Source organism: Parasteatoda tepidariorum, chromosome 1 (assembly GCF_982258835.1).
Source record: "Parasteatoda tepidariorum strain Cologne lab strain chromosome 1, Ptep-v5.0, whole genome shotgun sequence".
NCBI classification, from domain to species: Eukaryota; Metazoa; Arthropoda; class Arachnida; order Araneae; family Theridiidae; genus Parasteatoda; species Parasteatoda tepidariorum.
The window spans coordinates 119,112,902-119,184,990 of record NC_141755.1 but is presented as its reverse complement, the minus strand read 5'-3'; the positions used below and the strand labels follow the sequence as shown (position 1 = coordinate 119,184,990).

Genomic DNA, 72,089 nt, shown 5'->3' with positions numbered 1-72,089 from the left:
ATGCAGTTCAAAACTCTCTTCTGTTATTATTTAAGCTCTAACGTTCCCTCATATTTTTTAAATACTTTTTTTCCTAATATGTAACTGATACGTTATTTGTTCTTTCCTTTCTCACCTTTTATTAATTTTTATTTTTAATGTTTTTTTCTTTCTTATTACTAATAACCACTGTGTTGCCTGCAATGCTGTTGTCTAAATAGAAAGTTCACTGGGCGTTGTAGGAAGATGGTGTCCCACCTCTTTGCAGGTAGGGAGGCCCAGTGACACTTTCAAAGTACCAGGCAGTACAAAACTCTCTTCTGTTATTATTTAAGCTCTAACGTTCCCTCATATTTTTTAAATATTTTTTTTTCTAATATGTAACTGATACGTTATTTGTTCTTTCCTTTCTCACCTTTTATTAATTTTTATTTTTAATGTTTTTTTTCTTCTTTCTTTTTACTAATAACCACTCTGTTGCCTGCAATGCTGTTGTCTAAATAGAAAGTTCACTGGGCGTTGTAGGAAGATGGTGTCCCACCTCTTTGCAGGTAGGGAGGCCCAGTGACTCTTTCAAAGTACCAGGCAGTTAAAAACTCTCTTCTGTTATTATTTAAGCTCTAACGTTCCCTCATATTTTTTAAATATTTTTTTTTCTAATATGTAACTAATACGTTATTTGTTCTTTCCTTTCTCACCTTTTATAAATTTTTATTTTTAATGTTTTTTTTTCTTTCTTTTTACTAATAACCACTGTGTTGCCTGCAATGCTGTTGTCTAAATATAAAGTTCACTGGGCGTTGTAGGAAGATGGTGTCCCACCTCTTTGCAGGTAGGGAGGCCCAGTGACACTTTCAAAGTACCAGGCAGTTCAAAACTCTCTTCTGTTATTATTTAAGCTCTAACGTTCAATCATTTTTTTTTAATATTTTTTTTCTAATATGTAACTGATACGTTATTTGTTCTTTCCTTTCTCACCTTTTATTAATTTTTATTTTTAATGTTTTTTTCTTTCTTTTTACTAATAACCACTGTGTTGCCTGCAATGCTGTTGTCTAAATAGAAAGTTCACTGGGCGTTGTAGGAAGATGGTGTCCCACCTCTTTGCAGGTAGGGAGGCCCAGTGACACTTTCAAAGTAACAGGCAGTACAAAACTCTCTTCTATTATTACTTAAGCTCTAACGTTCCCTCATATTTTTTAAATATTTTTTTTTCTAATATGTAACTGATACGTTATTTGTTCTTTCCTTTCTCACCTTTTATTAATTTTTATTTTTAATGTTTTTTTTTCTTTCTTTTTACTAATAACCACTGTGTTGCCTGCAATGCTGTTGTCTAAATAGAAAGTTCACTGGGCGTTGTAGGAAGATGGTGTCCCACCTCTTTGCAGGTAGGGAGGCCCAGTGACACTTTCAAAGTACCAGGCAGTACAAAACTCTCTTCTGCTATTATTTAAGCTCTAACGTTCCCTCATATTTTTTAAATACTTTTTTTTCTAATATGTAACTGATACGTTATTTGTTCGTTCCTTTCTCACCTTTTATTAATTTTTATTTTTAATTTTTTTTTCTTCTTTCTTTTTACTAATAACCACTCTGTTGCCTGCAATGCTGTTGTCTAAATAGAAAGTTCACTGGGCGTTGTAGGAAGATGGTGTCCCACCTCTTTGCAGGTAGGGAGGCCCAGTGACACATTCAAAGTACCATGCAGTTCAAAACTCTCTTCTGTTATTATTTAAGCTCTAACGTTCCCTCATATTTTTTAAATACTTTTTTTTCTAATATGTAACTGATACGTTATTTGTTCGTTCCTTTCTCACCTTTTATTAATTTTTATTTTTAATGTTTTTTTTCTTCTTTCTTTTTACTAATAACCACTCTGTTGCCTGCAATGCTGTTGTCTAAATAGAAAGTTCACTGGGCGTTGTAGGAAGATGGTGTCCCACCTCTTTGCAGGTAGGGAGGCCCAAAGACACTTTCAAAGTACCATGCAGTTCAAAACTCTCTTCTGTTATTATTTAAGCTCTAACGTTCCCTCATATTTTTTAAATACTTTTTTCCTAATATGTAACTGATACGTTATTTGTTCTTTCCTTTCTCACCTTTTATTAATTTTTATTTTTAATGTTTTTTTTCTTTCTTTTTACTAATAACTGTGTTGCCTGCAATGCTGTTGTCTAAATAGAAAGTTCACTGGGCGTTGTAGGAAGATGGTGTCCCACCTCTTTGCAGGTAGGGAGGCCCAGTGACACTTTCAAAGTACCAGGCAGTACAAAACTCTCTTCTGCTATTATTTAAGCTCTAACGTTCCCTTATATTTTTTAAATACTTTTTTTTCTAATATGTAACTAATACGTTATTTGTTCGTTCCTTTCTCACCTTTTATTAATTTTTATTTTTAATTTTTTTTTCTTCTTTCTTTTTACTAATAACCACTCTGTTGCCTGCAATGCTGTTGTCTAAATAGAAAGTTCACTGGGCGTTGTAGGAAGATGGTGTCCCACCTCTTTGCAGGTAGGGAGGCCCAGTGACACATTCAAAGTACCATGCAGTTCAAAACTCTCTTCTGTTATTATTTAAGCTCTAACGTTCCCTCATATTTTTTAAATACTTTTTTTCCTAATATGTAACTGATACGTTATTTGTTCTTTCCTTTCTCACCTTTTATTAATTTTTATTTTTAATGTTTTTTTCTTTCTTATTACTAATAACCACTGTGTTGCCTGCAATGCTGTTGTCTAAATAGAAAGTTCACTGGGCGTTGTAGGAAGATGGTGTCCCACCTCTTTGCAGGTAGGGAGGCCCAGTGACACTTTCAAAGTACCAGGCAGTACAAAACTCTCTTCTGTTATTATTTAAGCTCTAACGTTCCCTCATATTTTTTAAATATTTTTTTTCTAATATGTAACTGATACGTTATTTGTTCTTTCCTTTCTCACCTTTTATTAATTTTTATTTTTAATGTTTTTTTTTCTTCTTTCTTTTTACTAATAACCACTCTGTTGCCTGCAATGCTGTTGTCTAAATAGAAAGTTCACTGGGCGTTGTAGGAAGATGGTGTCCCACCTCTTTGCAGGTAGGGAGGCCCAGTGACACTTTCAAAGTACCAGGCAGTTAAAAACTCTCTTCTGTTATTATTTAAGCTCTAACGTTCCCTCATATTTTTTAAAAATTTTTATTCTAATATGTAACTAATACGTTATTTGTTCTTTCCTTTCTCACCTTTTATTAATTTTTATTTTTAATGTTTTTTTTTCTTTCTTTTTACTAATAACCACTGTGTTGCCTGCAATGCTGTTGTCTAAATAGAAAGTTCACTGGGCGTTGTAGGAAGATGGTGTCCCACCTCTTTGCAGGTAGGGAGGCCCAGTGACACTTTCAAAGTACCAGGCAGTTCAAAACTCTCTTCTGTTATTATTTAAGCTCTAACGTTCCCTCATATTTTTTAAACATTTTTTTTTCTAATATGTAACTGATACGTTATTTGTTCTTTCCTTTCTCACCTTTTATTAATTTTTATTTTTAATGTTTTTTTCTTTCTTTTTACTAATAACCACTGTGTTGCCTGCAATGCTGTTGTCTACATAGAAAGTTCACTGGGCGTTGTAGGAAGATGGTGTCCCACCTCTTTGCAGGTAGGGAGGCCCAGTGACACTTTCAAAGCACCAGGCAGTACAAAACTCTCTTCTGTTATTATTTAAGCTCTAACATTCCCTCATATTTTTTAAATATTTTTTTTTTCTAATATGTAACTGATACTGTATTTGTTCTTTCCTTTCTCACCTTTTATTAATTTTTATTTTTAATGTTTTTTTTCTTCTTTCTTTTTACTAATAACCACTCTGTTGCCTGCAATGCTGTTGTCTAAATAGAAAGTTCACTGGGCGTTGTAGGAAGATGGTGTCCCACCTCTTTGCAGGCATGGAGGCCCAGTGACACTTTCAAAGTACCAGGCAGTTCAAAACTCTCTTCTGTTATTATTTAAGCTCTAACGTTCCCTCATATTTTTTAAATATTTTTTTTTCTAATATGTAACTGATACGTTATTTGTTCTTTCCTTTCTCACCTTTTATTAATTTTTATTTTTAATGTTTTTTCTTTCTTTCTTTTTACTAATAACCACTGTGTTGGCTGCAATGCTGTTGTCTAAATATAAAGTTCACTGGGCGTTGTAGGAAGATGGTGTCCCACCTCTTTGCAGGTAGGGAGGCCCAGTGACACTTTCAAAGTACCAGGCAGTTCAAAACTCTCTTCTGTTATTATTTAAGCTCTAACGTTCAATCATTTTTTTTTAATATTTTTTTTCTAATATGTAACTGATACGTTATTTGTTCTTTCCTTTCTCACCTTTTATTAATTTTTATTTTTAATGTTTTTTTTCTTTCTTTTTACTAATAACCACTGTGTTGCCTGCAATGCTGTTGTCTAAATAGAAAGTTCACTGGGCGTTGTAGGAAGATGGTGTCCCACCTCTTTGCAGGTAGGGAGGCCCAGTGACACTTTCAAAGTAACAGGCAGTACAAAACTCTCTTCTATTATTACTTAAGCTCTAACGTTCCCTCATATTTTTTAAATATTTTTTTTTCTAATATGTAACTGATACGTTATTTGTTCTTTCCTTTCTCACCTTTTATTAATTTTTATTTTTAATGTTTTTTTTTCTTTCTTTTTACTAATAACCACTGTGTTGCCTGCAATGCTGTTGTCTAAATAGAAAGTTCACTGGGCGTTGTAGGAAGATGGTGTCCCACCTCTTTGCAGGTAGGGAGGCCCAGTGACACTTTCAAAGTACCAGGCAGTACAAAACTCTCTTCTGTTATTATTTAAGCTCTAACGTTCCCTCATATTTTTTAAATACTTTTTTTCCTAATATGTAACTGATACGTTATTTGTTCTTTCCTTTCTCACCTTTTATTAATTTTTATTTTTAATGTTTTTTTTCTTCTTTCTTTTTACTAATAACCACTCTGTTGCCTGCAATGCTGTTGTCTAAATAGAAAGTTCACTGGTCGTTGTAGGAAGATGGTGTCCCACCTCTTTGCAGGTAGGGAGGCCCAGTGACACTTTCAAAGTACCAGGCAGTTCAAAACTTTCTTCTGTTATAATTTATGCTCTAACGTTCCCTCATATTTTTTAAACATTTTTTTTTCTAATATGTAACTGATACGTTATTTGTTCTTTCCTTTCTCACCTTTTATTAATTTTTATTTTTAATGTTTTTTTCTTTCTTTTTACTAATAACCACTGTGTTGCCTGCAATGCTGTTGTCTAAATAGAAAGTTCACTGGGCGTTGTAGGAAGATGGTGTCCCACCTCTTTGCAGGTAGGGAGGCCCAGTGACACTTTCAAAGTACCAGGCAGTACAAAACTCTCTTCTGCTATTATTTAAGCTCTAACGTTCCCTCTTATTTTTTAAATACTTTTTTTTCTAATATGTAACTGATACGTTATTTGTTCTTTCCTTTCTCACCTTTTATTAATTTTTATTTTTAATGTTTTTTTTCTTTCTTTTTACTAATAACTGTGTTGCCTGCAATGCTGTTGTCTAAATAGAAAGTTCACTGGGCGTTGTAGGAAGATGGTGTCCCACCTCTTTGCAGGTAGGGAGGCCCAGTGACACTTTCAAAGTACCAGGCAGTACAAAACTCTCTTCTGCTATTATTTAAGCTCTAACGTTCCCTCAGATTTTTTAAATACTTTTTTTTTCTAATATGTAACTGATACGTTATTTGTTGGTTCCTTTCTCACCTTTTATTAATTTTTATTTTTAATGTTTTTTTTCTTCTTTCTTTTTACTAATAACCACTCTGTTGCCTGCAATGCTGTTGTCTAAATAGAAAGTTCACTGGGCGTTGTAGGAAGATGGTGTCCCACCTCTTTGCAGGTAGGGAGGCCCAGTGACACTTTCAAAGTACCAGGCAGTACAAAACTCTCTTCTGTTATTATTTAAGCTCTAACGTTCCCTCATATTTTTTAAATACTTTTTTTCCTAATATGTAACTGATACGTTATTTGTTCTTTCCTTTCTCACCTTTTATTAATTTTTATTTTTAATGTTTTTTTTCTTCTTTCTTTTTACTAATAACCACTCTGTTGCCTGCAATGCTGTTGTCTAAATAGAAAGTTCACTGGTCGTTGTAGGAAGATGGTGTCCCACCTCTTTGCAGGTAGGGAGGCCCAGTGACACTTTCAAAGTACCAGGCAGTACAAAACTCTCTTCTGCTATTATTTAAGCTCTAACGTTCCCTCTTATTTTTTAAATACTTTTTTTTCTAATATGTAACTGATACGTTATTTGTTCGTTCCTTTCTCACCTTTTATTAATTTTTATTTTTAATGTTTTTTTTCTTCTTTCTTTTTACTAATAACCACTCTGTTGCCTGCAATGCTGTTGTCTAAATAGAAAGTTCACTGGGCGTTGTAGGAAGATGGTGTCCCACCTCTTTGCAGGTAGGGAGGCCCAGTGACACTTTCAAAGTACCAGGCAGTACAAAACTCTCTTCTGCTATTATTTAAGCTCTAACGTTCCCTCATATTTTTTTAATACTTTTTTTTCTAATATGTAACTGATACGTTATTTGTTCGTTCCTTTCTCACCTTTTATTAATTTTTATTTTTAATGTTTTTTTTCTTCTTTCTTTTTACTAATAACCACTCTGTTGCCTGCAATGCTGTTGTCTAAATAGAAAGTTCACTGGGCGTTGTAGGAAGATGGTGTCCCACCTCTTTGCAGGTAGGGAGGCCCAGTGACACTTTCAAAGTACCATGCAGTTCAAAACTCTCTTCTGTTATTATTTAAGCTCTAACGTTCCCTCATATTTTTTAAATACTTTTTTTCCTAATATGTAACTGATACGTTATTTGTTCTTTCCTTTCTCACCTTTTATTAATTTTTATTTTTAATGTTTTTTTTCTTCTTTCTTTTTACTAATAACCACTCTGTTGCCTGCAATGCTGTTGTCTAAATAGAAAGTTCACTGGGCGTTGTAGGAAGATGGTGTCCCACCTCTTTGCAGGTAGGGAGGCCCAGTGACACTTTCAAAGTACCAGGCAGTTCAAAACTCTCTTCTGTTATTATTTAAGCTCTAACGTTCCCTCATATTTTTTAAATATTTTTTTTTCTAATATGTAACTGATACGTTATTTGTTCTTTCCTTTCTCACCTTTTATTAATTTTTATTTTTAATGTTTTTTTTCTTTCTTTTTACTAATAACTGTGTTGCCTGCAATGCTGTTGTCTAAATAGAAAGTTCACTGGGCGTTGTAGGAAGATGGTGTCCCACCTCTTTGCAGGTAGGGAGGCCCAGTGACACTTTCAAAGTACCAGGCAGTACAAAACTCTCTTCTGCTATTATTTAAGCTCTAACGTTCCCTAAGATTTTTTAAATACTTTTTTTTTCTAATATGTAACTGATACGTTATTTGTTGGTTCCTTTCTCACCTTTTATTAATTTTTATTTTTAATGTTTTTTTTCTTCTTTCTTTTTACTAATAACCACTCTGTTGCCTGCAATGCTGTTGTCTAAATAGAAAGTTCACTGGGCGTTGTAGGAAGATGGTGTCCCACCTCTTTGCAGGTAGGGAGGCCCAGTGACACTTTCAAAGTACCAGGCAGTACAAAACTCTCTTCTGCTATTATTTAAGCTCTAACGTTCCCTTATATTTTTTAAATACTTTTTTTCTAATATGTAACTGATACGTTATTTGTTCGTTCCTTTCTCACCTTTTATTAATTTTTATTTTTAATTTTTTTTTCTTCTTTCTTTTTACTAATAACCACTCTGTTGCCTGCAATGCTGTTGTCTAAATAGAAAGTTCACTGGGCGTTGTAGGAAGATGGTGTCCCACCTCTTTGCAGGTAGGGAGGCCCAGTGACACATTCAAAGTACCATGCAGTTCAAAACTCTCTTCTGTTATTATTTAAGCTCTAACGTTCCCTCATATTTTTTAAATACTTTTTTTCCTAATATGTAACTGATACGTTATTTGTTCTTTCCTTTCTCACCTTTTATTAATTTTTATTTTTAATGTTTTTTTCTTTCTTATTACTAATAACCACTGTGTTGCCTGCAATGCTGTTGTCTAAATAGAAAGTTCACTGGGCGTTGTAGGAAGATGGTGTCCCACCTCTTTGCAGGTAGGGAGGCCCAGTGACACTTTCAAAGTACCAGGCAGTACAAAACTCTCTTCTGTTATTATTTAAGCTCTAACGTTCCCTCATATTTTTTAAATATTTTTTTTTCTAATATGTAACTGATACGTTATTTGTTCTTTCCTTTCTCACCTTTTATTAATTTTTATTTTTAATGTTTTTTTTCTTCTTTCTTTTTACTAATAACCACTCTGTTGCCTGCAATGCTGTTGTCTAAATAGAAAGTTCACTGGGCGTTGTAGGAAGATGGTGTCCCACCTCTTTGCAGGTAGGGAGGCCCAGTGACACTTTCAAAGTACCAGGCAGTTAAAAACTCTCTTCTGTTATTATTTAAGCTCTAACATTCCCTCATATTTTTTAAATATTTTTTTTTCTAATATGTAACTAATACGTTATTTGTTCTTTCCTTTCTCACCTTTTATAAATTTTTATTTTTAATGTTTTTTTTTCTTTCTTTTTACTAATAACCACTGTGTTGCCTGCAATGCTGTTGTCTAAATATAAAGTTCACTGGGCGTTGTAGGAAGATGGTGTCCCACCTCTTTGCAGGTAGGGAGGCCCAGTGACACTTTCAAAGTACCAGGCAGTTCAAAACTCTCTTCTGTTATTATTTAAGCTCTAACGTTCAATCATTTTTTTTTAATATTTTTTTTCTAATATGTAACTGATACGTTATTTGTTCTTTCCTTTCTCACCTTTTATTAATTTTTATTTTTAATGTTTTTTTCTTTCTTTTTACTAATAACCACTGTGTTGCCTGCAATGCTGTTGTCTAAATAGAAAGTTCACTGGGCGTTGTAGGAAGATGGTGTCCCACCTCTTTGCAGGTAGGGAGGCCCAGTGACACTTTCAAAGTAACAGGCAGTACAAAACTCTCTTCTATTATTACTTAAGCTCTAACGTTCCCTCATATTTTTTAAATATTTTTTTTTCTAATATGTAACTGATACGTTATTTGTTCTTTCCTTTCTCACCTTTTATTAATTTTTATTTTTAATGTTTTTTTTTCTTTCTTTTTACTAATAACCACTGTGTTGCCTGCAATGCTGTTGTCTAAATAGAAAGTTCACTGGGCGTTGTAGGAAGATGGTGTCCCACCTCTTTGCAGGTAGGGAGGCCCAGTGACACTTTCAAAGTACCAGGCAGTACAAAACTCTCTTCTGCTATTATTTAAGCTCTAACGTTCCCTCATATTTTTTAAATACTTTTTTTTCTAATATGTAACTGATACGTTATTTGTTCGTTCCTTTCTCACCTTTTATTAATTTTTATTTTTAATTTTTTTTTCTTCTTTCTTTTTACTAATAACCACTCTGTTGCCTGCAATGCTGTTGTCTAAATAGAAAGTTCACTGGGCGTTGTAGGAAGATGGTGTCCCACCTCTTTGCAGGTAGGGAGGCCCAGTGACACTTTCAAAGTACCAGGCAGTACAAAACTCTCTTCTGCTATTATTTAAGCTCTAACGTTCCCTCTTATTTTTTAAATACTTTTTTTTCTAATATGTAACTGATACGTTATTTGTTCGTTCCTTTCTCACCTTTTATTAATTTTTATTTTTAATGTTTTTTTTCTTCTTTCTTTTTACTAATAACCACTCTGTTGCCTGCAATGCTGTTGTCTAAATAGAAAGTTCACTGGGCGTTGTAGGAAGATGGTGTCCCACCTCTTTGCAGGTAGGGAGGCCCAGTGACACTTTCAAAGTACCAGGCAGTACAAAACTCTCTTCTGCTATTATTTAAGCTCTAACGTTCCCTCATATTTTTTAAATACTTTTTTTTCTAATATGTAACTGATACGTTATTTGTTCGTTCCTTTCTCACCTTTTATTAATTTTTATTTTTAATGTTTTTTTTCTTCTTTCTTTTTACTAATAACCACTCTGTTGCCTGCAATGCTGTTGTCTAAATAGAAAGTTCACTGGGCGTTGTAGGAAGATGGTGTCCCACCTCTTTGCAGGTAGGGAGGCCCAGTGACACTTTCAAAGTACCATGCAGTTCAAAACTCTCTTCTGTTATTATTTAAGCTCTAACGTTCCCTCATATTTTTTAAATACTTTTTTTCCTAATATGTAACTGATACGTTATTTGTTCTTTCCTTTCTCACCTTTTATTAATTTTTATTTTTAATGTTTTTTTTCTTCTTTCTTTTTACTAATAACCACTCTGTTGCCTGCAATGCTGTTGTCTAAATAGAAAGTTCACTGGGCGTTGTAGGAAGATGGTGTCCCACCTCTTTGCAGGTAGGGAGGCCCAGTGACACTTTCAAAGTACCAGGCAGTTCAAAACTCTCTTCTGTTATTATTTAAGCTCTAACGTTCCCTCATATTTTTTAAATATTTTTTTTTCTAATATGTAACTGATACGTTATTTGTTCTTTCCTTTCTCACCTTTTATTAATTTTTATTTTTAATGTTTTTTTTCTTTCTTTTTACTAATAACTGTGTTGCCTGCAATGCTGTTGTCTAAATAGAAAGTTCACTGGGCGTTGTAGGAAGATGGTGTCCCACCTCTTTGCAGGTAGGGAGGCCCAGTGACACTTTCAAAGTACCAGGCAGTACAAAACTCTCTTCTGCTATTATTTAAGCTCTAACGTTCCCTAAGATTTTTTAAATACTTTTTTTTTCTAATATGTAACTGATACGTTATTTGTTGGTTCCTTTCTCACCTTTTATTAATTTTTATTTTTAATGTTTTTTTTCTTCTTTCTTTTTACTAATAACCACTCTGTTGCCTGCAATGCTGTTGTCTAAATAGAAAGTTCACTGGGCGTTGTAGGAAGATGGTGTCCCACCTCTTTGCAGGTAGGGAGGCCCAGTGACACTTTCAAAGTACCAGGCAGTACAAAACTCTCTTCTGCTATTATTTAAGCTCTAACGTTCCCTTATATTTTTTAAATACTTTTTTTCTAATATGTAACTGATACGTTATTTGTTCGTTCCTTTCTCACCTTTTATTAATTTTTATTTTTAATTTTTTTTTCTTCTTTCTTTTTACTAATAACCACTCTGTTGCCTGCAATGCTGTTGTCTAAATAGAAAGTTCACTGGGCGTTGTAGGAAGATGGTGTCCCACCTCTTTGCAGGTAGGGAGGCCCAGTGACACATTCAAAGTACCATGCAGTTCAAAACTCTCTTCTGTTATTATTTAAGCTCTAACGTTCCCTCATATTTTTTAAATACTTTTTTTCCTAATATGTAACTGATACGTTATTTGTTCTTTCCTTTCTCACCTTTTATTAATTTTTATTTTTAATGTTTTTTTCTTTCTTATTACTAATAACCACTGTGTTGCCTGCAATGCTGTTGTCTAAATAGAAAGTTCACTGGGCGTTGTAGGAAGATGGTGTCCCACCTCTTTGCAGGTAGGGAGGCCCAGTGACACTTTCAAAGTACCAGGCAGTACAAAACTCTCTTCTGTTATTATTTAAGCTCTAACGTTCCCTCATATTTTTTAAATATTTTTTTTTCTAATATGTAACTGATACGTTATTTGTTCTTTCCTTTCTCACCTTTTATTAATTTTTATTTTTAATGTTTTTTTTCTTCTTTCTTTTTACTAATAACCACTCTGTTGCCTGCAATGCTGTTGTCTAAATAGAAAGTTCACTGGGCGTTGTAGGAAGATGGTGTCCCACCTCTTTGCAGGTAGGGAGGCCCAGTGACACTTTCAAAGTACCAGGCAGTTAAAAACTCTCTTCTGTTATTATTTAAGCTCTAACGTTCCCTCATATTTTTTAAATATTTTTTTTTCTAATATGTAACTAATACGTTATTTGTTCTTTCCTTTCTCACCTTTTATAAATTTTTATTTTTAATGTTTTTTTTTCTTTCTTTTTACTAATAACCACTGTGTTGCCTGCAATGCTGTTGTCTAAATATAAAGTTCACTGGGCGTTGTAGGAAGATGGTGTCCCACCTCTTTGCAGGTAGGGAGGCCCAGTGACACTTTCAAAGTACCAGGCAGTTCAAAACTCTCTTCTGTTATTATTTAAGCTCTAACGTTCAATCATTTTTTTTTAATATTTTTTTTCTAATATGTAACTGATACGTTATTTGTTCTTTCCTTTCTCACCTTTTATTAATTTTTATTTTTAATGTTTTTTTCTTTCTTTTTACTAATAACCACTGTGTTGCCTGCAATGCTGTTGTCTAAATAGAAAGTTCACTGGGCGTTGTAGGAAGATGGTGTCCCACCTCTTTGCAGGTAGGGAGGCCCAGTGACACTTTCAAAGTAACAGGCAGTACAAAACTCTCTTCTATTATTACTTAAGCTCTAACGTTCCCTCATATTTTTTAAATATTTTTTTTTCTAATATGTAACTGATACGTTATTTGTTCTTTCCTTTCTCACCTTTTATTAATTTTTATTTTTAATGTTTTTTTTTCTTTCTTTTTACTAATAACCACTGTGTTGCCTGCAATGCTGTTGTCTAAATAGAAAGTTCACTGGGCGTTGTAGGAAGATGGTGTCCCACCTCTTTGCAGGTAGGGAGGCCCAGTGACACTTTCAAAGTACCAGGCAGTACAAAACTCTCTTCTGCTATTATTTAAGCTCTAACGTTCCCTCATATTTTTTAAATACTTTTTTTTCTAATATGTAACTGATACGTTATTTGTTCGTTCCTTTCTCACCTTTTATTAATTTTTATTTTTAATTTTTTTTTCTTCTTTCTTTTTACTAATAACCACTCTGTTGCCTGCAATGCTGTTGTCTAAATAGAAAGTTCACTGGGCGTTGTAGGAAGATGGTGTCCCACCTCTTTGCAGGTAGGGAGGCCCAGTGACACATTCAAAGTACCATGCAGTTCAAAACTCTCTTCTGTTATTATTTAAGCTCTAACGTTCCCTCATATTTTTTAAATACTTTTTTTTCTAATATGTAACTGATACGTTATTTGTTCGTTCCTTTCTCACCTTTTATTAATTTTTATTTTTAATGTTTTTTTTCTTCTTTCTTTTTACTAATAACCACTCTGTTGCCTGCAATGCTGTTGTCTAAATAGAAAGTTCACTGAGGGTTGTAGGAAGATGGTGTCCCACCTCTTTGCAGGTAGGGAGGCCCAAAGACACTTTCAAAGTACCATGCAGTTCAAAACTCTCTTCTGTTATTATTTAAGCTCTAACGTTCCCTCATATTTTTTAAATACTTTTTTCCTAATATGTAACTGATACGTTATTTGTTCTTTCCTTTCTCACCTTTTATTAATTTTTATTTTTAATGTTTTTTTTCTTTCTTTTTACTAATAACTGTGTTGCCTGCAATGCTGTTGTCTAAATAGAAAGTTCACTGGGCGTTGTAGGAAGATGGTGTCCCACCTCTTTGCAGGTAGGGAGGCCCAGTGACACTTTCAAAGTACCAGGCAGTACAAAACTCTCTTCTGCTATTATTTAAGCTCTAACGTTCCCTTATATTTTTTAAATACTTTTTTTTCTAATATGTAACTAATACGTTATTTGTTCGTTCCTTTCTCACCTTTTATTAATTTTTATTTTTAATTTTTTTTTCTTCTTTCTTTTTACTAATAACCACTCTGTTGCCTGCAATGCTGTTGTCTAAATAGAAAGTTCACTGGGCGTTGTAGGAAGATGGTGTCCCACCTCTTTGCAGGTAGGGAGGCCCAGTGACACATTCAAAGTACCATGCAGTTCAAAACTCTCTTCTGTTATTATTTAAGCTCTAACGTTCCCTCATATTTTTTAAATACTTTTTTTCCTAATATGTAACTGATACGTTATTTGTTCTTTCCTTTCTCACCTTTTATTAATTTTTATTTTTAATGTTTTTTTCTTTCTTATTACTAATAACCACTGTGTTGCCTGCAATGCTGTTGTCTAAATAGAAAGTTCACTGGGCGTTGTAGGAAGATGGTGTCCCACCTCTTTGCAGGTAGGGAGGCCCAGTGACACTTTCAAAGTACCAGGCAGTACAAAACTCTCTTCTGTTATTATTTAAGCTCTAACGTTCCCTCATATTTTTTAAATATTTTTTTTCTAATATGTAACTGATACGTTATTTGTTCTTTCCTTTCTCACCTTTTATTAATTTTTATTTTTAATGTTTTTTTTTCTTCTTTCTTTTTACTAATAACCACTCTGTTGCCTGCAATGCTGTTGTCTAAATAGAAAGTTCACTGGGCGTTGTAGGAAGATGGTGTCCCACCTCTTTGCAGGTAGGGAGGCCCAGTGACACTTTCAAAGTACCAGGCAGTTAAAAACTCTCTTCTGTTATTATTTAAGCTCTAACGTTCCCTCATATTTTTTAAAAATTTTTATTCTAATATGTAACTAATACGTTATTTGTTCTTTCCTTTCTCACCTTTTATTAATTTTTATTTTTAATGTTTTTTTTTCTTTCTTTTTACTAATAACCACTGTGTTGCCTGCAATGCTGTTGTCTAAATAGAAAGTTCACTGGGCGTTGTAGGAAGATGGTGTCCCACCTCTTTGCAGGTAGGGAGGCCCAGTGACACTTTCAAAGTACCAGGCAGTTCAAAACTCTCTTCTGTTATTATTTAAGCTCTAACGTTCCCTCATATTTTTTAAACATTTTTTTTTCTAATATGTAACTGATACGTTATTTGTTCTTTCCTTTCTCACCTTTTATTAATTTTTATTTTTAATGTTTTTTTCTTTCTTTTTACTAATAACCACTGTGTTGCCTGCAATGCTGTTGTCTACATAGAAAGTTCACTGGGCGTTGTAGGAAGATGGTGTCCCACCTCTTTGCAGGTAGGGAGGCCCAGTGACACTTTCAAAGCACCAGGCAGTACAAAACTCTCTTCTGTTATTATTTAAGCTCTAACATTCCCTCATATTTTTTAAATATTTTTTTTTTCTAATATGTAACTGATACTGTATTTGTTCTTTCCTTTCTCACCTTTTATTAATTTTTATTTTTAATGTTTTTTTTCTTCTTTCTTTTTACTAATAACCACTCTGTTGCCTGCAATGCTGTTGTCTAAATAGAAAGTTCACTGGGCGTTGTAGGAAGATGGTGTCCCACCTCTTTGCAGGCATGGAGGCCCAGTGACACTTTCAAAGTACCAGGCAGTTCAAAACTCTCTTCTGTTATTATTTAAGCTCTAACGTTCCCTCATATTTTTTAAATATTTTTTTTTCTAATATGTAACTGATACGTTATTTGTTCTTTCCTTTCTCACCTTTTATTAATTTTTATTTTTAATGTTTTTTCTTTCTTTCTTTTTACTAATAACCACTGTGTTGGCTGCAATGCTGTTGTCTAAATATAAAGTTCACTGGGCGTTGTAGGAAGATGGTGTCCCACCTCTTTGCAGGTAGGGAGGCCCAGTGACACTTTCAAAGTACCAGGCAGTTCAAAACTCTCTTCTGTTATTATTTAAGCTCTAACGTTCAATCATTTTTTTTTAATATTTTTTTTCTAATATGTAACTGATACGTTATTTGTTCTTTCCTTTCTCACCTTTTATTAATTTTTATTTTTAATGTTTTTTTTCTTTCTTTTTACTAATAACCACTGTGTTGCCTGCAATGCTGTTGTCTAAATAGAAAGTTCACTGGGCGTTGTAGGAAGATGGTGTCCCACCTCTTTGCAGGTAGGGAGGCCCAGTGACACTTTCAAAGTAACAGGCAGTACAAAACTCTCTTCTATTATTACTTAAGCTCTAACGTTCCCTCATATTTTTTAAATATTTTTTTTTTCTAATATGTAACTGATACGTTATTTGTTCTTTCCTTTCTCACCTTTTATTAATTTTTATTTTTAATGTTTTTTTTTCTTTCTTTTTACTAATAACCACTGTGATGCCTGCAATGCTGTTGTCTAAATAGAAAGTTCACTGGGCGTTGTAGGAAGATGGTGTCCCACCTCTTTGCAGGTAGGGAGGCCCAGTGACACTTTCAAAGTACCAGGCAGTACAAAACTCTCTTCTGTTATTATTTAAGCTCTAACGTTCCCTCATATTTTTTAAATACTTTTTTTCCTAATATGTAACTGATACGTTATTTGTTCTTTCCTTTCTCACCTTTTATTAATTTTTATTTTTAATGTTTTTTTTCTTCTTTCTTTTTACTAATAACCACTCTGTTGCCTGCAATGCTGTTGTCTAAATAGAAAGTTCACTGGTCGTTGTAGGAAGATGGTGTCCCACCTCTTTGCAGGTAGGGAGGCCCAGTGACACTTTCAAAGTACCAGGCAGTTCAAAACTTTCTTCTGTTATAATTTATGCTCTAACGTTCCCTCATATTTTTTAAACATTTTTTTTTCTAATATGTAACTGATACGTTATTTGTTCTTTCCTTTCTCACCTTTTATTAATTTTTATTTTTAATGTTTTTTTCTTTCTTTTTACTAATAACCACTGTGTTGCCTGCAATGCTGTTGTCTAAATAGAAAGTTCACTGGGCGTTGTAGGAAGATGGTGTCCCACCTCTTTGCAGGTAGGGAGGCCCAGTGACACTTTCAAAGTACCAGGCAGTACAAAACTCTCTTCTGCTATTATTTAAGCTCTAACGTTCCCTCTTATTTTTTAAATACTTTTTTTTCTAATATGTAACTGATACGTTATTTGTTCTTTCCTTTCTCACGTTTTATTAATTTTTATTTTTAATGTTTTTTTTCTTTCTTTTTACTAATAACTGTGTTGCCTGCAATGCTGTTGTCTAAATAGAAAGTTCACTGGGCGTTGTAGGAAGATGGTGTCCCACCTCTTTGCAGGTAGGGAGGCCCAGTGACACTTTCAAAGTACCAGGCAGTACAAAACTCTCTTCTGCTATTATTTAAGCTCTAACGTTCCCTCAGATTTTTTAAATACTTTTTTTTTCTAATATGTAACTGATACGTTATTTGTTGGTTCCTTTCTCACCTTTTATTAATTTTTATTTTTAATGTTTTTTTTCTTCTTTCTTTTTACTAATAACCACTCTGTTGCCTGCAATGCTGTTGTCTAAATAGAAAGTTCACTGGGCGTTGTAGGAAGATGGTGTCCCACCTCTTTGCAGGTAGGGAGGCCCAGTGACACTTTCAAAGTACCAGGCAGTACAAAACTCTCTTCTGTTATTATTTAAGCTCTAACGTTCCTTCATATTTTTTAAATACTTTTTTTCCTAATATGTAACTGATACGTTATTTGTTCTTTCCTTTCTCACCTTTTATTAATTTTTATTTTTAATGTTTTTTTTCTTCTTTCTTTTTACTAATAACCACTCTGTTGCCTGCAATGCTGTTGTCTAAATAGAAAGTTCACTGGTCGTTGTAGGAAGATGGTGTCCCACCTCTTTGCAGGTAGGGAGGCCCAGTGACACTTTCAAAGTACCAGGCAGTTCAAAACTTTCTTCTGTTATAATTTATGCTCTAACGTTCCCTCATATTTTTTAAACATTTTTTTTTCTAATATGTAACTGATACGTTATTTGTTCTTTCCTTTCTCACCTTTTATTAATTTTTATTTTTAATGTTTTTTTCTTTCTTTTTACTAATAACCACTGTGTTGCCTGCAATGCTGTTGTCTAAATAGAAAGTTCACTGGGCGTTGTAGGAAGATGGTGTCCCACCTCTTTGCAGGTAGGGAGGCCCAGTGACACTTTCAAAGTACCAGGCAGTACAAAACTCTCTTCTGCTATTATTTAAGCTCTAACGTTCCCTCTTATTTTTTAAATACTTTTTTTTCTAATATGTAACTGATACGTTATTTGTTCGTTCCTTTCTCACCTTTTATTAATTTTTATTTTTAATGTTTTTTTTCTTCTTTCTTTTTACTAATAACCACTCTGTTGCCTGCAATGCTGTTGTCTAAATAGAAAGTTCACTGGGCGTTGTAGGAAGATGGTGTCCCACCTCTTTGCAGGTAGGGAGGCCCAGTGACACTTTCAAAGTACCAGGCAGTACAAAACTCTCTTCTGCTATTATTTAAGCTCTAACGTTCCCTCATATTTTTTAAATACTTTTTTTTCTAATATGTAACTGATACGTTATTTGTTCGTTCCTTTCTCACCTTTTATTAATTTTTATTTTTAATGTTTTTTTTCTTCTTTCTTTTTACTAATAACCACTCTGTTGCCTGCAATGCTGTTGTCTAAATAGAAAGTTCACTGGGCGTTGTAGGAAGATGGTGTCCCACCTCTTTGCAGGTAGGGAGGCCCAGTGACACTTTCAAAGTACCATGCAGTTCAAAACTCTCTTCTGTTATTATTTAAGCTCTAACGTTCCCTCATATTTTTTAAATACTTTTTTTCCTAATATGTAACTGATACGTTATTTGTTCTTTCCTTTCTCACCTTTTATTAATTTTTATTTTTAATGTTTTTTTTCTTCTTTCTTTTTACTAATAACCACTCTGTTGCCTGCAATGCTGTTGTCTAAATAGAAAGTTCACTGGGCGTTGTAGGAAGATGGTGTCCCACCTCTTTGCAGGTAGGGAGGCCCAGTGACACTTTCAAAGTACCAGGCAGTTCAAAACTCTCTTCTGTTATTATTTAAGCTCTAACGTTCCCTCATATTTTTTAAATATTTTTTTTTCTAATATGTAACTGATACGTTATTTGTTCTTTCCTTTCTCACCTTTTATTAATTTTTATTTTTAATGTTTTTTTTCTTTCTTTTTACTAATAACTGTGTTGCCTGCAATGCTGTTGTCTAAATAGAAAGTTCACTGGGCGTTGTAGGAAGATGGTGTCCCACCTCTTTGCAGGTAGGGAGGCCCAGTGACACTTTCAAAGTACCAGGCAGTACAAAACTCTCTTCTGCTATTATTTAAGCTCTAACGTTCCCTAAGATTTTTTAAATACTTTTTTTTTCTAATATGTAACTGATACGTTATTTGTTGGTTCCTTTCTCACCTTTTATTAATTTTTATTTTTAATGTTTTTTTTCTTCTTTCTTTTTACTAATAACCACTCTGTTGCCTGCAATGCTGTTGTCTAAATAGAAAGTTCACTGGGCGTTGTAGGAAGATGGTGTCCCACCTCTTTGCAGGTAGGGAGGCCCAGTGACACTTTCAAAGTACCAGGCAGTACAAAACTCTCTTCTGTTATTATTTAAGCTCTAACGTTCCCTCATATTTTTTAAATATTTTTTTTTCTAATATGTAACTGATACGTTATTTGTTCTTTCCTTTCTCACCTTTTATTAATTTTTATTTTTAATGTTTTTTTTTCTTTCTTTTTACTAATAACCACTGTGTTGCCTGCAATGCTGTTGTCTAAATAGAAAGTTCACTGGGCGTTGTAGGAAGATGGTGTCCCACCTCTTTGCAGGTGAGAGGCCCAGTGACACTTTCAAAGTACCATGCAGTTCAAAACTCTCTTCTGTTATTATTTAAGCTCTAACGTTCCCTCATATTTTTTAAATACTTTTTTTCCTAATATGTAACTGATACGTTATTTGTTCTTTCCTTTCTCACCTTTTATTAATTTTTATTTTTAATGTTTTTTTTCTTCTTTCTTTTTACTAATAACCACTCTGTTGCCTGCAATGCTGTTGTCTAAATAGAAAGTTCGCTGGGCGTTGTAGGAAGATGGTGTCCCACCTCTTTGCAGGTAGGGAGGCCCAGTGACACTTTCAAAGTACCAGGCAGTTCAAAACTCTCTTCTGTTATTATTTAAGTTCTAACGTTCCCTCATATTTTTTAAATATTTTTATTTCTAATATGTAACTGATACGTTATTTGTTCTTTCCTTTCTCACCTTTTATTAATTTTTATTTTTAATGTTTTTTTCTTCTTTCTTTTTACTAATAACCACTCTGTTGCCTGCAATGCGGTTGTCTAAATAGAAAGTTCACTGGGCGTTGTAGGAAGATGGTGTCCCACCTCTTTGCAGGTAGGGAGGACCAGTGACACTTTCAAAGTACCAGGCAGTTCAAAACTCTCTTCTGTTATTATTTAAGCTCTAACGTTCCCTCATATTTTTTAAACATTTTTTTTTCTAATATGTAACTGATACGTTATTTGTTCTTTCCTTTCTCACCTTTTATTAATTTTTATTTTTAATGTTTTTTTCTTTCTTTTTACTAATAACCACTGTGTTGCCTGCAATGCTGTTGTCTAAATAGAAAGTTCACTGGGCGTTGTAGGAAGATGGTGTCCCACCTCTTTGCAGGTAGGGAGGCCCAGTGACACTTTCAAAGTACCAGGCAGTACAAAACTCTCTTCTGTTATTATTTAAGCTCTAACGTTCCCTCATATTTTTTAAATATTTTTTTTTCTAATATGTAACTGATACGTTATTTGTTCTTTCCTTTCTCACCTTTTATTAATTTTTATTTTTAATGTTTTTTTTCTTTCTTTTTACTAATAACTGTGTTGCCTGCAATGCTGTTGTCTAAATAGAAAGTTCACTGGGCGTTGTAGGAAGATGGTGTCCCACCTCTTTGCAGGTAGGGAGGCCCAGTGACACTTTCAAAGTACCAGGCAGTACAAAACTCTCTTCTGCTATTATTTAAGCTCTAACGTTCCCTCATATTTTTTAAATACTTTTTTTTCTAATATGTAACTGATACGTTATTTGTTCGTTCCTTTCTCACCTTTTATTAATTTTTATTTTTAATGTTTTTTTTCTTCTTTCTTTTTACTAATAACCACTCTGTTGCCTGCAATGCTGTTGTCTAAATAGAAAGTTCACTGGGCGTTGTAGGAAGATGGTGTCCCACCTCTTTGCAGGTAGGGAGGCCCAGTGACACTTTCAAAGTACCATGCAGTTCAAAACTCTCTTCTGTTATTATTTAAGCTCTAACGTTCCCTCATATTTTTTAAATACTTTTTTTCCTAATATGTAACTGATACGTTATTTGTTCTTTCCTTTCTCACCTTTTATTAATTTTTATTTTTAATGTTTTTTTTCTTCTTTCTTTTTACTAATAACCACTCTGTTGCCTGCAATGCTGTTGTCTAAATAGAAAGTTCACTGGGCGTTGTAGGAAGATGGTGTCCCACCTCTTTGCAGGTAGGGAGGCCCAGTGACACTTTCAAAGTACCAGGCAGTTTAAAACTCTCCTCTGTTATTATTTAAGCTCTAACGTTTCCTCATATTTTTTAAATATTTTTTTTTCTAATATGTAACTGATACGTTATTTGTTCTTTCCTTTCTCACCTTTTATTAATTTTTATTTTTAATGTTTTTTTTCTTTCTTTTTACTAATAACTGTGTTGCCTGCAATGCTGTTGTCTAAATAGAAAGTTCACTGGGCGTTGTAGGAAGATGGTGTCCCACCTCTTTGCAGGTAGGGAGGCCCAGTGACACTTTCAAAGTACCAGGCAGTACAAAACTCTCTTCTGTTATTATTTAAGCTCTAACGTTCCCTCATATTTTTTAAATATTTTTTTTCTAATATGTAACTAATACGTTATTTGTTCTTTCCTTTCTCACCTTTTATTAATTTTTATTTTTAATGTTTTTTTTTCTTTCTTTTTACTAATAACCACTGTGTTGCCTGCAATGCTGTTGTCTAAATAGAAAGTTCACTGGGCGTTGTAGGAAGATGGTGTCCCACCTCTTTGCAGGTAGGGAGGCCCAGTGACACTTTCAAAGTACCATGCAGTTCAAAACTCTCTTCTGTTATTATTTAAGCTCTAACGTTCCCTCATATTTTTTAAATACTTTTTTTCCTAATATGTAACTGATACGTTATTTGTTCTTTCCTTTCTCACCTTTTATTAATTTTTATTTTTAATGTTTTTTTTCTTCTTTCTTTTTACTAATAACCACTCTGTTGCCTGCAATGCTGTTGTCTAAATAGAAAGTTCGCTGGGCGTTGTAGGAAGATGGTGTCCCACCTCTTTGCAGGTAGGGAGGCCCAGTGACACTTTCAAAGTACCAGGCAGTTCAAAACTCTCTTCTGTTATTATTTAAGCTCTAACGTTCCCTCATATTTTTTAAATATTTTTTTTTCTAATATGTAACTGATACGTTATTTGTTCTTTCCTTTCTCACCTTTTATTAATTTTTATTTTTAATGTTTTTTTTCTTTCTTTTTACTAATAACTGTGTTGCCTGCAATGCTGTTGTCTAAATAGAAAGTTCACTGGGCGTTGTAGGAAGATGGTGTCCCACCTCTTTGCAGGTAGGGAGGCCCAGTGACACTTTCAAAGTACCAGGCAGTACAAAACTCTCTTCTGCTATTATTTAAGCTCTAACGTTCCCTCATATTTTTTAAATACTTTTTTTTCTAATATGTAACTGATACGTTATTTGTTCGTTCCTTTCTCACCTTTTATTAATTTTTATTTTTAATGTTTTTTTTCTTCTTTCTTTTTACTAATAACCACTCTGTTGCCTGCAATGCTGTTGTCTAAATAGAAAGTTCACTGGGCGTTGTAGGAAGATGGTGTCCCACCTCTTTGCAGGTAGGGAGGCCCAGTGACACTTTCAAAGTACCAGGCAGTTCAAAACTCTCTTCTGTTATTATTTAAGCTCTAACGTTCCCTCATATTTTTTAAATATTTTTTTTTCTAATATGTAACTGATACGTTATTTGTTCTTTCCTTTCTCACCTTTTATTAATTTTTATTTTTAATGTTTTTTTCTTCTTTCTTTTTACTAATAACCACTCTGTTGCCTGCAATGCTGTTGTCTAAATAGAAAGTTCACTGGGCGTTGTAGGAAGATGGTGTCCCACCTCTTTGCAGGTAGGGAGGCCCAGTGACACTTTCAAAGTACCAGGCAGTTCAAAACTCTCTTCTGTTATTATATAAGCTCTAACGTTCCCTCATATTTTTTAAATATTTTTTTTTCTAATATGTAACTGATACGTTATTTGTTCTTTCCTTTCTCACCTTTTATTAATTTTTATTTTTAATGTTTTTTTTCTTTCTTTTTACTAATAACTGTGTTGCCTGCAATGCTGTTGTCTAAATAGAAAGTTCACTGGGCGTTGTAGGAAGATGGTGTCCCACCTCTTTGCAGGTAGGGAGGCCCAGTGACACTTTCAAAGTACCAGGCAGTACAAAACTCTCTTCTGCTATTATTTAAGCTCTAACGTTCCCTCATATTTTTTAAATACTTTTTTTTTCTAATATGTAACTGATACGTTATTTGTTCGTTCCTTTCTCACCTTTTATTAATTTTTATTTTTAATGTTTTTTTTTCTTCTTTCTTTTTACTAATAACCACTCTGTTGCCTGCAATGCTGTTGTCTAAATAGAAAGTTCACTGGGCGTTGTAGGAAGATGGTGTCCCACCTCTTTGCAGGTAGGGAGGCCCAGTGACACTTTCAAAGTACCAGGCAGTTCAAAACTCTCTTCTGTTATTATTTAAGCTCTAACGTTCCCTCATATTTTTTAAATATTTTTTTTTCTAATATGTAACTGATACGTTATTTGTTCTTTCCTTTCTCACCTTTTATTAATTTTTATTTTTAATGTTTTTTTTCTTTCTTTTTACTAATAACTGTGTTGCCTGCAATGCTGTTGTCTAAATAGAAAGTTCACTGGGCGTTGTAGGAAGATGGTGTCCCACCTCTTTGCAGGTAGGGAGGTCCAGTGACACTTTCAAAGTACCAGGCAGTACAAAACTCTCTTCTGCTATTATTTAAGCTCTAACGTTCCCTCATATTTTTTAAATACTTTTTTTTCTAATATGTAACTGATACGTTATTTGTTCGTTCCTTTCTCACCTTTTATTAATTTTTATTTTTAATGTTTTTTTTCTTCTTTCTTTTTACTAATAACCACTCTGTTGCCTGCAATGCTGTTGTCTAAATAGAAAGTTCACTGGGCGTTGTAGGAAGATGGTGTCCCACCTCTTTGCAGGTAGGGAGGCCCAGTGACACTTTCAAAGTACCAGGCAGTTCAAAACTCTCTTCTGTTATTATTTAAGCTCTAACGTTCCCTCATATTTTTTAAATATTTTTTTTTCTAATATGTAACTGATACGTTATTTGTTCTTTCCTTTCTCACCTTTTATTAATTTTTATTTTTAATGTTTTTTTCTTCTTTCTTTTTACTAATAACCACTCTGTTGCCTGCAATGCTGTTGTCTAAATAGAAAGTTCACTGGGCGTTGTAGGAAGATGGTGTCCCACCTCTTTGCAGGTAGGGAGGCCCAGTGACACTTTCAAAGTACCAGGCAGTTCAAAACTCTCTTCTGTTATTATTTAAGCTCTAACGTTCCCTCATATTTTTTAAATATTTTTTTTTCTAATATGTAACTGATACGTTATTTGTTCTTTCCTTTCTCACCTTTTATTAATTTTTATTTTTAATGTTTTTTTTCTTTCTTTTTACTAATAACTGTGTTGCCTGCAATGCTGTTGTCTAAATAGAAAGTTAACTGGGCGTTGTAGGAAGATGGTGTCCCACCTCTTTGCAGGTAGGGAGGCCCAGTGACACTTTCAAAGTACCAGGCAGTACAAAACTCTCTTCTGTTATTATTTAAGCTCTAACGTTCCCTCATATTTTTTAAATATTTTTTTTTCTAATATGTAACTGATACGTTATTTGTTCTTTCCTTTCTCACCTTTTATTAATTTTTATTTTTAATGTTTTTTTCTTCTTTCTTTTTACTAATAACCACTCTGTTGCCTGCAATGCGGTTGTCTAAATAGAAAGTTCACTGGGCGTTGTAGGAAGATGGTGTCCCACCTCCTTGCAGGTAGGGAGGCCCAGTGACACTTTCAAAGTACCAGGCAGTACAAAACTCTCTTCTGTTATTATTTAAGCTCTAACGTTCCCTCATATTTTTTAAATACTTTTTTTCCTAATATGTAACTGATACGTTATTTGTTCTTTCCTTTCTCACCTTTTATTAATTTTTATTTTTAATGTTTTTTTTCTTCTTTCTTTTTACTAATAATCACTCTGTTGCCTGCAATGCTGTTGTCTAAATAGAAAGTTCACTGGGCGTTGTAGGAAGATGGTGTCCCACCTCTTTGCAGGTAGGGAGGCCCAGTGACACTTTCAAAGTACCAGGCAGTACAAAACTCTCTTCTGTTATTATTTAAGCTCTAACGTTCCCTCATATTTTTTAAATATTTTTTTTTGTAATATGTAACTGATACGTTATTTGTTCTTTCCTTTCTCACCTTTTATTAATTTTTATTTTTAATGTTTTTTTCTTCTTTCTTTTTACTAATAACCACTCTGTTGCCTGCAATGCTGTTGTCTAAATAGAAAGTTCACTGGGCGTTGTAGGAAGATGGTGTCCCACCTCTTTGCAGGTAGGGAGGCCCAGTGGCACTTTCAAAGTACCAGGCAGTACAAAACTCTCTTCTGCTATTATTTAAGCTCTAACGTTCCCTCATATTTTTTAAATACTTTTTTTCCTAATATGTAACTGATACGTTATTTGTTCGTTCCTTTCTCACCTTTTATTAATTTTTATTTTTAATGTTTTTTTTTCTTCTTTCTTTTTACTAATAACCACTCTGTTGCCTGCAATGCTGTTGTCTAAATAGAAAGTTCACTGGGCGTTGTAGGAAGATGGTGTCCCACCTCTTTGCAGGTAGGGAGGCCCAGTGACACTTTCAAAGTACCAGGCAGTACAAAACTCTCTTCTGCTATTATTTAAGCTCTAACGTTCCCTCATATTTTTTAAATACTTTTTTTTCTAATATGTAACTGATACGTTATTTGTTCGTTCCTTTCTCACCTTTTATTAATTTTTATTTTTAATGTTTTTTTTCTTCTTTCTTTTTACTAATAACCACTCTGTTGCCTGCAATGCTGTTGTCTAAATAGAAAGTTCACTGGGCGTTGTAGGAAGATGGTGTCCCACCTCTTTGCAGGTAGGGAGGCCCAGTGACACTTTCAAAGTACCATGCAGTACAAAACTCTCTTCTGTTATTATTTAAGTTCTAACGTTCCCTCATATTTTTTAAATACTTTTTTTTCTAATATGTAACTGATACGTTATTTGTTCGTTCCTTTCTCACCTTTTATTAATTTTTATTTTTAATGTTTTTTTTCTTCTTTCTTTTTACTAATAACCACTCTGTTGCCTGCAATGCTGTTGTCTAAATAGAAAGTTCACTGGGCGTTGTAGGAAGATGGTGTCCCACCTCTTTGCAGGTAGGGAGGCCCAGTGACACTTTCAAAGTACCAGGCAGTTCAAAACTCTCTTCTGTTATTATTTAAGCTCTAACGTTCCCTCATATTTTTTAAATATTTTTTTTGTAATATGTAACTGATACGTTATTTGTTCTTTCCTTTCTCACCTTTTATTAATTTTTATTTTTAATGTTTTTTTCTTCTTTCTTTTTACTAATAACCACTCTGTTGCCTGCAATGCTGTTGTCTAAATAGAAAGTTCACTGGGCGTTGTAGGAAGATGGTGTCCCACCTCTTTGCAGGTAGGGAGGCCCAGTGGCACTTTCAAAGTACCAGGCAGTACAAAACTCTCTTCTGCTATTATTTAAGCTCTAACGTTCCCTCATATTTTTTAAATACTTTTTTTCCTAATATGTAACTGATACGTTATTTGTTCGTTCCTTTCTCACCTTTTATTAATTTTTATTTTTAATGTTTTTTTTCTTCTTTCTTTTTACTAATAACCACTCTGTTGCCTGCAATGCTGTTGTCTAAATAGAAAGTTCACTGGGCGTTGTAGGAAGATGGTGTCCCACCTCTTTGCAGGTAGGGAGGCCCAGTGACACTTTCAAAGTACCAGGCAGTACAAAACTCTCTTCTGCTATTATTTAAGCTCTAACGTTCCCTCATATTTTTTAAATACTTTTTTTTCTAATATGTAACTGATACGTTATTTGTTCGTTCCTTTCTCACCTTTTATTAATTTTTATTTTTAATGTTTTTTTTCTTCTTTCTTTTTACTAATAACCACTCGGTTGCCTGCAATGCTGTTGTCTAAATAGAAAGTTCACTGGGCGTTGTAGGAAGATGGTGTCCCACCTCTTTGCAGGTAGGGAGGCCCAGTGACACTTTCAAAGTACCATGCAGTACAAAACTCTCTTCTGTTATTATTTAAGTTCTAACGTTCCCTCATATTTTTTAAATACTTTTTTTTCTAATATGTAACTGATACGTTATTTGTTCGTTCCTTTCTCACCTTTTATTAATTTTTATTTTTAATGTTTTTTTTCTTCTTTCTTTTTACTAATAACCACTCTGATGCCTGCAATGCTGTTGTCTAAATAGAAAGTTCACTGGGCGTTGTAGGAAGATGGTGTCCCACCTCTTTGCAGGTAGGGAGGCCCAGTGACACTTTCAAAGTACCAGGCAGTTCAAAACTCTCTTCTGTTATTATTTAAGCTCTAACGTTCCCTCATATTTTTTAAATATTTTTTTTTTCTAATATGTAACTGATACGTTATTTGTTCTTTCCTTTCTCACCTTTTATTAATTTTTATTTTTAATGTTTTTTCTTTCTTTCTTTTTACTAATAACCACTGTGTTGCCTGCAATGCTGTTGTCTAAATAGAAAGTTCACTGGGCGTTGTAGGAAGATGGTGTCCCACCTCTTTGCAGGTAGGGAGGCCCAGTGACACTTTCAAAGTACCAGGCAGTTCAAAACTCTCTTCTGTTATTATTTAAGCTCTAACGTTCCCTCATATTTTTTAAATATTTTTTTTTCTAATATGTAACTGATACGTTATTTGTTCTTTCCTTTCTCACCTTTTATTAATTTTTATTTTTAATGTTTTTTTGTTTTAATTTTTAATGTTTAAAATTTAATTTTTAATGTTACAGAGGGGTGCCATCCCCTCTGCAGAGGATCAAAATTGTCTTCGAATCATCCTCAGGGATGTTTCCCAGACCGTCGCCAATAGCCCATTGTGCAGCTCTAGTGCGACGTAAATGAACAACAACAGCAACAACTCCACTGCCGGACCTAAGTTAAATAAAAGAAGTAGACAAGGAAGAATTTATATTTCAACAAATTCGATGTGCTTCTATACGGCTCTGTATTCAATTTATTTAACGTTAACTAACATTTAGAATTAATTATGTAGGGCTTTGCATCTGGAGTGCAAGTACTCAATCATTAGCGCACTGTCTTGAATGTGTGACAAAAATTCTAAAAACGCCATTCTAGTAAACCTGACAAAACGATTAAGCGTTAACGATGATGTAATCGACTAATCAAGTGCCTCTATTTATTAAAAAGTCGGTCAGCCAAGCAACAGCCTTAGCGGTGACTGCAGATGCCAACAGTATTAATGTATCAATAGAGACTTATATTTCGTTAATTTTGATGTCTGTTTTTTAGAAGAAATAGACAGTCGGAAATGTGAAGGAAAAAGATCAAGATATGTACAATTAAACTTTATTTTCACGTTACGAATGTAAAATTGAGTGACGGGTTTTAAATTTTTGCCAGCTGCTACAGATCTGATATTAAATTTATAATAGTTCCATGGTTATAATGGTTGCAACAATCTACCGTCCTTGGTGTGATTGTTAGTTTAACAGATGAAATCTTATAAAAATTTATAATGTCCTTCAAACTTCGCCAGTTAGAACGGGAGACTAGAGACAAATCTCCTGTTCCAGTCAAAGTAAGCAATTCTTTATAATATTTCTTACCTTTACTTCAGTATAAAACAAAAATATAAATAGGGGGGCTATATCCTTATCTGTCGCTCTAACTACAATCGCCAAGGTGCCAAAAATATTTTGAATTTGCATTTAACAAAAAACATGCTTTTCTCCTTCTGTGATTTTTTAGGTGCTTGCGGTCGCTACCCCGATGTTTTTAAGACGACGTTTATTCAGCTGCAGATCAGGATTCAGAAATCTTCCTTATGAACAAGTTGCGTATACTGAAAGAAGAATATTTCCATATCGGGGAAGATTTCCTTACTGTGATCTGCAGCAGAATAATTGCCAAGTCATGGCAACTAGTACTCTGCAGAGAAACTAGAGAATGAAATCCCAGAAGGTGCTCACACAATGGCTAAAATCGTCTGTAAGACTTCACGTTTATTTGCTACAGATCACAGTGCAGAAATCTTCCTTATAAATAATAGATATCTCCTGAACGATATAAATAACTTCAGAAATTTCGACTTGCGCATTTAAGTTTTTGTAGCAGTTTTATTAAGTTTTGCGCATTAAAGTGTGCAAGAAACTGAAGAATAAAATCCTAGAAGGGGTCCAAATAAAAGCGTATAGCAGTTGGTAAGAATATGTTTCTTCTGCTGCAGATCCAGAAATCTTCCTTCTTCTAAAAGGAAGATATTTCCATATCAGGATAGATTTCTGTACAGTGATTTGTAGCAGAATAATCGCCAAGTCTTTGCAACTTCCAGGCAGCAGCCTGCAAGGCTCTAAAAAAAAGCAATGTGCCAACTGAAAGGGTATAATGCGAAGATTTCTGTTGTGTAATCTGAGACAGAATAATCGCCAAATCTTGGCAACCTCCGGGTGAGGATAATGATCCTCGAGCAACTGGAGAAAAAATCTCTGAAAGGGACCAGCTCGAAGGGTGTAACTCTTAGCCTACCTTTAGCAAACATCTATGTGATTTTTTTTTAAAAATTGCAAGTTTAAAACCCATTTGGCACCTTGGCGATTGTAGTTGAGCCATCAGATCACGATGCAGTAAGATATTTTCATATATTGATCTGTTTGAAAATGTGAACTTTTGGCTAAGGCAATTGGAAAAACTTAATTTCATAATTGACTTAATGATGATAATTTTTACATGAAAACCATGCATTTAAATCAAATTAATTTAATATGTATTAATCTATGACCAGTAATGAAAAAAATTTTATAAAACAAACATTTAGTTACCGTTTTAAATTGTTTCTGCATAGCAAAATGTAATTACTCTCCCCTTACCTAAACGTTTTAAAAGCACTTGAAAAAAATATTAAATTTTTTCTATGAATTTAGATTTACAATATAAAAATAGAAAGATATTTCAAATATTTAATTGAAAATTTAATTACTATTTTTAAGACGATAGATTATATTTAGAATTTGGAAAAATATTAAGAATTTTTAATTTTTCATTCCAAAAACATCTTTGTATCACTTATATTTTTATATTCCTTAAATCAGACCACATTTTGTAAGCAAACTAATTATAATTTCGAACCAAAATTCTTGTTCTTACTTTTAAAATACATTTTTGTGTACAGAGACAATAATTACAACAACAACAAAAAAATGTCAATGACAGTGAACTAGAAAAAGACAATATTTTATTTCAAGATATATATTTTTCATAACTACATCATCTGCTCTATAATAGTTTATTAACATAATAAATATTGTTTGTTTTACATTTTAAATTATTTGTATATTTATCTAAATAGTTTATCGTTTAGAAATTGGCCAAGGTTGTGTTTTTATTATCTTGTGCATGTGACCAATAAAACTTTTTATCCAAACATTCCAGTAAATTTTCAGTTATATTTTTACTCAGGTAGATGTTTTATTCTTGGTCTTTTTATCACCAATATTTATGAAATTTTTCTAAATTTTATAAATGTTGAGCAATTGAAATTGAAACAGCAAATTTTTATAATACTTAAAAAATGTTTCTTTTTTTTTTTAAGTTACCAAATACTTGTCTCTACTCAAAATTTTTTAAATAAAAACTGACAAAAAATCAAAATTATTCAATTAAATCAAAATTCAGATATTTGCTTCGTTTAAATTATAATTTAAAGCAACTATGCAAAGATTCTAAATTATTCAATTATTAATAAGGGTAATAAATAAACACAAAAATGCTAAATAAACTTCCAGTTAAAAATTTAAAAAAAATAATAATAAAAATGCTGTTAAAATTCGAATTAGGTATTATTATTTTTTTTTAAAGTTATTCAGTTAAGGTTTTTTTTTTCTTTGTACAAAGTTAATATTTTGATATTCTAAATCAAACTACAGTTGGAACTCAAAACTGAATGTATTCATAACTATATAAGCACTTGTATATAAATTATTTTAAATTTATCTTAATATTCTTATTATCGAATGATAATGTTCTTTTATTATTATTTGAAATCTGACAAAAAAGAAACTAAATATGTAATAACATAATCACACGCATCAAACTCTTTAAAAAATTTTTAAATATTATAGAAATTATAGACCCATAGGTAATTACTGTTCTCTTTTACATTTAAAGTACGAACAGTAATTACAAAATAAATCTTTGTCAAATAAATGAAAAACTATTTAATTTCTTTAATTAAACTATTTATATCTAGATATGCTGTATATATTCTATCTAAAGGTACCTTTTGATAGATGAAGGTTGACATAGTCGGTAATTAAATCCCCTCAAGGCTTTAAAAATGTTGGCAAAATTACTAAAAATTCTGAAAGTTTTAATATTTGATTGTCTACCACTCTATAAAATATTTTTCAAAAAAACATAGTTATTAACAGCCTTTAATAAGATGTTTTGCACTTATTTTTATTAGAGATATCGTCGTGATGACAAAGAGAAGGAAAAAAGTGACTCCAGTGATGATGATAATTATGAGCCATATATTCCCCTGAAAGAAAGAAAAAAGGAAAAGGTAAGACTTTTGGTGCTGGATTCTGTCATCCAGACAAAAACAAGCAAAATACACTCATTTAGTTTTAATTTCAATATAAGTTTTAGTACAGGGATGCACAACCCAAAACTTGTCCCCAAAGAAGAATGTGACATGATCCCAGAACAGTTTTGAATGACACTAATAAAAAAAAATTTGTGAAATCTTTAAAATATAGATAAAAAATATCAAAGTTTTGTTCTGAACACAAATGTAAAAGTGACAGAACAACCCTTTTATATTTAGACTGTGCTCCATATTTTATTATCAATTTAATGAATCTAGCTGAATCAACCACCTTTTTTACCTAAGTATCAGGATTCTTAAGGCTCTTCTCTCTGTCCTGGGAGAGGTAGAACCTACATTCAGGTGATCTGTTAGCAGTTTTTTTTTTTTTTAAATCAAAAACTGGTTTTTAACATGACTTGTTTTTGAGCGGCACAGAGTTATTGCCATTGACTTTGTGTGGAAGAAAACCTTTGGAAGTGACCATCAAAACTGAGCAAACCTCAGCACAGAAGGCAGATACGGTCAAATAAGGAAACACAAAAATATATTAACGAAACATGCAAAATATGCATTTTACAATAAATATAAATCATTCTGATATTTTCTGCAATGTATATTTTTATTTCAGTATATTAGGGGTGATTGTATCCTGGAAGTACTCCGAAATTCCGGTTTTTAATATCTTTTTTCGGGGTCTAAGAACTAGAAGCCGGGCCTGCAATTTTTGAACGAATATTGTAAAGTTCCCACAAAATTTTGATGCTTTTTCTAAATCCCTTTAACGAGGCGTTTACCCACATTCTTCGCTAATTACGTGAGAAATTACGTCATATGGGATTCTTCCGCCAATTTGGTTCTTTTGGTTTGGCCGATTTTCACCATTTTGTATATTTGGACCTGTGCCGGAATCTCTTAATATCCCGATTCTCATTAACGCGATTAAACGTTCATGGAGATTCCTATTCGGGTGATTTAAAAGTCCAATGCTGCGATTCATACTCAAATTCGCGTATTGTAATATCATACTAAAAGTATTAGGTTTTATAAAAACCATACAGAAGGAAGTCCAAAGCAATTACTGCGGAAAAAGTGATCGAGATACAATATAGATTTACAATAGAATACTACAACAGAATCTTTCAATATAGTGTTAACTCAAATGTGCAATTCAGAATTGTCAATTTTTTTTTTGTATTTATTTTTTTAAATTTTTCACTATGTTCAGAATTTTCTTCAGACTTCACATCAACAGTAGACAGGTCGCAGGTTGTGCATCCCTACTACTAGTATGAAACTACTTATGAAACACTAGAGCGAATTATGTACAGTCCTAGAAATTTATAATGTTATACTCCTTAAATTTGGTTGCCTATTTTTATTGTTAAATTATTGAAACAATTTAAACCATTAAATAATAATTGTTTGCAGCTTGTGAAGTTGCGTCGTTTAGGAACTATATTACAAGAAAAAGAAAAATTTAAAGTCAAATCAAAAAGTGAAGGCGATAGTGATGAATTGAATGACGATTTTGGAAGAAAGTATAATGTCAGTCTACTTGATCAGCATGATGAGCTAAAGAAGAACGCAGAAGGTAAATGTGTTGTTTGCTTTGTAGATATTATCGGTACCGTCTTTACATGTTGCACACCCGGGCAGTGCCCGTGGGGGGGGGGGGGGCTCGAGAATATTACTTTTCATAAATTCTATTTTAAAAAAACTAAGAATAAACAAAATTGCCTTATATATTTTTATAAATAGATATATTCTATTGTATAAAGTGTGCATTTTGTTTTTCTTTCTAAAAATAGTGATTGATTATCATGCAAATAACTATAATTTCAGTTTATCACCAGACAAACTTAGAAAGGCAATCCAAATCTAGTTTTTTGTGTTCCAATGAAGTTTTTATTTGCATTGAGTTTTTTGGGTTTTGTGTAGTCAAAAGGTGTTTAAATTTGTTAAAATTATTGCACATATTGAAAATACTTTATTCTATGTATGTGAAGTTTTTTACTTAGATTTTTAACACTATGACATGTTATAAGGGCTTAAAACATTTGTTTGCCCGGGAACCCTGCATATTATGTAAAGAATATGTATAGCTGCCAACTCTACTGAATTTTCCAGTAGACTACTGGATTTTTTCAGTTTCTCGTGGTCTACTGGTTTAATTAAAATTATGCTAAAATTGAGTCCAATTTCTAAAAAAGTCCCTATTGAAATAGAATTATTGTTTGCTATAGTATTTAAATAAGTACAGTAGAGAACCAATTATCCGGGATGCTCAGGACCATCGCTATCCCGGATGTCTGAATTTCCCGGTTTTCTAGATCGACCAAAAAGTGTCATTAATCAATGTTTTATCTAATCCGAATTACAAGGTAAAAAGTGTAACACATTTTATAGTAAGAGAAAAAAGAAAAGTACTCCTAATTTTAAAAAAAAAATAGTAGAAATATAACCTGTAGAAGAATAAAAAAAAATTGCATGTTTAGACAAGAAAAACAAGTTTAAAATATACAAAATTCTCATACTTATTTTTTAAAAATAATTACCTAAATTAACTAATATAAGCAAAGCCAATAATTAAATAACGCAATATATTTCATACCTAATTATACAGGGGAAAACGATAAAATAAAAGGAAAACTTATTAATCTAAATAAAAACAAAGAAAATTATCGAACCAAAACGGTAGTTAAAAAGGGCACTAGCATAAATATTAAAACCCGGAACAAGGCAAAATCAACGGAATTAAAACCTAATGATAAAATTTAAGAATAAAACGAATTAATTTATTGAAACCAAAATTTATCGTGAAGAGGGAAAAAAATTAAAACATCGTGGAATCAGAAAAACAAAACTGTAATCTACTTCATAAAATAATCGTATGTTGAAATTAATAAACAATTCTCCTTTTATTTTTTATAAAAACGCGATTTTTAACGAAAGCAGGTGTGATCCCACATCAAGAAAAACTTGTAAATGATACTACACTTCCAAAGAATCAGAATTTATTCAAAAGAAAAATATTTTATTTTTGTTAATTGATATCAAATAGATAAGTATATTTTTCTCTTTCATCTTCTGTTCACTGATATGCCTGTGCGATGCATTTTCCCCACCCCCTCTTAAATCAAAGAGAAAACGAAATCAGCATGCCACTCCTTTGAGTTTGATTCACATCCTAAAGGGGAAAATAAAACATTCATCCCTTCCATGCCTCCTCTCTATCTGAAGATCTTCAAGGTCATGAAAGAAGCGACGTTTCTCTGAGTAAACAGGGGAAAAAATTCTCCCATTCCTCACATTTTCCACTACTCAACTTTAAGGATGAGTCCAATTTCCGCTTTTTTTCATAATCGTTCTAGTTTAAAATGGCTGAAAACCCGAGCAAAATTTTTCTGGTTTCCCGGTTATCTGGTTACGAGATAAATGGATCTCTACTGTATTAATAATACATAAGGAAGTGAACCTCATTTATACAAATCAGTTCAAAACTTCTTTTGTTCTAAAATGTTCGGTTTATTATTATTCAGAAATCTCTTTTTAAATTAATTAAACCATATTTTGTTAAACTATATTGATTAATAATTTAAACTATATTTTATATATTATGTATTTTAACTATCTTTGATTAATTAAATGCCTATTACTATTCAAAATTATAAGTAAATATAATACATAACATTTCAAGCATGTTTAATGTCAATAATAACTGGGAAATATTGCAGTTTTTCTATTTTTATGACTAGAAAAATCCCTAAAATGTGTAAAATATTTAGTACATTATGCAACAATTATCATGAAATGTATGCTATTTTGTAAAATCTACTGGATTTTTTCCTATCCATGTTTGCAGCTATGAATATGACTCTTATTATCTTATTAGCAGCTCGTAAGGAGAGTGCTCTTGAAAAACAGCTGAAGGAGGAGGAAAAAATTTTAGAAAGTGTTGCTGAAAAGAGAGGTAAATACGGCTCCTTTTTTATTATTTTGACTGACTTTCTAAATTCTTTTCACAGGCGTACATCAACAACAACAACAGGGCTGTAAATAAAATAATAGCAACATACTAAGAAAACATTTTTAATGATACTAGTAAAATTACATCACTTCCTTCAAAATAATCACCAGCAAAGTATCGTACCATTTGCCTGATTTCAAGATGGCATAGGATTCTGTTGACAAAAAGAAACAGAACAGGGCTAAATAAAAGAAATTAAAAAAAAAGACAATCTTCACTGTTCTTATTTATCCTTACTAAAAATAAATAAAAATACTAAAATTGTTTCTTTAAAGACAGGGTTGTTGAAATCTGTTTTTTTGGTTCTTTTTTTTAAAAAAAAGAAAAAACGTAACCCATTGGTTTTTTCAGACTTATGAAGTTTTATTAGATTTTACCTAATTTAATTAGGTTTTTTCAAACTTAATTGAAATTTTCATTTCTTTTATTCTTTATAGTCTTAGAGTAAATCTTGCTGCATTAATAAATATCATTAATTCTATTAATAATAAAGCAATTAGTAACCATAATTATCAATACACTTTATTATCAATGTCATTTTCATTGCTAAGTTTGCAAACATATTTTTAATGACAGTAATAGGGCTCAATTACCTTTGTAGGATTTACCACTTCTGTGTTAAAATAGATTTATAAAAAACGACTAAATGTTTAAGTGAGGAATTAAAATTCCTTATTTCAATTAAAATTAACAACATCAATTTTCAAAGTAAATTTTTAATTTGAAAAATGTATTTATGCAATGCTACATTGCATTACTTTTTTAACTGTATTATTGTGTTCTTTGTTACATACGGTGAAAAAGAGCTTCAGGAATAAACTTTATACTCTTGTTTTTTTTTAAAAAAAAAACATTATCCTTATGGAAAGAACCTGTTTGCATCTAAGTGCACTGAAATGGATGCAAAGCTCCCAGCGTGAATGTGTCCCGCATTGAACTGATCGTAAAGACGCACTTCCCAGTAGAACACTGAAGTCGAGTATCACTGGCTGCTGTCAGTAAGCGGGTGGGTGACTACTTTGATCAGCCTGCGTATGATCAGAGTAAGTGAGCGGTGTCGGTCCTCCTTGAACTGTTCTATTGTAAAAGACTCAACTTCTCATTCTTCGAGCTAACAAAGCAGGGTTGCCATCCCCTCCGCATGGGAGCAAAATTGCGATGGTATGTCTTCAGATCATCCTCGGGGATGTTTCTCAGACCATCGCCAGTAGCCCATTGTGCAGCTCTAGTGTGATGTAAATAAAGTACCTACCTATAGTTTGTCTAAAGTAAGAACTCCCCTAGCCATACGTTTGGATTCGTGGTGGTGTCTACAGTAACGAGGTATAACTATTTCAAGAAGGGGTGTGGGGTTATTGTTTAGGACTGGTTTTGGATCTGAAAGGGAATCTTTTTCTTTGGTTTATTGTGTTAGCCCTAGAGTGAGGAGAGGCTACCCTCCCTGAAATGCGCTACTCTTGTTTCTATAGCAGTAGACAGCCTCAGACTTTGCGGGGGGGGGGAGTTTTTACTGTAGACAAACAATACCTACCCAGCAAGAGCGTATTTTAACATCACCAACTCTTGTAATCATGTTGCACAACCTTCTTTTTGCTTGCTTTCTTAAATTATGTGAAATGAGGAAATTCAACTTATGGTCTAAGCTAATCCAATGCTCTTGCAACATCATAGAATTATTTCTTTTTCAAGAACAAATGTTCTCCTTATTTATCAAAATATGTCGCCAAGTCTAGGATTACTGTAAGACTGCAAAACTATAACACTTTTTCAATAATTCTATGATAAATTCGTAAAATATAGCATGATGTAAGTTACGGCTTGACGAGTTTAACTTTTAAAAGCTTCGATTTCGTTTTGAAAGCATATTTATATAATTTGATAACTGAATAAAACAGAATCACGGATATATACTTAAATCCTATACTACTGCGACTGTCTCTTCTCAACTTGCAACAGAATGTAGTATTTCAACAACAGGAATAATCTGGAGTTTTGAACAGATTTATTTCACCAGTTAAAATGTGTTATATTTTAAAAGTTTTATTTGAAACTGTATGTAATTAAACTCTCAGATTGGAAAAATCATATCTGAAATTATATTTTTTTAATAATTTTCCTGTTTCTTTGAATTGTGATTCGAATAATTTTTTATATTGTATCTTGTTATAACAGTAGTTTCAATTGTATTGTGAATTAGTATCTCAAATTTTTGTGAGAATACTTTATTTCATTATTTTCACTTTCTAATAATACATGTTTTTAAAAACGTTAATTAAAATTTTTGAAGCACAGAATGTAGAAGTAATGGAAGCATAAATATTTCAATGTATTTTATTTTATTGCAAACTTAATATCCAGAGCTAATTTGTTAATAATAAAATGTAATTACTGAGTTGCCACTCCACATGAAAAGAGAGAAAGCCTAGAAAATACAGGGAATTTAAAAATCACCTAAAATAATGTGAAATTTTGATTTTTTTTTTTTTTCATTATGAAGTGGGACAATACAGGGAATTTTGTTTCTTAATTTCGTCTTAAAAAAATTTTGACAACTCAAAGCGTAATCTATGAAATATTTAAGAATATTATTTCAACTATAATAAATTATTTCTTTTACTTATATCATTATTTAAGTGTGTTCAGCTGTTCCTTTTTTTTCCTCTAAGATTTCCAACAATTAAAAATAGTATATATATAAAAGCTCACACAAGGGCATAGTAATTGTGGTTCCTCTTTATACATTGCGTATAATATGTGCAGGGGCACAGGGAATTTTTTTTTCCATGTTTAAGTGGCAACCCTAAATTAATAAAATCAGAACAACCCTGAAATAAAAAGAACATTCATTTTTCAGATTACATTAAATAACATTGATGATGCACCAAAGAATTAAATTTTGCCTAGAAGTATTTTTGCAAAGATGTTCCATTTACTTTGAATGATTTTCTGACCACCCTTGAAAGAATGCTAAGGAAAAGCATTCAAATAGCTAATCTTGTTATAATCTATTAATCCTATCTTTCCCTTTTTGGGGGGGGGGGTTTGAGTGACAACACTGAATTAATAAAATCAGAACAACTCTGAAGTTGCAATAAAGGAACATTCATTTTCAGCTTTTAGATTACATTAATTAACATTTATAATGCACCAAACTATTAAATTTTGTCTGGAGAGATTTTTCAATGATTGACTGACAACCATTGAAAGAATGCTAAGGAAAAACAAACAATAGTTCAAATAGTTAATCTTGTTATAACCTAATAATCCTATCTTTCTGATGTTTATCAAAAGGCTGTTACAAAATATATTGTAACAGAAAATATTTCATTCTAGATTTTGTTGAAATTAGTTTAATTTCCTTTTAGCATTGATGGGTGTGGCTGAACTTGCTAAAGGCATTCAATATGATGAGCCAATTAAAACTGGGTTCGTCTATTTTTCACTATTATAAATTTTCTTTTTAGTATTGTAATTGTTGTTTTATGTTGCAGTTTTCTGCATGATTTGTTTTAGATTTGATTTACATAGGACTTAATTATTTTATTAAACAAATTGGTTTAAATCTAAGTATTGTTTTATATAGTGTTTAATAACTTGAATAATAATAATTTAGATTGCTTTTTTAACACAAATAATTTTTTATTTGTTAACGAATTCCTTTAAATTGCTTTGTTATAAAATTTATAATAATGGGGAATATTGTATCTTTGTTTCTTGTTTTTTTATAATTTTTTTAAGTTTTATTATTACTTTTTTTTTTTAGTGATAAATTTTTCTTATTTATATTTTTAACTGTCCGAAGCAATTTGCTTCTGAAATTTTAATTTCTGAAACAAATTGTTTCCCCAAATAAATATGTCTTTTTGTAACACTTGATTGAAAAGTTAGGGATTGAGTTTTTATTGTAACTGAACATTCAGGAATTTGTAAAACAAAGTTGTTGATGTAATTGCAATGGTAATGTTCAGGTTTCAATCATAACAGAATTGGGAACTAAATCTGTGTTAATGCAATAAGACATTTTGGAATCTTTGAATTGAATACCTTGATGTAAATTCTTCATACTTTCAAAACTTTTCTTATATCTTGATGTTATTTCTTAATAGTACTTGCCTTAATAGTGCCCTGTGGCAGAATCGAGGCAACATTTTTGTAAAACTTTACAGAATTCTTGCAGAAAGAATTTTCTTTTTGGGAAGTAAAAGATTTTGGTTTGCTTTTCTGCAGAAATTTTCACTGAAAATTTGAATCACACATTTAAATAATCACTTTTTGAAGCGCTCATTTTATGCCAATATTGTAAATCCAATTTGAGTGTATTTTTGGCAGTTATTGACATTGATTTTCACGTGACTTTTAGATATCCCGATATATATCAGGGCATATGGGAAATTAGAATAGCGCATTTGATTATTTATTTTTTGAAGCAATTATTCTATCGACCTTTTTTTTTTTTTTTGGTAGTTATTGCTTTTGATTTCAAAATAGTTTTTACAACCTGATATCTTTTATATGATATTATTTATTACAGCAATCAAATCTTGAAATGAAGCATGCAACTGCTTTCTATAGAGTTCGATTAGCATGATTTCCTCGTCTGTCTGTTTTTCGGTAATTACTACTGCAGATTTCATGATATTTTAGTTATTTTTTTAATTAGACGATGTTTTGCAAAATGAGATAACGGAAATAACTAGTGCATCCCCCCTTCCTACAAAATTCGAGAATATTAGAATCCCATAATATTACATTTAAGAAAAATATTACATATTCAATTAAAAAAATTACATTGCTGTTTTGTTTTTGTAAACACAGCGTTTTTGATACATTAAATTAGTAACTTACATCTTTGTTATTATTGAAAGTATCTTGCCGAAAAATATTAGTAAAGAGAGTTTTGTTGCAGAAAGCCTGAAAAAATTCTGCCACAGGGGTACTTTGAATTCTACTCTAATACTTTAAGTAATTTGGTCTATTTATCGAGAAGGAAGAAAAAATAATTATTTTGTTGCAAATCAAGGATGAGCCTCTTAATGGCATTATAGTTTTATCATAAGATTATAAAAATTACTTATGTATGTTTATAAAAATTACTTATGTATAAACTTATTGATGTTAGGTGGAGACCCCCACGCTACATATTAGCTTTGTCAGAAAAGAGGCACGAGCGAGTACGTCGGAAGTATCGGATACTTGTCGAAGGAGATAACATTGTTCCACCAATCAAAGCATTCAAAGTTAGTCATATTTTTGCTGAATTTGCTTTTTAATATTTTATTGTTAAATTTTGTTTTCAACTTTTTGATCTTAAATTTTTAAAAAAAACTTGATTCTTTTGATTTCATTTTAAGACAGGTTTGAAATGTCTGTTTTATATAAATGCTGCAAAACTCAGTAAGAAAGAATGATTGAAATTTTTAATTATTTCCCTAAAGTAAATAAAGTACTTTGTAATGAATAAAAGTTATAAATTTAAAAATATTTTCTGAAATATTTTTGAGCAAACTTAAATGCATTTGCATGCACATAGAATTATACTTATTAGTTTTTTGCCAAGCTTTTTTTCGAACAACCTTGTTTTAATTCAAATTTTCAGTTAAGAAACTTTAACTTATTTATTCTTTTACTCTTAAATTATTAGTTTATCAAAACATAAAAAGAAAAGTATCCTCTGTGATAATGTGAACTTGAAAACCTTTACATTAAAATTTTGCTGTGTTTAATAATTTTACCTAGCAAAAGAACTTGTTTTGCAGCTACAATAACCAGGATTGGCATCTTGTCCTGAAAAGGATATTGGAAGAATTTATGTGAAATGGACGAAACTAAAACTGACCAATACACTTGTTTATCAATAAGTAATACAAGAATATCTTAAATATAAATAAATTTGATATAGTAACAAAAAGTTTGAAAAAAAAAATTTTTAAAAAGAAAAACAACTATTTTATTATTATTAATTTTAGTTTTATACCAAATTTAAAACTCTTTGTATAATTCTATATAAAACTCAGTTTAAGTATTCAGAATATTTGATTATAAAGAGAATCATGCTATTTATAAGTATGGACAATACAATCTTTGATTTGTTAGTTTTGCCATATTAATTGAATCCAATTATGATATTTTTAAAGTTCTTTATATGAGTATAAAATTAGGTTTTAATATACTCATTTAAAGAGATTTTAAGGAAACTCCATTAATGGAATTAGATTTCAAGGTAAAATCCTAGAATAGTCCACTCCTTCTCTTTTTATAAAAACACATTTATTTGACAACCAACACATAAACTAAACAAAATTAAATTAAAATACCCACAACGGATTGGTATAAACCTTAAATTCAAAAACAAAAACTTTTCTCTACAAAAATCACCACCTCTCTGATGTTCCATAAATTGTCTCCTGATTTTAATTTATCTTGTTATGTTTTTTTTTATTCATGCTATTTGTTAGCCAGATATTTTTTTTTAGGTATTTTTTGACTTTACAGTACCAACGGCTGTATGATCATTTGTTTTGTAAACAAGACAATCTATTATAGCCCATATATTACACAGCTTTAGAGATTGAGACAGATATAATCAATAAGTTTAGGTAAATCTAATTTCATTTCATTTGCTGATTGCGCATTTTAAAAATGTGTGGCAATTCTAATAAAATTAAAGACAGCACTATTTTTCTCAGTTATCTTTCTTGTTCACAATAAAAATATTTAATTTCTGAATTTTTTTTCGTTATTTATTTTTAGGAAATGAAGTTCCCTAAATGTATCCTCCATGGTTTAAAGAAGAAAGGAATTACTAAACCTACTCCTATACAGATGCAAGGATTACCAGCAGTGTAAGATCTTTAACAAGATAAGATATGTGTGATTAAGTTTAAAAAAATAATTCCAGATACTTGATACCCAGAAGTAAAAGGAAAAAACTAAAATCATCATTACATTTTAGTTATCAGGATAACTGTATTTAAATTTTAAAACCTATTTGAAGTAAGGTATACAGGGCGTCCTAAAAGTACAAAACTAGTTAAATATCAAAAAATATGCATGGGATAAAAACTTACTTTGTTTACACAACACCAAAAAAAAAAAGGGAAAACTATATGAATTAAGGCCTTTTTATTACACTTATAAATAAATAGACAAAAAAATATCTTTATTACCAAAAGGGCAACAAAGAAATTGTACCCTATAATTTATTAAATATATTAGCCATAATAAAAATAAATTAAGATTAAACAACAAGTGCACATGAACTACAGTATATTATTGGCAAATCTGAAATTAAACTTGTGAAATATTTTCAAAAGATGTATCTAATGTTACCAACGTGCAATCTCACCGTCTGCAGGGAGACTGCATCGTGTTGGTAGGATTTCAGAGTTTCCAGAAAAAAAGTATCCTAATTCTACTAAAGGTCGCTGCATGTTTGTTTACCAGGATGTGTAACGTTTTTGAAGAGTGCTTATTTTTTAACAGCCCTTAATGGTACTTTTTTATTTGGAGTTTGTACAAAGTGCTTAGCTTTCTATCTTTTAAAAAGAGATTTTTTTTTTCTTTGCCGTGTCGATTGTAGTTCTAAATTACAAAAAATGCTTGATTTTCACTATTTTCTTTACAATATTTATCAGAAATTAGTTATTTTATCATGATTATATAAAGTTTGTGAAAAACTTTTTAAAATTTTATTGATTTTATGTTCATAAATTAAGAACTTTAAACGGTGGAAAAAATTATTATTGCACAGATCCTAATTATGATTTATTTTTAAGAAAGTGATTAAAAATATTTTTTGAGTACTTAAAAGGTGCTTATTTTTTGTTGTAAGAATCTGGCTATGCACCCTGTTTACAGATTGTAATTTTCTTGCAAAATTAAGATAAGGTAAAAACTGTTTTAAATGGAGAAAAATATTTATATTTGATATTTTGGAAAACATATTATTGACATCTCGAGACATTTGATCGTTCTCTTAATTTTCAAACACCCTGTATTAGCCTTGAGAAAAACGAAATGTTGTAAATGTAATATTAATTAGCTAAATAAAATTTTTCATCACTAAAAAATTTTTAATAATTCAACTAGCAATTTGTTGTATATTTTTATGTACTTGCAACTTGTTGGTATATTTTTAATGATGCCCTGAGAGCGTTTGTAATTATCTCAAGGCTTGTTTCTAAACATTATATATATATACAGTGAAACCTCCGTTAAGCGGACATTCATGGGACCAAAAAATTTGTCCATTTATGAGAGTTGTCCGTTTACGAGAAGGGTACCCTAATAACGAAATTTAACACCGTAAATTGTTTTTAGAATATTCTCAAAGATGTAGAAATAATTAAATAATGTCTACAAGGATACTGTAAATACCTACTAGAAAATTTATTTAAGCAATAAGAAGGATAAAAAAGAATATGTAAAGAAGTTTGATATAAATACATAATTCTGGATGTAGCTACAGATAAATAAATATAATTTTCCTATTAGCATAGATACTCAAGTTAGACATATGATACCAAATAGGAGCATACTGTCCTCAGTCCGTTTCAATTATTAGGGTCACATCCCATTACACCTACTTATCATTTGATAGGGAACATGGTTAATACCTTCTTGGAAAATAAACCTCCCATGATTCACAGAAAAAAAAGTAATGCATACCTGTAAGTCATGAGGACCTATGGAGATAATTATTCACAATTGATCAGCTATCAAGTGTCTGAATAAATGTTTCATTTATATAAACACCTCAAAGATTATACTTCTGTTCTCTTTTTTTTACCCCAGTTGTGTTAAATACAGTCTTCAAATTGATAAGAAAGTTAAAGAAATTTTCAATGGGGAAGAAGCATTGAGAGAAGTCATTTCAACTTGAGGGGTCTCATAACCTGTGTGGTCCAGATGAAAAGATCAAAAGATGCTGATGTCAGAATTATTTCAGGAGTGCAGTACCATTTTCTCTCCTTTCTTTACAAAGATAAGGCAAGGTGACAGGAGAAAGATTGATTTTTCGGTGGTGAAATAGCTTAACAATATTTTTAGTTATGGATAAGGCAAAAAGTTTTATTTACATGCTTTTGAAATGGTGAAAAGTTGCATTTTTTTTTAGCTTGCAATTTATTTAGAAAAAGTAGTGTCCGGTTTGTAGAGATAAAAAACGTTTCAGGATCAGAATGACTGTCCGCGTCCGGTTACGGGAGTGTCCGCTTTGCGGAGAATGTACATAATGATCGTAAGTATCGTAAGTAATGGTATCGTAAGTAATGTTTCGACTGTATTTTTAGCAGTTTATCAATATTGATTATCACACAGCTTTTAAATATCCTGATATCTTTAAACAAAAAGAAAATATGAATTGTGCATTTGAGTAACCCCTTTTTAAAAGTCCGATTCGAATGATTTCGTTGTTGATCTTTTTTTTAGCAATTACTACTACGGATTTCATGATTTTAAATTATTTTTTTATTGTGATGATTATTTAGAAAATGCGAGGAAGGAAATATTAAATGCTTTTCCCCCCTAACAAAATACAAGAATATCACCCGTAATATTAGAATAAAATATATGTTCAAGTAAAAAGAAATTATTTATCGTTTTCTTTTCTTTTCTAAACACAGCGTTTTGTTATTTTGAATTAGTAATATATATGTTTGTTATTGTTAAAAGTATCTTGCAGAAAGATATTAGTGCTGAAGAGTTTTGTCGCTTATAGCTGGGAAAAATTCTGTGACGGGCCATCTGAATTCCTTTACACTACCCCTCCATCTTCAATTTCCCTAAGAAATCCCATCTGTATTCTTTTATTTTTGTTGGTGACAGAATGAAATCTATATGCCACAAATCTTTCAATAATTGAAAAAATATTTGATTTTTACAAACGGGCAGCAATAATTTTACTGAGGATGGCATTGTTTAATATTTGCAATAATTCCATTCTTGTAGATTTTATTTTTGTTGGTGACAGAATGAAATCTATATGCCACAAATCTTTCAATAATTGAAAAAATATTTGACTTTTACAAACGGGCAGCAATAATTTTACTGAGGATGGCATTGTTTTGATATTTGCAATAATTCCATTCTTGTAGATTTTATTTTATTATAGTGGTGATCACTTTATATAATAGGTAAAAACATGGTAAATTTTAATTTTATGTGTATACCATAGTTAGATAATATAGACACGCGCTGTGTGGATACATTGGTGTTAGTTCTCCAATTTTTCAGATACTTTATTAATATTTATTATTAAAAAAAAGCATCCGTACTCGCAAAGAAAAAAAGTTTGCACAAGGGGGAAAGAAAATATGAAGCAGGCGACGTAATCATGATTTAATCAAGGTAGAAGAAATCAAACACCGATTTTCGTATATACCTGATTTAAAAGTTTCGTGTTCATGCGATTTGAAAATCGTACATCACGATTCCTATTCACTCGATTTAAAAATCCAATATCGTGATTCATATTCAAGCAGTTTTGAAATCCAGTATCCCAATTCTTGTAAGAATTAAGTTTTTTCTTGAATTAGTTACTATAAAGATGTTATATTCTTCATTAGTAAGTTATTTAATACAAAATTTTGGTTTTAAAAAATTATATTAAATATAAAACATGCATGGTATACGAATTGTTATCTAATTTTTGCACATAAAATTTTTAGAGATTTTCCCTTTGTGTCACAATTCCCCCTTATCATGCTTTGTGTTCCTGTTTTTTGTTTTAACAAGTTATGCAAATGTCTTTTATTAGTATATTATCTACTATAGTAATTTGGGTTCTAAATATGTTTAAATAATTTATCTAGATCAAGAAGAACGCTCACGAGCTGTTGATGCTTTTAGACAAGGAGAGAAAGATGTCCTAGTGGCTACTGATGTTGCTTCTAAAGGATTGGATTTTGATAATATTCAGCACGTCATTAACTTGACATGCCCAAAGATATTGAAAATTATGGTGAATACACTTTTTTGCATGCAACATCATAATTATACATTTAATTATGATATATATGATTCAAATATGATAATTTTTAACTAGTAAATGTTACCAATGTATGCATATGCTATTTTTTCGTATAATTCAAACATGGACTAATACTAATGCCTAGAAAAAGTTTGAGACCAGTAATGATATTAATTCAAAACGCTTCTGAATTACTTTTTGTCGTCATAGTTTTAATAATGTGTCATTTTGTCTTTAACTTCCAAAAAGAAATTGGGAGAAAAAAAAAGTTCACAAAATGATGTAATTTTTTCAATGACTGTTTGATTAAGGATTTTAACTCAGAAATTGTATCAGAACCCCCCCCCCCCCCTCTTTCTCTCTCTCAAGAACATTAGAACATTCATACCTTGACCTGTTGGTTTCGCCAGTTTTCTTTTATTCTTATAATCATAATAAAATGGCACTTTAAAAAAACTTTTATCTCGATAAAAAATAGAGTTCAATCACTGTATGATATTTTAAAAATTTACAGCTAAATTAAAATATAAGAGATTCAGTTATAATTTAATCTTTTCTATTTTATATTATATCCTAGTCCTAGAAATTATGATAGTAAGAAAAGTTAGTAAATGTAAAAAAAAAACATGATTTTTGCTAACAAAAAAAAATCTCGTAAGATGTATTACTAATACCTAATATTTAAAAACAGTATTATAGTTAAAATAGTTAGTTAATCTTTCTGAAATGGTTAAAATTGTTATTTAATTATTGAATAAATGAAATCATGATTATATTTCTCAAGTTCAACTTGCTAATGAATGTTAAGAAATAGGAGTCTATTTGTCAATTATGTATCTATTAAAGAATAAACAAGTTTAGATCAGAATACAAAATTAAAAATGATTTCAAGTTACTCTGATTGATGTTCATAAACTACACATTTAATAAGTTTTAAAGCTGCTGAATTTAAATTAGCATGAAACTAAATGGGTATTATTAAAGAAATTTGCCCTCAATTTATTTTGCATTTATTTAATAAAAAATTATTATTAAAATGTCTTACGGCTCACTTATCCTTTTTTTTAAATTTTTGGTCTATTTTGAAATATGATAATTATATGCATATCCCTTTTATTTCTTAGTAAGAAATCTTTGTTATCAAATAAGACTTGCTAAAACATCACACCTGAAATAATAGAGCTTTTAATTATAATGTATAACATTTTATACTTAAATTAATACATTTTAAAAAAATAGATTATTTAAATCAATGCTTTTTTCGTAATAATATAATCAAAAAGATATTCCTGTAAGTAAAATAATTTATTTATATGTAATTTTCGCTTTCATTATTTCTTTGTAAGAAAACCGATATCACTGAAATCGGACTTTTAAAAAAAAATCACACTAAAAAATTTATATTTACTAACAATATTTTACAAAATATATTTTACACTTAATTTTTTCAAAATAGAAATTCAGCTTAATAAAATTAATGGCATTATAAAAAAATCACAGTTGATTTAAATCAGTTATTCTTTTTAAAGGAATCAGATCAAAAAATATTTAAAATCAATTTAATTATCAAGGGTTCCATGTTTGCACAAGTATTAATTTAAGTAATTACATGAATCACACTATGTGAATTATAAACTATCCTATGGAGTTATAATTATGAACCATACTGTTTCCATGGAAACCATAATTGAGAGACTGAGTTGTTCTTTTAGACTGCATGTGATAATGTTATCATAATAGCCTTTGTTTTCAACCTTTTAACCTCCACCTAATTAAATTACCTTTCACATTGTTAACTAAAATTTAAGCACCTAGCTGTAACTTTTATAAAAGTTCAAATACCTGGATTAACGGGCATTCCATTGCTGATCATAGTGTGTGAAATTGTATTCAACGTTAATTTTCTTTAAAATGTGTTTTATTTGTAGTTCATCGTATTGGTAGAACTGGAAGATCTGGGAAAACGGGAATTGCCACCACATTTATTAATAAAGCCTGTGGTATGTATTTCAATGTTTGAAACAATTTGTTTTCCTGTTAAACATGTTATTGATTATATATGGTATCCTTTTTCTTTTATTTTTTTTGCTTTTGCCAGTCAAACAGTCTGTTTGTTGTTAATAAATAAAACTCTTTTTGGGAAAAAATCAGCTTATTTAATTTAAATCAATATTTTTTTTTTTTTTCAATTTACTTAATTTGAAATATTAGTTTTGATAGTTATTTTACAATTATCATATTTTATAATTTTTGAATGAACTCTTCTTTCTATTCCTTAAGAAGAAATAATAGCCCCAATAGTTTGGTTAAGAAAGCGCTCTTAAGTTTGGACTTCTTTATGTTGATTTCATTATTTCTTTAAGCGAATCTGAAACTTTTTGCGTGCATTCTGAAAAATTATGTATGCAAAGATAATTTAATGTAAAAAATAATTTTTAATTAATATTAATTATTTTTTGTTAATTTATTTATAAAGTTTGGTAAAAAAATTGTTACAACTTTTTATTTTCTGAGTAGGCTTTTACATTTAAATTTTTATTGATTCTTTTAATTTATCACATACCATCTTTGTAAGTTTCTAAAATTAATATTTAAAATTATGAAAGTAAATAGATCAAGGTGTGTATAAATATTAAAAAAAAAATTTTTTTTTGAATCTTAAAACATTTTAAATAAAAATTATATTAAATATACTAATGCAATTTACTTGTACTATCTTACATGTTGTTTTATCTATGCATTAGATATAGATTTGTTCCAGTGTATCTGATATTATGTATTAACTTAAAAGTATCTAGTACTTTAAATAAGTACATCAATTAAATTTTATAATATTAGTTTTAGTAAAACTTCTGAAAATCGTCAAGAGAAACAGGTGACAGTTAATGTAAAATTTTAACATCTTGATGGAACACCCAGAACAGTGTCATTTATAACAACTATAAGTATAAAGTTTTGGATAGCAATCATAGACCCAGTTCAAAGTAATAGATACTTTTTGAACTTATCTTAGAGTAGCCAGACTTATTCTTGGTTTCTTTTTTAAAACTGAATCAACATGCAAATAAAAGTAGAACAGATATCTAATGCAGAAGTTTGCATTATTATAAAAAAATTAATACCGATATTTTTTATAAAAAGAAATACTATTAATTTTTATTGTTTGCATTCACTATAGTTTTGAAGTTATTTTTTCTAAATATTTTGACGAAAAATACAAAGCATTTGGTTTGTTTTATAAGATAAATAGTTTAAAATAAATAAAAAAAATTTATTCATTTGGATGTTGTTGTAAAACTACTTAGAGAAGAAATTAATTTTAATTTGATTTTGACAATATTTTGTCACATGCAGAAGTATTTACATTCCTTTAACAGTTGGTTAAATTAACAAATACAAATATTAAGGTTTTGATGAGAATTCCTCTTTAATTAATTAAAAAATTAGATATTCATATGCTTTTTTCTTCTCAATTTTCTTTTCATAATTTCATACTCAATTTAAATATACTGACGTTTTATTTAAAGGACAAAATCTGAATTTTATGTCATGTGAAATTACACATAAGTTTTGCTTATAAAATTTTTCAGCCCTTCTCTTAATTTCGACCTAAATTTAAGATTGTACTGATTGAGGTGATTGTATTCCTGGTGTACCCCAGAATTCCGAGTTTTTCATATCCATCCCTCCCAGTCTAGGAACAGGGCATGTGATTTTATCTTCGACTTCTATGTATCTCAAGAATATTGATACACAGACTTCCGCGCATCAAAAGTTGTAATCTGACGAAATTTTCACCACAATCTAAAATTTAAAGTTTTAATAATAATAATTTATCATAATTTAACAAATTTTGAATCTCTTTATCAAGACGTTTTCATACTCTTATGCAATTGTGAATTTTTTTTTGGGGATTATTGTTTTTAATATCGCCATTCATACTCTTGCGATTTTAATATCAAACTTCTATGTTCATATTTAGCTTATTTGAAAGTTACCCATTATGAATCTTATTCACACATTTTAAAAATCGTACCTCGTTATTTTAAAATCCAAAGCCTCAATTTGTTTTTACAAGTTTTTGAAATTAATATCTCGATTCGTGTTCATGCAAGAATAAAATCATATATTGCTCTTCATATTCACCGGATCTAAAAATCATGCATCACGATTTCTACTTACATGATTCAAAAATCCAATATGGCTATTCCTATATGTAATTTAATTATATATCTTAGTTCAAAGAATTATATTAATTATGAATAGTATATAAATTGATATCTTCTTATCAAGTGTTTGCATTCTGTTCACTTTGTGTCACCCCAGAGGTACTTATTGATGATTAGGTACTAAAATAAAAAAACAATAGTTTCTATGCTACCAAAAAAATTGGTACGTATCTATACTCTGCATTTTACATTTATCTATGGTATTTATCGTAGTTTCAATTCCAATATTAAATAGTTTGAATAACATGTGATATTGCTTATAAATTGCAAAAATGTAATGAGATTCATAGTTTTTGAAATGTGTATTACTCTTCCACAGGTGAGTCCGTACTTCTGGATATGAAGCATTTGCTGATTGAAGCTAAACAAAAAGTGCCACCTTTCTTAGCTGCTCTACAATCTGAGAATGAGAAATATTTTGACCTTGGAGGTAGTCTTTTTTCATTTTTTGGTTTTAAAAGTACAGTAAGATCTCGATATAATGCCAGTGATGTTTTTATTAATGAAATCAATCTGCTTCAATTAATAAGCTTAGAAAATTGTGGTAGTATAATACTATATGTCAAATAGATACATTTGGCTTTAAAATTCACTTGTCACTCCATTTTTTTTAATTAACCCATTTGTACACAAAGCTCTGAATTCAAGCTTTGCACTGCTTTCTCCATATTCAATATTCGCAGACATCATTGATTACAGTGAATGTCGATTTTAATGGTAAGATTTTAGGGAGGCACATCTTTTATAAAAATAGTCAAAGATAACTTAGCCAGTGGTCACTGATACATTGCATTATAGAAATAAAGTATTGAAATACCAACAGTGTTTGCTTTTCTGCATTAATACCAAAAATAAATGAAAAAATTTCTTCAATTTTTCTTTTCATATAAAAAAAATGCATTTAACTAAATAAAATAAAAATTATCATAATAGTGGAAGTCTTAGAATTTTTAACTCATGATAAAAACACAATTTTTGTATCTTTAATGTTAAGATTTTGACAAGGACTTTGAAATTTATCCCAATAGCAGACTTCACGTAATATCCCAACAAGCACACAACTTTTGGGCTAGTGAAGGGACAATGCCGGCTCACCTAAAGTGCCATTACGGCGGGCTTTTCATTGCCGTATCGATTCCGTTAATAAAGTGAAATCTGGGCCAGAATGAGGGCCAGTGCATGGCATTTCAGGCAAACTTCTGGCAATCGTTGAAGGACCGGGACTATTTTGTTGCCTCTGGATTGCTTTGCCATTTTTGCCTGTTAAATACCGGGGAAAAAATTTTTTTTCACAGAATAAAGAGAAAATTGCCGTAAAGGCTTTTATTGAACCTTTATGATGTCTTTTTTGCCTTTTTATCAAAAGCTGAATACGTTCACTGGCATACGTCGTTGCCTCGCTTTCCGTTAAGGCACCTTAACTGTAGGCTGATTAGAAAACGTCTATGCCGTTTTCGCCCATATCGCACCTTTATTTCAGGTGTTTAGGCGAACTTCTTTGCCTTATTTACCAATGCACCACCCTTAACTCACCTCAAACTCGGTTCAATAGAAAGTTTTAATGGCGTCCTTGCCGGTATCACACCTTTATTTTAGGTGTCTCGGCATTTTTTTTATTTTTTATTATTAGAACTTAGCTTTTAATTTCAAATGCTTCTTGCTGCATTTTGTTACAATTCTTATTTAGGGAACATAAATTGTCACGAGTGTTTGTTCTACTCGGCTGATATCAGTGATAGTAATTTATTGATTCTTAGCTTTTTATATTGTAATATAACAACAACTGTCATTACATGCATACTGTTTTATGACAATATAAAAAACAAAATGGTGTAAAACAATTATTTAATTTATAACCAAATGTCCAATGAATCTTCGTACAATAAAATAGACTTTTTTTATTTCATTTTAAACAATTATAAGCGCTATCATTTAAAGTAGAAGCATATAAAAAAAAATCTTTTTGAATTGAGTATTTAAATTTTTTAAGCATTTTGAGATAGAGGAAATTAAGTACAAATTTTTATTCTAAAATAAAACACAATGCAACTCAATAAATAAGTTATTTAAGTTTTTAAAATAATGCTTATATATTTAAAACCTACATCTAGCTTTTATTGATAGAAACTTACACACAAAAGTTTATTTATCCTATAATTTTGTGTATATTCATCAAGTCATTAATTTTATTAAATATTAGATAAACAGTATATATCATAAATAGTTTTTTCAAAAAAAAATATTTTGTACTAGTAAATAATACACCATTTTAGTAATTTTAAATATATAAAAGCAGGAATTTTAACAACAATAAAGCTTAAAATAAACCATGAAGGAGTTTTATTTCCTTGTAACAAATCAATACATCTGTATACACTATTTACATATGGACAAATATATTTTCTTTATCCCATTCCAGAAGCTTTATTTCAATGAGCCTTTTTCCTGCAAAAAATAAAGCAATTTATTTTACTATAGATATATTAAATGTTCACAGAAAAAAAAATATCATTGATTTAAATCAACTGATTTTTTAAAAGCCATGGATTAAGACAAGCTGATTATTTTTACAAAAAATTATTAATTTAATTATAAAAATATGATATTGAATTTAGTTAATAAATATGCATTCTTTAGGTTGCATTTAAAAAAAACAACTAAGATCTGATTTCAGAGATAATGATAGTATTTCACTAAGAAATAATAAGAGATATGTATGTAAATTATTATAGTCATACATCCCTTTAATGATTATCCTTAAGAAAAGTATTGATTTAAAGAAATAGATTTGAAAAAAATCAATTACTTAAATAAACTTATCATTTAACTATTATAATTATAAATACTTTTTATACTATGTAACTAATAAAAACATTATTTATAGTATGTTTAATTCAAGTCTTTTTTTTCCATTAATAAGGTTATTTACTAAGAAATGGTGAAAGGGATATGCAAGCAAATTATTATTTTTTAAAATAGATCAACTGCCAAACATATTAAAATTATTCACATTTCATTTTTTAATTATTTAAATGCAGTTCATATATATGTAGCTCATAGATATCAAGACTTATTCTACCCAAAGTAATTTAAAAAAGTTTTTTCAGCAATGCAATCTGATCTAAACTAATTTAATCTGCTTTAGATATCTAATTGAAAAATAGTATCACAAACTTTAACATTCATTAGCAAATTGAGAATGAAAAACATAATTATAATTCTATTTATTCAATTAGTTTTGTAATAATTAAATAATTTTAACCATCTTAGTTAGAAATGTTAACTATTGTAGCTATAATAATATTTTAAAGTAATGTTAAGTGTTATGAAAACAATTCATTCAATGTTTTGAATGGTAAACGTAGAAAAAAAAAATTTTTTTTAAATGATTTTCTTAAACCCAACAATTTATTAACAATATTCATGTTATATTTAATTTTATTTAATGCGACATTATATTAATAACCAAATTGCTGGTACATTATACATTTATCAGTTAACTGTAAAAAAAAAGTTAACAAAAAAGTATAATTTGCTCTAAATATAAATTTTTTTAATTCCAGAAACAAAGCTTGAATAATTTTTTTAATTCTATTAATGAGCGATTCGTAACAGTTTGAGATTGATAATTAGGAAATGTTAATAGTACTTCTGTAACCAGTATCAATTATTTAATATTATTTCATACCAATATTTATTTAAAATCTGCAATTAAATTCGTGACATCCTTAATAAATTACTTTTAAGTGGAGTTTCAATTATTTTGAAAGGAAGGCAAAGTAAATATATGTGTCTTGGCATTTATATATATGTATATGTATATATATATATTACATCAGAAATACAAATCTTTTGATTATTCAAACTGATAGTTTTAGGAACTGCATTAGTATTTGTAGAATATGTGATGTTCTGAACACAGACATTGTCAGAAATCAGAGCAAAAAGCTAAAAAAACATGAGAATAAAGTTGTTGTTTTTTTTCTTTATCAGGAATTCAGAAATTTCGGGACTATGAACTCGGATATTATTTAACTTATTAAATAAACTATTATGCTAAAATAAATGGAGAGAAAATTTATACTTTATTATTAAACTATTAGTATAAAAACTTACTTTTATTATATCTTTCCTTATCAATTTTGTATCTTTTTTATCAAATAATTATAATGCACCATATAAGAAAACACTTTTTAATTATCATTCATATAAAATATATATGATATATTGCCTTAAATATATAAAAATTTATATTATGTTAATGGATTAAAAAATAATTATGTTCCATGAAATTTAATTACATACTAATATCATAAATTATACACATCTAAATAATAACATTAATTAAACAATATTGAAATATAGCATTTCTATATTACGGGCAAGCAAGGTAGAGAATCATTCTTTATGGTATCACTAAAATCAAATTTAAATGCTGAATGTTTATTTTGCTTGCTAAATAAAGCTGCATACTTAAATATTTAGTTCTTTCCTTTTTTATTAGATATTTTGTTAATATATTTAAAGAAAAGAGTGGATATTTTTAGTTGTTTATTGAAAATATTAATTAATATTTAAAGGAATAGTTAAATGCTATGAAAGACCTTGAATTGGCTCGGTTAATTTCAATTGGCTTAAAATAATGTCCCACAAATTGTTTTAAAAAAACACAAAACCCCCAGTTTAAACAAAAAAAACTGGTTTCTTTTCAACCATATGGTAACCTAAGGTAAAATATAAATTTATTTCTTACCATCCTTTTTGTTGATTTTTAAATTTTGAGTTTTATCTTCATTGTTGATCTTCCATCCTGACTCCCTATGAAAGAAAAAAAAACTATAATTAGAATATGATAGTTGTAAAATTAGTTAAAACAAAAACAACAAAATCGAAACATTAAAAAAAAAAAACTGTTTCTAAAATCATGTATGAAGATTAATGTAAATATTTTTATTTCAGTTATGGAATATGACAATAAGTTCATTGTTTATCATTTATCTTGTTTATACTCTAAGCATGTGGTGTGTTAGAGGAACTAAATGTGAATTGGTAAATTCAATAAAACTTAGCACGAGCTTGTAGGGGAATACTTTTAGCCTTTCAGCCCAAATTTAATGTGGACAAAGTTTTTAATTTTTTTCATGTATTTTTTTAAGTAAAAAATATTTGCTAAAATAATTGCTTTAATACGAATATTAAATGCTGGTGAAACTTATGGAAAAATGAAATGTTATATAATATTATCATTTCAAATAAAATAACGAAAAATATTTCGTTATTCATTCATAACTTTACGTAGTTATTTTAACAGTAAAAATAATTTCTTTTAAAATTTTGTTTTCTAACTAATTAAAAAAATAGAATGATAAAAAAATGTTATAACAGGCATGAAAACAGAGAAAACAAATACTAAAATATCGTAATGATATAAAATTGTCAGCACATCTTTTCACCTAATTTATACATTCATAAAGTGCATTTTTCATTTATTACGAAACCTTATTAAGAAATTATTAAATAAGAATATTGCAAAAATATAAATATAAAAGCTTATATGAGTAATAAAAACACTTGTTATTAATAAAGACTGTGTTAGAGAAATATATAAAGTGAACTTAATTTTGATAAGCACAATAATTATTAATTAAAAAAATCAAAATTCTTTTGCAAATCAAAAATATGTGATTTAATTGAAAAAAATATTAATATTTAATGTTTCACTATGTTCTTACCTTATTTTGCTGTTGATCGCTGGATTAGCATTTCTTGGATCTTTCGCCCTGTCTTTCCATAAAAGAAAAGGAATAAATTAGAATATGATCGTCATAAAAACAGTTAAAAATCAACAAAATCAAAACTGTTTCTAACTAATTATATTTTATAATTTTTGTTAAAAACAATTTTTTGATTTAAATGAAATTAATTTTGATTTAAAGGAAAGAGAAGGATCATATATTAAAATTACGGCGAATATTTATATTTTTGGTAACTGACGATAAGTTGAATGTTTACCAAATTTTCTCTTAAAATTTTTTTGATTCTAATTTAGAAAAAGAACTAGCCTTTTAGCCAATTAGAATTAAAATAAATAGATAAATTAGAATTAAAATAAATAGACAAATTCTAAATAAAGCTTTTGTTAGTTAGGGCTCCCTCTCAATTTTAAAAATAAAATTTCCTGAATTTTTGAGGAATAGTTTCCAACAATTTTTAGATTATATATTTCCACTACACAGTTATCATCATAAATTTTAATTAAACAATTAATAAAAATTATTTTTTGTAGAAAATGTATACACTTTCTTAAACACAAAATTGTCAAAGGTGAAGGCTGAACAGGTATATTTTAGAATTAACAACCATTTAAAAACTCAAAATAGTAAATTAAGAAGAAGATAAATTACATGAGATAAATTATAGATTTTGCACAATAACTGGAAAAAAAGAATTAGTAATCGTCTTTATAGCATTGAGGACCAACAATATTTAATACAAAAAGCTTTATTTCATGAAAAAAATTATTATACAGAAAATATTATTATACTTATGAATAAATTTTAAAAATAATAACCATGAAATAATATTCTAATTTCAATTCAAAAAAATTGAACGTAATTTTAAATTAAATTTGCTTTATAACAAATTCAGTTTTACAACATAATAATTTTATAACGAATTAATTCATTTTAAAACAAATTTAATCGTAAAATTAAACTTAATATAAAGATTTGAAATGTTCTTATACCTCTACAGCAATTCATTAAATGCAAAAGAAGTATAAAAACAACAAAATAAAAATTAGAAATACTGTCCTTCTATTTAATATGTCATTTTGTTATTTATTTATTTAGAACAAAGAATATATTATATTGAGTATCAAAACAAATATTTAAATTGTTTAGAAATATATTCTGAAAATACTCAAAAAAAACTTTAAAAGTGGAAGTGTTTAGTGGAACAATTTTTACATGTTTACCAACGTTATTATTATTTTTTTTAATTTAAAAAAGTCAAAGCAGAAAAATATCAAAATTAAAGTATAATTTAAATATAAAGTAACTAATTAGAGATGAGAAAATTTAAACTCTTACTATTTATTTATTTATTTTATGGTGGTTCAAAAAATATTTCTTCTTATATCTAATCAAAATTATTATTTGAAACAATAAGTGACACCCGCGGTTTAGATAATTCAAATAATGTTTTTTAACAATCCTTCAGAGAAAAAATATGGCTACCGAAATGAAGTAAATTATTAAATTAATCAATGCTTCCGAAAAATGAAAGAAGCATTTTTAATTAATGCATAAGAAATCATAAATTTTTCTTTTATTAGATAGAGTTAAAAGAACTTTTATTTATTAAAAAAATCGTCTAATTCATTTTAAAACTAAACTAGCAGCTTAAACTAAACAACAGGAAAGCATAAGATAAAATAGCCAACTGAAGTATTATAGTTATAAAACATAATTTCTAAAAACTTAGCAAATAAAATCAAAGCGAATTAAACTAATTTTAAAAAGCTATTTAATAAATAAGTTAAAAATTTTTTTAAATTACATGAACTAAAGAGAAAAAACTTGTTACTTACTTGCTCTCAAGTGGCACCATTTCTATTTTTCGAAGAAAGATAGGAGACCCCTTTAGAAACTAGGGGCTACGTTTATCTCCTTCTTTTTACACCCTTTTCGCCAAATGAATCTTTTAGCTTGTTCTATACATACAAGTAATCAAAGACCACCTACTGAGCAGCTTTTCCGTACTTGAAAGGAATGTTTCTTAGAATTGGGGGTAGGGGACAAAATGTGCTTCCCCACATTCTTTTTAGTTCAAGGACTTCAAACATACTTATCTGGTGATTTCAAACCGTAATGAATATCTATTTTGAATTCTTAAAGACAATTTCTGGTCCTCATAATAAAAAATTAATCTGCACTAAAATATTTTATTAACTATTAGCGATAAGCAAGCTTACTAAATTAAAAAATTATTGAAGTCAAAATTCATTTGAGTACTTTTCGTAAGAAAAATTTTTAATACATATAAACTGGGAAATAATGCTTACATATATATTTTGATTTGCGGAGTAGTAAATTAGAATATCGTTTCTTTATAATGAACAGTAAAGATTCCATAATTAAGGACGTTTAAGTAAATAAACCATTTTTTAGGTTTCTTCAGCTTTTTAACAATTTTAGTACATAAAAACACGTTCTACTTTTATGAAATATTTTTTATAAATAATTAAATAACTTTAATTGGGCAAATTTATTTACATTAGCAAACTGGCTGTGTAAAATATAATATTAGCACTACAAAATTATAAATTTTTAAAAAAATATATATATATTTTCGTCTAAAAGTCTTTATAAATCACTCCCCGAGTTAAGAATTTTTTTGTTTTTGTTTACGAATGAATGCATGACGACTGGTTTTTTTTATATCATTCAATTACATTACTAAAAAATAATTATATTTTTGGTTGAAAGCTAATGATCAGAAAGATTTAAAATCCTAAATAACCAACTGCAACAAATTCATTACCTTGGATACTTAAAGCAAAAATTTGAGGTTACTTTATTTTTCTACTAAATACTTACTTCTTTTAACTATCTTTATAAGGATAATGATGTTCTTTTAACTTTCTTACAGATGATATTCATACGATGAAATTCTATTTAGCTATGCATATTTATACTTTCTATGGCATTAAAATTCAGGATTTTTAAATTCTTTAACATAAAAATCGTAACTTTAACTTTAAAACTTTATTTTATTTACGTTTAAGCAACAACATTGATTTTAGAAATCCATTATTAGTTTTCAAACAGTTTTATTTAGTTTATATTTTAAATTTATACTTTGAAACACACTTATATACACGCAGTTTATATTTCAAAACATGCATCGAAATTTTTTGAAGTAACATCAGTTTTTATTTTGCTATTATTTGCATAGCTATAACACATGAAAAACGTTATTTTTTATTTTATCATTTGAAACTTTAAATATTTCATTAAATGCATAGTTAAAAATTACCTGTCTATTTTTTGTTTAAAAATCATTCCATTTATACAAAAATAAAAAATAGCAGGCTTTACCCTTTTCTTACTCCGCTCACTCCCGTAATTGCTTATCGTTCATTCATCATTGATTTTTTTTCTTTATATATACTTCCTTAAGCTGCAATATTTTTCACTTTTCGCAAAACACATAACATTTTATTTTCAAAATATACAAGTATTGCAGCTTTATGTAAGAACATTTTGCTAAGCATAATGAAATAGAGGATTTAATAAATTTGAAAAATAATTATCTGTACTTGAAAGAAAAAAAAAAACTTAAGGAAGTTAGATTGTGTAACTCAACTGGAAAAAAAAATGAGAAGTAATATTACTCGTTAACAAGACTTATTGAAGTTTAAACAGGGAACGGTTTTAGCGTTATTTATTAAGTTTATAGTTTTTAAAAATGTCAATATAATTATTAAGAGTGATATTAGGCAGCAAACAAATCTCTCTCTCTGACTGTCTTTCGCTACTTTTTATTGACAACAACTTGAGCGCATGTTTATAAAATAAATTTTTTATGACAATGGATAAATAGTCAATGGTCAATATTTAAAGCAAAAAAACTTAAAGAAAGATATAACGAATGAGTATTTAAATTTTCAATTGCTTTCAAACATATTGGAATTTCAAAACAAAATTCTTGTTAAGTTTACACATAAATCCGCCCTTTCAGCAAATTAAATTTTAACCAAGTTACCTTTCAGCCAACTACGCGAAGAAAAAGTTTTTCTTAAATTACCGCATTCTATGATAATAACAATTTTTCAAAACAAAACCATAGCTCTGTTAATAAAACCAAGTATTTAAACCATTTATTTGGTAATTTTTTTGTTAAAATGATAGCAGTTAACCGGATACTCTAGCTTTCAAAATTATAGCTCTTTTAACCTCACATTTAGTAAAAAATATAAAACTGAATAGTAAATTTTTCTGAACAAATGGTTTTTATACAGTGCTCTAAACTATCATGGTAAAATTATAAAATTTTACCACGTTTTTCGCATTTCAACTCATATTATAAAATCTAAATTTTTTATTACTTTACCGAAAACATTACTAAACCACTTCGTTAAAAAATACTGAGCTTTTTGGTTTTTCCCTATAGCCGGAAATAAAGTAAGTTTTACAATATTTTGGTAGTTTTGATTAAATTTTCTTTTCTAGCAAACATATCAACCAATCGCAGTATTTTTTTATTAACAATTAGTGATTTTTAAGTTAACAATCGAAATCGAAATTTTCTCTACAACTCATCATAAGAACAATCACGTGAAAAGAAAAAGAAGAAGAAAAAAGGTGCGTAAAAGGCAATAATAAAATTGCAATTAATTTTCGAACATATTTGAATACCGGTATTAATTTCAAGATCAAAATTAGCCTTTACAGAGCGCAAAATTTCTAATTAGTATTTGCATTTCTGTGTTCTACAAAGCAGCCAGTACAGTATTTTTTTACACCAGATTTTGCAGATAACAATTTCCAAACTAATTATAGAATTTTCATTTTCATCGCACTCTCTGTCCATTTTTCTGTAATCCTTTGTAATTTTATTTTATAACTGTTGTTGAACAGCCAACCCGAATTTGATCTCATGGTTACCAGTGTTCAACTTTATATCCTTGTAATTTTGAATCTAAGCCAAGAAATAAGAGAACTCCTGTACAAAAGTATCGGGAACGAATTGCCTTTGTGGAGAACTTTTTCATGGTGAGATAAACCACAAAAACCTCCCGTGATTAGCAAGACGAAGATGGGACTCTAATAATCCACGATGCGTCTATCACTTGGAATATTTTATGTCAGCCGGGTACGAAATTCGTATCAACCAGCAATTCTTAAGATTCAAATCCTCAAAACTCATTAGTTGGCTAGCGTTCCTTCCCCTGAGCCTCCACCGCTTATGCTTCGTAATTTGAAACTTCTAAATCTTATACTTTTTGTACAGCAAAGCAAAATGTAAAGTTAAAATAAACACCCAAAAATAGCGGAGGGGACTTCGCTCCTTAGGACTTTTTTATTCAGAGGGAAACGTATTATAGTAAATATTTCTTTCAGGATTCGGCTCAATAATTTAGTAGTTTTCCTGCCACTGTTTATGAATTTTTTCATATAAAAATTAAATAAAAATACAATATATTGATAATTTTTTGCAGAATATTTTTCTAATTAAAAAGATGAAATCCAGTTTAGAAGTATCTGAGTTAACTCCTCAAAGTAAATATACTAAAAAATAGACATTTAAATGCATGAATTATAAAAGATCCAACATTTTACGCATTTGTGTCTAGTTGAATAGTACTAATTTTTGAAGTTGCGAAATAAGAAGACTTAACAATTTTATTACCATTAATTTTCTTCCTTTTTTTAATAATTTATTAACAGTGTCTAACTTGTGCTTGAAAAAAAATATTAAACATTTCTTTAATTAGTAAAACAAATTCTAACAAGAAATTTTAAAATAATCCTACTTAAAAGTTATTACTATAATGGGGGAAAAAATACTATGATGCTTCTTCAGAGTTTCATAACAGTTAAACTTCTGTTTGCGCATTTGTTTAAGAAATATAATGTGCTTACGTTGTAAAAAAATCAAGATATTCAAGAAATATCGCAGTGATGCATGAACACGAAGCTTATTACAAATTTATCAGATAAATTACTCAAATTTTTGAGGGTTCAAAGAATCTAATTTCTTGTTTTTTAATGTTCTTTTTTTACCTGCACAAAAATATATATGTGTTTATATTTGAAGCATTTAAAGAAACTTGATTAATTTGTATCATGGCGTACTATAAACATACTATATTATCTCAATAGTTGTGAAAGACTCAAATAGTCGTTCACCATGATTTAAATAATTTACAAACTTTCGACTGCTTCGATAAAGAGATGAAAGATAAAGAAAAGAACGAAAAATGATGTTGTGTAGTCTGAACATTTTAGCCAATTTAATAAATGAAATACGGTTAGAAGTTTCCACCTTAACTCATAAAAATTAGGACATTAAAAAATTAAAATGTATGAATTACAAAAGATCTAACTTTTATTGCATTTGTGTCCAGATGAGAGAAAAATTGGATTTTACTAATTTATGAAGATGCGAAATAAGAAGATTTAACAATTTCGTTACCGTTAATTTTTCGTTTATAGTTTTCTTTTTATATTTTAGCTTTCTTTATTAGTGCACGAACCACGAGATATAGCTAATTAAGTAAGCTACCGATTTATTATATCAATTGTTAAAATTAAGGAAGGTTGAAACTGATTTCTCGCTTTATAATGTTTTTTTTTCCTACACACAAATATATCTGCTTATAATTTTAAAACACATGAATGAGAATGAATTTGATTTATTTGAATCATTTACAAACTCTTGACTGTTCAGATACAAGGGGTTTAAAAATCCAAAGAAGTGCAAAAAATTATGATGCTTAGTTGTACCCATAAATCATAAAAAGCGAGACTCTCTCCATTTTAACAAGTTATATTACTAATCAAATAAGACTTTAATATTGAATCAAAAAATATTTTTAAAAAGTTAGAGTTTATTTATGTATTTATTTTTTATTTACTTTTACAATTTCCCATATCCGGTTGAAAGATTTTTGTTAGATGCATAAGAAATAGAATTTTGATCTGTAAAAGATTTTTACTGTGTATTGCTTTTCGCAATCTATGAAATATGAGAATTTTGCGTTTTTCTGTTATACATTTGCTTATTTATTTTTTTAGAAAAAATAAATAGTTCAATTAAAAGCTTATTGCAAACAATTGAAAACAAAATTGGTTTTATGAAAATGTTAAATAATAATAATCATCAGCAATATAAGGAAATAAATAAAAACTGAAATTTTAGTGAAGAAAGAAATAAAAAATTGGAAAAGTCTAAAGTTCCTCAAGAACTCTGACCCCCAACAGGGTGGGATGCGAGAAGCGCATAACCGGACATCGTTAACTTCTCAATTTACCATACACTAACAAAGAGAGGAAAAGGATCTTATTTTGAAACAGCTACATTCCATCACCTACTCGTCCCCCTCAAAGCAAACTGTAACTAATTCTAAAATAAAGGTCTTTACTTCTTTTTGGAACAAATATTTTAATATCATGAAGGGCACACAAATACACTTACAAACTCCTTTTTATTCCTGAAATTCTATTGCATAAAATTAATTGACCATTAAAATTCTTATGATTCTCTTTTTGATATAGACTTTACATTTAATATATACAGTAAAAAATCACTAGTTCTTACCACGTACAAAAGTGCTTGCATTACAAACTACTAATTTTAGTGCAATAATTACCAATAATACAAATTATTATAATTTTATCGAAAACTATTTAAAACAGCACTAATTCGAGGAATTAATTATCATGATGGGTCGTGTAAAGAAGGGACAGTGAGTAAACTTTGTTTTTACGAAAATAATTCAAAATAATATTTTCATTTAATATCTGTCATAGTAGCGTAAAGATTAAAGTGTTAAAATTCTGAGTAGGAAACTAAACTCCTTTAATTTTCTATTAAGATATGTATACTGAACTGCTCTAAATTGATTTTATGGGGATATTTATTTGAGCTAAGTCAAATAAAGAATAAATAAATTAATGCGGCAAAAGAATTACGCAGCGTAAATTACTCAACGTTATGTTGAATTACAAGTTCTTCAAAATAAATATTCTACAAAAAATATGCATATCAAATAAATTTTTTTTTTTTTACAAAATAAAGAGTAAAAATTTAACTTAACTATGTCGTATTTGTTAAACTTCTTTATTCTTACTATAATTGCGAAATTTATTATATTTAACTGTAAATAAACTAAGAATAAGTTACTAGATATCAGATATTATTTATATAAAATTTTATTGAAAGATTGGTTTGAACTGTTTTCTAAAAACAGAATCAATTCAAAAAAAGATTATTAAAATAAAAAATTAAAAAAAAGTATGTGTTATTAAGAGAAAGAAATATACTATACAATTACAATTTTATTCGTTAATAAAATGATTAATGAAAGTTACAGAATACTATTTGTTTAATAACATGAGAGAATTGTAATTGCACTATTCCAATCACTGGATACCCATTAATCATTTTTTTTTCTTGGATAGATTTTTTTTAAGGTCGTCATTAATTACAGAAGGTGTCTAAATTAATTTTTGTCCTTTTGTCAGTCAATGGGCTAAATTGATTTTTAATTCCAGCCAATATACGTTTCGCAGAAAATTCTTTTCTTTCTTCAGTATTAATATTTATATAATAATTGCTGCCAAAAAGAAGAACAATAGTTGTGTATAAGTTAATTATAAAACGAATATAAAATTGCTTTAAAGTAATTTAATGTAACACTATTAAAATTACCCTCTGGTGAAAGTAAAAAGAAAAAGGTCAGTCTGTAAAACACTGAATTCCAAGAATTTCAAAAATTATCTTCTTTATTTTTAATTATATCATTTCGAGATGCTTTTTGATTTTCGAGATGCTATCATGATTTTTTTCATGACTCTTAGAATTCTTTACTTAAGATAATAGTGTTGAAGTTAATCTAATCGATTAAATTGGTCTAATCGAAAAGTGCGAAAGCATGAGAACCTAGAATAATAGCATTAACACTGACCATTCCTGAAAATTCTTTTTATATGAAGTTGGAAAAATAAACTGCATTGTTAAATTAACGTGAAACGAGCAGATATTAATAAATTTCCTTCTCTGTCAGAAAACTGAATAAATTTCCTTCTCTGTCAGAAAACTGAAAAGGTCACTGATACCGCCACTGTTTTGGGGTTTTCAACTTAACGTTACATTTTATCAAACACTGTTTGATTTAGAAACTTCAAATTACGTTAATATGTAGGAAATTGAACGGAGATTACAATGGAATTAAAAAATAATTCTAAAATTAAGTCAAGATTATTTTTACTCTTATACTTGTTAGAAAAATAACATGCGGGCCGCTCTGTGACCGCAAGAATTCAGCTGCGGAAGTTAAATTTGGTATGCTGAAAGAGCCAAATTTGTTTTTAACCGTAACATAGAGTTTTTATTTCCTTTTAGAAACTCTTATTTGTTTGAAAGTTATTACAATTTAAAAGTTTTTTTTTCATTTTTTCTTTAACTAATAATTATTTATTGATTGTTGTGGAAAAAGTTTTCATTTACGCGATTTTCATAATATCCCTCTTGACTTAATATTAAAAATAATGAAAATAAAGAAAAAAATATTATATAGAAAAAGGCTAGGTGTTGCCAAATATAAAACTTCGACATTTTATACCGACATTTGAAAATATGTGTAGAATAAAGAGAAATAAGAATTGTTTCTTATATGATCGGTTAACAAGAAAAAATTACTTCTAATTTATAAATTCTTTTCATTGTGTCGCACACTCTGCCTTTCTAAAATGTAATTTTTTTAAGCGCAGTTATTTATCATTCAAATCCAGCTATCCTTTTTATTTTGTCAAAATTAACAAGTTAATATAATGAACTTAAATAAAAGTATAATAATTTTACATTAAGCAAATAATTTTTAATCGACTTTTCAGGAAAAAAAAAACTTTTAAGAACATTGTTAAGAACAGTTTGTGCCAAATGCCTCTAGTTCTGAGAGAATAAAAAAACGAATTTGCGCGCGGGCATAAACTGCTTTTTCCATAGAACATCTTCAATGCGTAATAACTCTCGGCGAGACCGTTTTTCCTTCTTCTTCATTTGTCAAAACTTAGGAATCCTTAAAATGCAACTGCTGGCAATCCAATCGTAATTTTTACTTAAAAAAGTGGAAGAAAACAATTTGTACTTGATCTTCAATTATTTCAAACTTGATGAATGAGATTCAACTACAGGGATTATCGAGCGTAGCGAACAGGTGACGGTGCCTCCATGTAGAAAACAAGGATATATAAAAATAAATTGTGTCGAACAACTATTATCAGTAAGCGTATGATTAATATTTAAAATTGTCTCTAAAAAAGAACTGTAGAAGCTGATCAATTGATAAAAATTTATCTGCTGCAGTCAAGGTATAAATTATCGTCACTATCTGAAAAACATTTAATATATTTAAATATTAGCATGTTTACGAATTATGACCTGTTTTTGAATTTTTTTTAAATTAACGTCAAACTTTAACCGGATTTCAATAAATTAGTTCAAAAAGAACTGCATTCTTTAAAAAGGAGGTATGAAAATGATTCATTGGATTCGTTTTGTACTATGAAAATTGCCAAGTCGATTCGGCAGCATGAAATACTATTTCATTTTTCACCAGTTTATGGTTAAAAGAGCTCCACTTAGTTCTAATTACATAATCATTCAATTTCGTCTAAATAGTTATGCCTTTTCTGAAATATTGATTTGCAAATTTACCGTAAATTTAAAACTATACCTACAGTTTAATGGGACAAACAGATAAAATTTCGGTTCTCTTACCGTTATTTTAATATTTCAGCCATATTTCTGTTATTAGTTCCTAAGATTTAAAACATAGCACAATTTTAAAATTTGTTAACCCAAAACCCCTTGTGAGAAAAAACAATGTTTTTAATTCATGTATAGGAAACATTTTGCAAATGACATTTGAAAATGATTAAATGTATGTTTATTATTTTGTATTATGTTTCTTTCATTTTTCTACAACTAGGGAACATTACTGGAAAATGAGTAATTTTTCAAACAATGCATTTTTATTTAAATCTTATATCGACTTCGTAAAAGAAAAAATCGGTGACTTTTTTTTAATCCTGCTGTAACTTTTGTATTTTTTCCAGCTTTAAATACAATGCTATTTTTATTAACACTTGAATTGAAGTATGTGACGAATGTAGTGTAAGGAAAGATTGAAACAGAGAAATTTAATGTTTAATTTTGTCTAATTTGCTATTTAAAGAATTTAGTTTTAAAATAAAACTCAATAATGCAATTATGGTTTTAAATAACTACTCCGCTATTTAATTGGTTAAGGCAATATGCAGTAGAACATTTTTTTATTTATGTCACATTTTATGCTAGAATAAATAGTGCAGACCCTTGCCACACATGAATGATAAATTTGCTTGACTATAGTAAGCAGAAGGGAGAGGGGGGGGATATTGTCGCCGCAGTGTCCTCAATTGGTTATGCCTGGACAAAAGCCGTACCGACTGTCATTCTGTGTAAATTGGCGAAATTCTATCAAAGTTAAAAGAAAGGCAACCCTACAAGACCCTACACTTTATATTTTCTGCCATCTATCCGCAGGACTCGAAAACATGTCTAAAGTAAAAAATAAAAAACAGCGCCATCTATGTATTGCATTCAAAACAGTTTTTTTTCCTTAATGTATATAAACTATTTTAAAAATAAATTAATGCTGCATGAAAAAATATTTTTGTAATGCAAATAAAAAATAAATATAATTAACGTTTTGAAAGTATAATTTTAATTTTTATTTATATTCTGTATTATAAGTTTTTAAAAAAAATTATTTGCTTAATATTTTGAAGTTTAATTAATAAAAATATCCAAATGTATTTTTATTACTTAAAAACGTATATTTAAGAATAAAATTTCCTAAACAATTATTATTTTCAAGTATTGCTTAAAAGTTTAGGGGAAAAAAAGTTATTTACTTTATTAGACTAGACATTTGCTATAAACAGTCAGAAAATTTAAACACGATTTTTTTAAAATTCAAAATTCTTAAGACCATTTAAACTATTTTGAATCCAGTTTTTAAGAAGTAAGTGATTAAACTAAGATATTAAATTTGAAATGAACATTAAAATAAAAATAAAATAAAAAACAATTTATATAAATAAAACGTTTACTATTATAAATGGTATACATTCATTATTACAAAACACTTAAATTGTAATAAAAGTTAGTAAATTAATGTAATAAAAAAGCCCATCTCATTAAAAATCCTTGCTCTAAATTCAAGATATTTATAATTTCTAGGAGGATTTAAGCAATTTACAATATTTTTTTATTCATTTATTTTCTATAAATAGATTTTTTTATTTACATGAATTTTAAACTTACCTATTCATTTTTGTTTTAGAGAAGGTTTAAAAAAGGAGTCATAGTCTGGAAAAAATTTATGTTAATTTCATTTGGGGCTTACAGTAATAATTTTCAAGCGACCAAAACATAAACAATGGGAAAATTTTTCATATCGCTTCTTCCTAAAATGACACAAAATAGACAATGACGGACCTTTAGCCTTTTACTGCTATCATATAAATTATACTAGATTTTATTTTTTTACCATGAATTACAAAAATGATGGATTTTTTATTGAATCCTTCAACGTTAAAAATAAATGTATCGCTTATTCAATAAAAAAATAATAATAAGTCTTCAATAAGAAAAAGTCTTCAATAAGTATTCAATTCAATAAGTCTTTCTTAAGTACATGTTTAATACAATAAATTTAACAAAATTTTATAATAAACAATCGAAAAAATAAAAACTTTTTCTCAATGAACAAAGGAATTGTTCTAGTTAAAAGTATTAATATTTATTCTTATTTTTAAGGGAATATGTATTAAATTTTTCTAGAAAGAAAGAATATATTATATTTCGAGTTAAAAATTATACTTCAGAAAATGATTTCAAAAAGAAAAAATAAATAATTATATATCATTACGTTTGCCGTGAGGTGTGTGCTTACTGGGATATCATACTCGTTATTTAAAAATTTTAATAAAATTTAAAATGATTATTTTTTAATAAAATTATTTTTTTTAAAAATATAATAGGTAATACCACATAAAGTATATTTAGATTATAGTAAAATAATAAAATTCAAGTTTTTAATATTCTATGTAAAAAATTCGCAGTTTTCAAAGAATAATAAAAGTTGTTTTTTTCCTCTCAATACGGTTAACGTTTTATGGATTTTTTCCATTCTCTCCTGATTTTTTTCAAATTTTTGAGTTAAAAGCACATTTTTTACCAACTCTGCATCTATTCATTATTAATCTATTGTAACATTACACTTAATTAACGGTATACAATAAAGGTCCTGTAACTAATTAAGTGTAAGAGGCCAAACAACGGTATACAATAAAGGTCCAGTAACTAATTAAGTGTAAGAGGCCAAACAACGGTTTTATTTTTCGGGCCTGTATAGGTGAAGAGTTATTCCGCCTCTTCCTGAAATGCCTCAAAACAAACGATAAAGGACCCTATTGTACTTGCCTTTTGCCGTTACCCTACCTAGAATGCCAGCTTACGGCCTTACGTTTGCCGTGAGGTGTGTGCTTACTGGGATATCATACTCGTTACATCGAATTTTAAATTTGTACTTATTTTTTACTCGGCTTATCTACGGCAGTAAATGTTTTAAAATTTAAACAACTGATACTTCTAAAATAATAAAATGAGCCTCAAATATGACAAATTTTTAAAGCATGCAACTTCTTTAAGAGAATCAATTTGAATGTTTTCTTTTTTATTATTTTATAGGGAACTTTCAACGTTTAGTTTTATGCAAAAAAAATTATTGTTTTTTGTAATGAAAATCTTTAATTAATATACTATTCAAGAATTTGCTATAATTAAAATAAATTTAATCTCCTGGTTACTGAAATTATGAATTAAGAGTAAAGTAAACATAACAAAACAAAAATTTATATTATAATTTATTTTGTGACTCGAAAATACTGCAGTCAATTAAAGTTTATAATTATTTGAGTAATGTGATTTTTATATTTATTATTCCCTTTATTATGAAAAATCGATGAAATATGACAACTTAATAAATCTATTTTATTGGAAAATTTAAACTTTTATATTTAGTTTTGTTTAATTGTCTAATTACAAATCTATTTGTAATTTCTGAATATGATTCAAAATACGTTTAAAAATATATATTACTTCAGACATATAAAGAATGAAATATTTTCTCAATGTTTATAGAAGAGAGAGGCTGTTCTTACTGTGGTGGACTTGGTCACAGGATCAAAGATTGTCACAAACTAGAGGCTGTTCAGAACAAACAGGCATCCAATATTGGAAGAAGAGACTATTTAGCAAACAACAGTGCTGACTGGTAGACACTCTCTACCTCTTCATGTGTTGTTATGTAAAATATATATCTGTAAGAATGGAAAGTGTGCATGTTCACCAATGGCACAGTAATCACTTATGATATAATGTAATAAAAACTTAATGTAGGCTATTCAAGAATGAATTACTGCTTGTATGCTATGCATTGTATTTTAAATGTTTTGTGCCCAATATCATGTGTTACTAAAAATTTAAAAACTCATTTTTCCTTTTCTTAAAATACTTATGAAAATAAATTTTCACAAACTATATTCAAATATTATACCGATTCCATTCACTTGGAGGATGGACATTTTTTAAATAGCTTAAGATATCTCCTATGCGAGTGATCGCTAATATTTTTATATTCTTGCAGACCACCAATCATAAAATAAATAATCTCGTAGACCACTACCCAGTTTTTGGGAAGAGAAGGAAAGATCTCCGACTGAATGGAGCTTTTTTTAAATATGCATTATCAGTTTTATTTATATAGTGTGAAAATCAAATTTATTAAAAAATAAAATACGAGCATTAATCATTCCATGTTCTGTATAAAGTAGCAGATAATTTTGTGTCAGTCAGAAGAGGAGAAATTTGATGCCACTAAAGAGAAACATCTTCATCTGTGAACAATTGTTTCGTAAACCACTAGTGGTCCAGAAACTACTCTATGCTCATAATGTATATATCTTGTATAAATTGTGAATAATGTCATGGAATAAAATCAGTATAAGATATTCTTGTTTTTAATTTTGATTTATTTTGTTCTTATTCTTTTATTGACAAAAAATCAAATGTAATTTTTTATGGATGCATTTAATTTTAGATGTTTTATTGTGCAGTAAAGAAATTACACTTTTAACCAGTTAACATTATTTAAAAATAAACTTTTTTGTGCATGTAACAGATATACTAAAATAGCATGCAAAGTATTAAAAAGATTAAAAGTCCATCAAATTATCATGAATGATTACAGAAATTAGGGTAATCTTGATATGTTGTATTGATTGGTACATTGTTTTCCAATTCTATACGAATATATATATATATATATATATATATATATATACACAAAAATTTTACTCCGGGCTGGGTTTAAAAAATTTCAACTCAAATACACAAAATAATGAAAAAGGGCTAGTGACATAACACATAATCTTACTAACCCTAAAACTTTCCGCATGACTTTGTC

The 72,089-nt window shown here is 29.4% G+C and overlaps 1 protein-coding gene and 1 long non-coding RNA gene across 6 annotated transcripts; one reads left to right on the top strand and one right to left on the bottom strand.

The window, feature by feature from the left end:
• Window positions 1-28,290: 28,290 nt before the first annotated feature.
• Window positions 28,291-71,634, top strand: LOC147816795 (ATP-dependent RNA helicase abstrakt-like). Of its 5 annotated transcripts, none has more exons than XM_087151419.1 (11): window positions 28,291-28,551; window positions 31,435-31,533; window positions 32,989-33,151; window positions 35,453-35,530; window positions 38,953-39,013; window positions 40,707-40,824; window positions 42,338-42,429; window positions 46,399-46,547; window positions 48,485-48,556; window positions 51,105-51,215; window positions 70,766-71,634. In XM_087151419.1, the coding sequence occupies exons 1-8, from the start codon at window positions 28,489-28,491 to the stop codon at window positions 46,424-46,426; spliced, it is 702 nt and encodes a 233-aa protein (XP_087007545.1). In that variant the 5' UTR covers window positions 28,291-28,488; the 3' UTR covers window positions 46,427-46,547; window positions 48,485-48,556; window positions 51,105-51,215; window positions 70,766-71,634. The 5 variants fall into 5 exon arrangements, with proteins under 5 accessions (XP_087007545.1, XP_087007551.1, XP_087007547.1 ...); XM_087151425.1 differs by having other exon boundaries at window positions 28,344-28,551; window positions 32,998-33,151; window positions 35,456-35,530; XM_087151421.1 differs by having other exon boundaries at window positions 28,344-28,551; window positions 35,456-35,530.
• On the bottom strand, window positions 53,109-58,509 carry LOC147816796 (uncharacterized). The gene is made up of 4 exons (XR_015429144.1): window positions 58,377-58,509; window positions 56,518-56,565; window positions 55,539-55,603; window positions 53,109-53,230 (listed from the first exon to the last, which is right to left on the bottom strand). It is a non-coding gene; the product is annotated as an uncharacterized LOC147816796 (long non-coding RNA).
• Window positions 71,635-72,089: the final 455 nt, after the last annotated feature.

Excerpts from the sequence above, each read along its gene's own strand:
- LOC147816795 (XM_087151418.1), top strand. The coding sequence starts at position 28,489 with ATGTCCTTCAAACTTCGCCAGTTAGAACGGGAGACTAGAGACAAATCT. Across the intron at positions 28,552-31,434 it reads AATCTCCTGTTCCAGTCAAA|AGATATCGTCGTGATGACAA; the intron begins GTAAGCAATTCT and ends TATTTTTATTAG. Across the intron at positions 39,014-40,706 it reads GATGAGCCAATTAAAACTGG|GTGGAGACCCCCACGCTACA; the intron begins GTTCGTCTATTT and ends TATTGATGTTAG.